General features: G+C 37.8%; 1 protein-coding gene and 1 pseudogene across 1 annotated transcript; both read right to left on the bottom strand.

The window, feature by feature from the left end:
- Nucleotides 1-39965: 39965 nt before the first annotated feature.
- LOC149640180 (uncharacterized) lies at nt 39966-43936 on the bottom strand (annotated as a pseudogene).
- A 15726-nt stretch (nt 43937-59662) lies between these two features.
- LOC149640179 (uncharacterized) lies at nt 59663-62220 on the bottom strand. Its single transcript, XM_089850625.1, has 4 exons — nt 62110-62220; nt 60679-60836; nt 59844-60621; nt 59663-59773 (listed from the first exon to the last, which is right to left on the bottom strand). The coding sequence occupies exons 1-4, from the start codon at nt 62218-62220 to the stop codon at nt 59747-59749; spliced, it is 1074 nt and encodes a 357-aa protein (XP_089706751.1). The 3' UTR covers nt 59663-59746.
- Between the last annotated feature and the right edge of the window lie 9869 nt (nt 62221-72089).

The following is a 72089-nucleotide window of genomic DNA, read 5'->3' as shown; positions in this document are numbered from 1 at the left end:
TTTAATGAATGAAGTCTAAGCATTGTTATTTAAATACCTAAAAAAGAACGTGAAGAATTTGTTTTGAGTCAGAAGTCAGCCTAACTTGATAGCGCGCTTAAATCTATTTTTCCATTTCGTTCTCTATAATAACTGCTAGGGCCTAGTTTTGTACGGCCTAACAAGCTACGTTTAAAAATTACAAAGGCTTGCTTACATGCAAAGAATTCCTTATATTATTATTATTATTATTGGAGGAGTGGGGGGGCTCACGCCTTCGCACCGATGCCACCCTCATATTCAGGCCTTGAAGAGACCCGTGGCCGCGGCGTAACGTAGAATTCGTTCCACCCTCATGGAAGAGACCCGCGAGGGCTCCACAGTATTTGAATCAAAGTGATCTAGTCTGAGTGAAACGAAGTAATCGCATTCGCACAGTACGTGAGAGGGAGTTTTTTTCCTTCTCCCGGCACAACCGGCAGAGAGGGACGTCAGCAAGGCCCATTAGATGGAGGTGTCTATTTAGTCCGGTCAAAAGACCGGCGGCCAGCCTAATATCCCATCTGCTGAGCGCAATAAGGTCCTAAGCCCGAGACCTGCAGGGACCATTGACAAACTGTTTCGTCTGTCTCTGACCCTCCAGATTATGCCAGAGCTGATTTTGAATGACAGTCAACCAGTCATGCAGGCTTCGTCTAGCGTAACACACTTGCTTAGGTGACCAGGCTAGCTGAGAAACCCACCCTTGTGGTTTGGCAGTAGTAGCCGGCACCAGCGCCGGAATCAGTCTTAGAACCATCGGTGAACCAAATAGTTTCACTCCCGGTACCAAGAGGCAGCGGATTAGTCCACTCGGCCCGACTGGGAAAGTGGATGCTGAATGGCTTTGTAAAATCAAAACTGGTAACGGTTTTGTCAGAGCACATTGTCAGCGATGGCTTATGTGCGGCATACTCCCGGAAGAGCTTAGTATGGCTGTGATCCCAAAATCTGGGTACCCAGCAGTCATTATTGTAGAGCCTGTAGGCCCCCATGACAGCCTCCTCCTCAACGAAGAGATGAAGAGGAACCTTGTCAAGGAGTTTCTCCAGGGAAGCGGTCGGGGTCGATCTCATGCCCCCCGTGATACCAATGCAGCCCAGCCTTTGAAGCTTACGCAGGTCAGCTTGTACCATTTTGAGCCGGGCCCTCGTCCACAAGACGAGTGCCCCGTAGGATATTATGGGTCTAATGATCCCAGTGTAAAGCGGCGATCCCAATGTAGGGCCTTGGGGTTGAGACCCTAAGTCTTGCCGACAGAGCTCCTGGTTCTCCAGAAACGTATCTTGGCCTTCTTGATGCACCGATCAAGGTGCAGCTTCCATGTAAGTCTGCAATCGAAATTCACCCCCAGGTATTTCACCAAGGAGGACTTTGTCAGGACCTGACCAAAAAAGGAGATATCATAAAACAGGTCTTTAGTGTTCTTCCTGGGTAAAAGGAACAAGTGCAGTTTTGCGACGATTAACAGTGAGCTTAACCACTCGGCACCATTGCTCCACGTTAGAGAGAGCTCATAAGCGTGGCGATAGTAGCCGGAAATTTCACGGTAATGACTATCGCCACATCGTCCCCATACCCGAAGCACCGGCAGCACCCTACACCCTCAAGCAACCCCAAGTGCTCGTCCACCACCAGGCTCCACAACAGGGGGAGAGAACTCCACCCTGAGGGCAGCCCACGCTGGTGGTCACCCCCAGAGAGTTCCCAAGGCGGGACGCCGTCACCTCGCGGTCGGTAAGCATGGACTTGATCCAACGGCCACGAGTGTCACTGATACCAAATCTCTTAACAGCTTCAGAAGTAACCGTGCTGGAGACCTCATCAAAGGCCCCCTCATTATCGAGGAAGATGACCAGTGAAATTTCCTGAAATTCGAATGCCCTATCCAGGCAATTCGAAAGGCCGTGAAGGGCTGTCTCAGTGGATTTGCCTTTTTGGTAAGCGAATTGTGAAGAAGAGAGAGGAGTTACCGAGAGTACTGCAGCGGCCTCACCCATGAAGCCGTTGCAGACGATGACGGAGGGCTGAGCACCCTTGTCCACCTTTGGGACTATGTTCAGCACGCCGCCATCTCAGCTCCTCCTGTTTTCTTATCCTTAACCCCCGTTCTAAAAACAAACCGAGGCGAAAAGGAACGCCGGTTGGTTTTCTAAAAGTTAGTTCGCTTTTTGGTTTCATGTTGACCAGGCACGGGTCAAGCATTCGCGTTCAACGAACGATTAGTTTTTGTATTCCGCAATAGTCACGATTCCAACTTTGGATTTGATTAATTGTTTGAGAAAAAATTATACGTCGAATTTAATAAATATATTCAAAGTTCAACTACAAGGTATGTTTATTTTCTTTGGATTAATTTCCCTTACGGGACGATAGTGACGGCTTCATGTTAGGCCTACAATAACTCCCCTCACTATTAACCCTAAGGGACTTGTAACAACCCCTCAAACGACCGGTCCCATCGTATTTCACGAGGGGGAACTGTTACAAATGGTGCCGTGCCCGTCTTTCTGAGCCTCGGTCTCTTTTTCCGTCGGGGTGGTCGGGCCCGATTCGTGAGCTTAGCTACAGGTTGAAACAAGTAAAGACGGAACGCCGCCATATTGAGTCCCTACCTTCTCGAACATTCGAGGCGGATTTCCCGATTTTTATTTTTATCAGATCGAGTTATAAACTTTTTACTTAATTGATTTAAATTTAACGTAATTATTTTTGAGTTATCTTCCGATTATTTTTCCGGGATAGATAATTTTGAATTAAATTATTTTAAAAACTTAAATGACCACTCCCTAATCGTTCCCAAATCTAAAACTGTACCGTGAAAGACACGATACAGAGTCCTCTTCGGCTCCAGACAATAATTCGGAATCCTCAGAGTCAACCATACAGTTAGCTAAGCCTAACCTCGTGGTCGCGGATATTATACACCCCCCCTAAATTGAGTGATTTAAATATGGCATATGCCCAAAACCCAAATGACGATTCCCCATGGGACGATAATCTGGATTTAACACCATATTTCAATACAAAGGAAGAAAAAACTAGACATGAGAAAAATTTGCTTTGGTCCCATTGAACCGAATTCCCATTCGACAGAAGGGGGTTTTTTTTGGGGTCCCATTCGACCGAACGTAGCCAAAGGTGCGATTTTATTATAGTCCCATTGGACCGAAATTCTATTGAACTGAAAGAAGACATACTGTGTGGTTTTGCATTAAATATATTTTTAATTTCACAACTTATTATTGTTAAAATAAATGTGAGTTGAAAATGTATTACTGCACTTATTTTAACTACGTTTTAATTACGGCGAACCTCACCTACCCTATCCTAACCTAACCTAACCAATCGTAACCTAACCTAACCCAACCCAACCTTGTTTGGAGGTAAAAAGATTATTTATATGAGTATTAAAAGCCCGCCTCTTACCACGAACAATTTATAAGCAATAATAGAAATATTTTGGAAAAGATGTCAGATAATTAATTGGAGAATATTTTGGAAAAGGTGGCAGCTAATTAATAGGAGAATATTTTGGAAAAGATGTCAGATAATTAATTGGAGAATATTTTGGAAAAGGTGGCAGCTAATTAATAGGAGAATATTTTGGAAAAGGTGGCAGCTAATTAATAGGAAAATCTTTTGGAAAAGGTGGCAGCTAATTAATAGGAGAATATTTTAGAAAAGGTGGTAGCTAATTAAAAGGAGAATATTTTGGAAAATGTGGCAGCTAATTAGTAGGAGAATGTTTTGGAAAAAGTTGCAGCTAATTAATAGGAGAATATTTTGGAAAAGGTGGCAGCTAATTAATAGCAGAATGTTTTGGAAAAGGTTGCAGCTAATTAAAAGGAGAATATTTTGAAAAAGGTGGCAGCTAATTAATAGGAAAATCTTTTGGAAAAGGCGGCAGCTAATTAATAGGAGAATGTTTTGGAAAAGGTGGTAGCTATTTAAAGGGAGAATTTTTTGGAAAAGGTGGTAGCTATTTAAAGGGATAATATTTTGGAAAAGGTGGTAGCTAATTAAAAGGAGCATATTTTGGAAAAGGTGTCAACGAATTATTGGAACCAAACCAAACCAAACCTACACTAACCTAAGCTAACCTAACCTAAGCTAACCTAACCTAACCTAAGCTAAGCTAACCTAACCTAACCCACCCGAAACCAAAATATTAAAATTTTAATTTAAAATTTAAAGACATTGATGGAACTACCATTAAGACTGCACTTCATTTTAAGCACAATTTGTTTATTAATTCTATATATCTCTTGCCTTGAAAGGAATGAAAGCGAGCGTTTTAATTAGTATTACGAAACATTTACTTTTAATATTATTAACATACCTTTCGAAGATTCGAACCAACAACCTATCGCTTCGTAGTCCAACATCGTATCCACTACACCACCGAATCGCTGACGGCTACAGTGTTTCAAGTTATATTCATGTATTTTTTAGGGGCATATTCGGACGATTGGGATTTCGGTCCATCGGGAATATAGCCATTGGGCTGGAAATCTAAAATCATTGCGAGATATTCGGTCGAATGGGATTTCGGTCCATTGGGAATTCGGTTGAAAGGAACGATACCAAAAATTTAGCCCTATTTGATAACATGAGTCAAAGTTATTACCCCCAGGGGAATAGCCTAGTTAGAGACACAAGGGAAGTATCCCAGATTTAGTCACGTTAAGTGGGATATCTAGACCCAGTCCACTCAAACCAGACCCACCCAAACAAAAGGTAGAGGGTGAATTAAATTCATATGCAAGGGCAAAGCATTCTCCGAATAGTTGGGTTTCCTCAAGGCAAAATATACCAAGAGCCACGTCAACTGCAAATACTTCGCCAGTCACAGTAATTACTACCGCCCCCAGTGGGATACTTCCACGTAGAAGTTCGGTCACATATACAATTGCCCCTAGTAGGCCAAATAGACCCAATCCAATAAACCCTGGACAAACCCAGAACCCTACAGGACATATTCCACAGGGCAGTCCTCAGTCCCCACCTAGAGTACAACCTCAAAGTACACAAGGTGCTAGTGAATCCCAAGAGACATCAAACCGTCATCCCCAGAGTAGTCCAAATACTGGAGGTGCCCAGCAGGCAGCCTTCCTAGCGTCAGTCTTGCAATCCTTTTCGAACCTGGCGGTGTCTAATCAGGGTAGCGCGAAAGGTTTAGAGCCCCCTGAGAGATTAGCTTTTTATGGTAGAAAACATGAAAGTGTCTCCGAGTTTCTTAAACAATTCGAAGAATATGCGAGCTTCCATAAACTCAGTGATGATGATGATATGCTTTTCATGCCCCTCCTGTTAAGGGACAATGACCTATATTGGTATCGTTCCCTCCCCCAAGGAGTAGATTGGGCAGAATTTAAGGGACGAATAAAGCGTCATTATAGAATTAAGGATGAGGGAGCTAAGGCCCGAATAGCTTTACATAATAGACGACAACAACTTGAGTTAGATCAACCCCTCTCATCCCAAGACAACCCCAATTCTGTCACACAACAAAATATGGATGTGAGAGAGCCACCTTTTCAACAGGCCCTGCGGTATATAGCACCCAAACCTAATATAAATCCTCAGCCCTCGAGTGTACAACCAATAGCTTCCCCTACAACGGGTTATTCCCAGACGGGAACGAATCAAAAGTACATCCCGAACATGGGAACTCATACTAACAGGGATATCCCGCATGGGAACAATAACAACCTCCATCAGGAAGGATATTACAATCCAACCCCCGTCCAAAATGATCCCCAAAACTACCCGCCTCAAAATTATCGAGCTCCTTTCCCGAGGCCCAGTCCCCAACCAAGGGGCAACCCCACCTTGCGACAAGACCTCCACAAAGAAGAAGGAGAATACCAAGAGATGATTATCCTCGTCAAATTTGAGTCTTCGAGAGAAGAAATCCCGACTTTGAGCCTAGAGAGAACCAGCCTCAACAAAACGAAATGCATCTTGTCCCAAGGGTATCCGGTAAAAAAAGCCAAAGCAAAGAAATCCACGGAAAAAAATCTAAAAAAAAAATCCAGCGGAAAAAAATGCATTGGTAAAAAAAACCACGCCAAAAAAATCTCAAATGAAATTTCCATTAAATAGCAAGCTATTCGATGTTCTCATTGTCAGTTTGTCATGGAGATTATTAAATCAAACAAAGGCAAGGAAAAAATTTGTTTTGAAGGGAATATGTACGTTCTTCAGGTTCGAGGGCGCACCCAAATACGTTGGCGTTGTGCTAAAGCCAGTTCCTTAAAGTGCAAGACTATTATGAAGACTACGTTGGACGTCAAGGAACCCAAAGTAATTCACTGTCACAATCACCCATCGGATAGGGAAGCTGTGGAGGTTGCCAAATGCTTAGGAAAGGTGAAAGAAAAAGCAAAGGCATCTCGTATAAAACCGTCGGAGGTATTTGCGGAAGCCGTCTCACAACTGGATGATGAAATTAAAGCCGTAATGCCACCTGAAAACACTGTTAAAAGGAACATCAGAAACCAAAGAACATCAAACCATCCAAATAATCCAAGCTCTATCAAAGACTTGAAGATCGAAGGTATCTGGTGCACTACCGGGGAGCCGAAACGTGAAAGATTTTTACTAAGCGATAATGGTCAAGATGCGGATGAACGAATCTTAATTTTTGCCACGGATGACGGTCTTCGCAATCTTTGTAGTGCTTCTGCATGGTTTATGGACGGAAATTTTTCTTTGGCTCCGAAGCAGTTTTTACAAATGTATGTTATTCGAGTTCAAGTGAACAAAGTTTTTACAACAGTGGTTTACTGTTTGCTGGAAAGTAATTCAGAACGAACTTATAAAGAATTGTTTGTCACACTTCTCGACGAATGTGCCGCGAAAGACTTATGCCCTTATCCAATCTTCATAAACGTAGATTTCGAAAAGGCAGTTATACAAGCGGCAAAATCTGTTCTAGGCGAAGATATTGAGGTTCGCGGCTGCTTCTACCATTTAACACAAAGCACTCATAGGAAGATTCAATCACTCGGGCTAGAAACGACCTACAGACGTGAAGAGGAATTTAGCCATTTCGTTGGTAAGCTTGATGCTCTTGCATTTTTACCAGTATTGGACGTCTCAAAGGGCATGGATTACCTAAAGTCTGTTATGCCAGAAGAAGCAACCGATCTTCTCACGTATTTTGATTCTACTTATGTCAATGGATCGTTTCGAAGAATAGGTAATAAAGACTCTGCTGCGACTTTTAAACTTCGAAAAATTAAACCAATGTTTCCACCAAACCTTTGGAACGTCCACGAAACCACTTTAAATGACGCCGACAGGACTAACAACGAATGCGAGGGTTGGAACCATCGATTTTCAAATTTAGTTTGCCAGAAACATCCCGTCATTTGGACCCTTATAGAGAAGATGCGATTAGAACTCTCCTCCGACGAAACCAAGTTGGCCCAACGTGTGTTGGGGAATTTACCACCGAAGAAGAAACGAAAATATTCGGATTTACAAGCAAAGCTGAAACTACTGTGTGAAGAATATGTTAGTGGAACGCGAGACATTCCCAATTTTTTAAAAGCGATTTCGCATAATATTGGGTTTCGATAAAATAGTATGGAACAATAAAAAATTTGGATTTTTTTCCCTTACTTTTTTAGTTTCTGGATTTTATTTCTTTGGATTTTTTTCTATGGACTTTTCAGGGCTAGATTTTATTTCTTTGGATTTTTTTACCTAGATTCGTCCCAAGACGTCCACAGAATCAAGTCCAGGAGAACCAAGTTCCTCCGAGAGTCACTCAAGACGACCGACCAGTCACCTGTTTCAACTGCGGTAGCTTACGTCACTATGCCAGTGAATGTCCATCACCGAGGGTGGAGAGACAAAGAGGTCCGTTTCCGGGAAACGCCAACCCGGGAGGGGATCCCCGAGGACGTCTCCCTCCCGCAACTCAGTAGTCCCGCAGGAAGAAAACCGAATTGTGGCAAGACCGCCGTTACATTTGGCCATAATCCGACGAAGAAGAAGGCTCCACAAAAGAAATCCACATTTAATAAACATTAAATTTGAACACACAACCATACAAACTAGAATAGATAATGGTGCAGATGTTTTCATGATTAGTTTAGACCAATGGCGGGCCATACAAAGATTTCGAGGGGATATCAGATTAGAACCGAACTCAGAAAAATCAGAGTGTATCGTAATGGGAAATGGCCAATACTCTATCACTAATGGCTCTACCGTATTAGATTCTGAAATTAAATTTGAACAAGATATAACGAGGATGTTTAGTCAAGAGTTCCACATCGTCCCTTCACTTCTATGTGATGCAATCTTAGGCCAAGATTTTCTAGAAGACTGGAAAACTATTATCGATTTTGGAAACTTAAAATGTAGCATTGATGGACTAGCATTGAAACTTGTAGAAGTAACAGAGGATAAACTTCCTCCCTCACCCAAAAGGTTTTTAACGTCAACGAAGCAGTTGAATCAACCTCTCTCTCATATAAGCAGAAGAGAGAGTTGAAAGAACTCCTCCGATTCCCGGCACTCTTTAGTGATACATTAGGAAGAACCAGCTTAGTGGTCCATGAAATCCATACCGGAAATGCTAAGCCGATACACAAAAGACCATACCGGGTTAGTGATGCCAAGAAAAAAATCATCGAACAAAGCATCTATGACATGTTCAAGGATGGAATAATAAAACCTTCAACGTCTCCATGGGCCTTGCCAGTAGTGATCCTAGAGCAAGACGACGGATCCAGCACAGGCAAGAAGAAATACCGTTTCTGCATCGATGTCAGATAATTAAATTCCATCACCGCAAAGGATCCCTATCCGATTCCGAGAATCGATGAAACTCTCAGTAAATTGGAAAAACCCAAATACATCACCGCATTGGATTTGAAATCTGGATACTGGCAAGTTGAAATGGAACCAGGAAGTGCGCCAAAGACAGATTTCATAACGCACGCGGGAAAATACGAATTTAACGTATTACCGTTCGGACTTTGCAACGCACCAAGTACCTTCCAGCGTCTCATGGATGAAGTCTTCCGAGATGGAGAAAAGTTCGCTATCGTCGTGTATCTCGACGACATCCTAATAGCCTCCGAGACATGGAAAGAGGAGAAGCACGCTCTGGAGTACGTAATGAATAAAAAAAAAACCAATCGGAAGCAGTCGTCCTCGGACATGTAATCAACGAAACAGGAATTTACATAGATCCTTCCAAGGTTGTCGCAATCAAGAAATATCCTCAGCCAAAGACGCTAAAACAACTCCAAAGATTCCTTGGAATGGTCGGATGGCATCATAGATTTATACCTCATTACTCCACTCAATCAATTAAAGAAGAAAGGAGTTAAGTTTGCATGGGGTCCTGATCAAGAGGAATCTTTCCAGAAGATAAAAGATGCCATTTGCAACTCACTACCATTGGCCGCGTATAAGCCGGATGCGCCAAGCACTTTGACAACAGATGCGTCAGACGCCGGCTTGGGTGCAATGCTATCTCAGATTCAAGATGGAATCGAAGTCCCGATCGCATACGCCAGCCGAAATCTTCGAAACGCTGAAGCAAAGTACAGTACGTCCGAAAAGGAATGTCTAGCGATATATTGGGCCATTGGACATTTCCGCCCTTACCTGGAAAGTAAACCCTTTACAGTTGTAACAGACCATAAGGCTTTACAATGGCTCTTTGGACTAAAGGAACCAAACTCAAAGCTCGTCAGATGGGCAATATATCTACAAACGTTCGATTTCAAGGTTCAACATAAGAAAGGAGTCGAAAACGTCGTAGCCGACGCCCTTACACGAGCTCCAATAGGACTGTTCGCCATGTCTATAGCCTCCACCATGGAAGAGGAAAATCAAAACACGTCATCTGAAGAGTCGAACGTACCATCAGATCATTCACACGTCGCGTATATTTTACCACCATATCCACACGCAAATTTTCATATCTTTGATCGCGATGATATCATTACCGCTCAAGGGGTAGATCCTGCTATTCGCGAAATCATTGAACAATTGCGACAAGATAATCCTCCAGACAACTCAGATTACGAGATGGTAAACAATCTCATTTACCGAAAAGCGTCAGGAGTTCGTCCAACGAGGATTTACCTACCTCAATCTCTCAGAAGAGAAGCAATGAGATTTTTGCATGATCATCCTCTGTCTGCCCATAGAGGTAAATACAAGACGCGAGAAAAAGTAGGACCTAGATACTGGTGGCCTGATCTCGACAAGGACGTCACGCAATATGTCAAGGAGTGCGTCCTATGCCAACAGTATAAGACCAGTAACCGTAAGACACCTGGCCTTATGATATCTACAGTTCCGACTGGACCCTTCAACAAAATAGGAGTCGATATCATGGCACCCTTTCCGATCAGCAGAAGAGGATACAAATTCCTTCTCGTCTTTACGGATTACATGACGAAATTCGTCGAACTAATCCCTTTAAAAAGAATAACAGCCGACGCCCCAGTGGCGTAGCGACGTTTGTTGGGCCCGCCCGCAAGCCTGACAAAATGGGCCCCTACTCGAGTCTCGAGCGTTCAAAAAATAAGAAAGCACCACAAAAATTTTAATGTTATTTTTATATATTTACTGATACAAATCACAGACCCTTATTTAGTTTCTTACAGCTTCATTATTGATATTAACTAAAACGCTTTTTTCCTCGCTTTGTCATCCTCGCAAAGTCATCTATTAATTCTGCTATTTTCATGGTTGAAGCGATTTTTGCTTCAATATTCAACAATGAAGAAGTCTTTCTTGATATATTTTGTTCCTCAAATAATTTTTGATGATTTTCAGCTTTGAAAACGATCTTTCCGGGGAAGCCGAAGTTACAGGTAATGTTAAAAACAATATCAAAAGGGAACAGACTTCACTGAAAGTGCGACTCAAGTCGGAGTAGGTAATAATTGCTAAATTAGCTAAGTCTCTAATAGTTTTAGCTTTCGTTATTTCTTCTCTTAGTGTGTTGACGAAGAGAACTAATTGCATCGGCAACGCTAATGATAGGTCTTCTTGATATTGTTTTACATCTGTTTCTGATTTTTTAATGAGGTCGCCATTTGAAAGTGAAATTAAAGTTTTGGGTTGAAGAAATGAAAACATTTCGACAACCGTCTTCATGCCTGCGAAACGAGACAGAATTTGATTACTAACAAGGTCTGTTACTTTAATGAAGACCGAAACTTTGAACAGGTGTTCGGCGTTTGAAAATCTGTAGTCTTCAGCTAACTCGTCGAAGTGTCGTTTTCTCTTCTTTTGCCGTTTCTCTTTGAAATTTGGTTCCACGTTTTACTTCCTAGCAATATCAGTGGCTTCTAGTTTAATTTGGTCATAGCTGGTTCTCAAGCTTTCAATTTTTTTCTACAACCTGACAGATGCCGTAGTGCTGTTAATAAGTCCATTTCTTTCGACTGCAAAGATGTCCAAGGAATGACTCTTTTATATGAATGTTAACTTGTTTATGGTTTTCACTTTCGACAATTATTACGTACCGAAAACATATGCTTAATTGGTCAACTTTTGTAATATCTTGCGTGCTGTCAACAATTATGGAGAAAAAAGAGGACTTTTTAATCTCTTACACTAGAATTTGTTGAAATTTCTTCCCTAAACGTGACGCCAAAAGCTTGCCTGATTACCAAATCCTTTTCAAGAACTGTTTTGTTTCGATTCCATTGCTCTTTTAAATAGCACACCTCAATGTGATTTTCAGAATTTTCATGTCGTTTAATATGTTTAGAAAGCCCTTGCCAATCACGCAAACCAGTACACCATCCTATATCCTTTTTTTTTAGCAAAAAGCCAACATGGCTCGCAATAGGCTGAATCAAGTTTTGGTGAATAACAGAGCCAAGAAGTTTCAAATTTCAGTCCTGATTTGGTTATCTTTCTATAATATGAAGATGAAAATGATCTACCCTTATTATCTCTTGGGAAGGGGCCGTTCGGCATGCATGATACATGATCTATAATTAATCTTTTAAGTTGACTGTCAATTGTAGAAATTTCCTTGTAATGGCCAATGTCCGTGGGATATTTTTCATTTAATAGGAAATTAGTTTCACATCCTCTCGCGGTGCTAGTCGATGGAGAAATATCACTAGCGTGATCATCAGCCTCGTTTAGACTTCTAGTTTCAACAATGACTTCATCTTTAATGCCCGTTTCAGTTTCACCTGCATCATCAGAATCAGAAGTGGTCGGTTTGGTGAAAAACTTCGTTTATTTTGGAATTTTTTGTAACTCTTTTTGTTCTTCTGCTTCTCTAATTTTTCGAAATTTTCGTTTTTCCGCTCCACTTTTAACTTTACTACTTTTCCCTTCCATGTTTTATAGGAAATGCGCCTTGTTGCCGCTCTCTACTAGCATTTCTCGGAAATTTTCGCACATACTTCAAACATCATGACTCACTCCTTTTAACAGCATTGTAATCTTTCTCTAACCATAGACATCACTACTTACCTAGTAACCTAGACTGGCAGTTTAATGGTAAAATTAGTTGCAGGATATATAAGCATTAAACAGACCACATTCGCCAACTAGAGCTGGCAGTCTAGGTAAGTATATCCTATGCCTTAAAGGAAAATTCCAGGGTGTAATTTTTATAGTTTAAATCGGTGCGTAATGGCTTAAAACCTCCCAAATGACGTTTAAATATTTTTTCTTTACCCGATTAATTAAATTACATTAAATTAATGAATTTGAATAGGCGCCACCATTAGCTAAGAAATCGTCATGATGACGAAAAGGGGCTAAGCCTTCTAATTGGCCTTCTATCTCAACCAGTGAGAGCCTTACGCGAAGCGTCGTCCGCTTTGGAAACGAGTTGTTTTTGAAATTAATGGCAGGACGTCTTAGACTCATTAATCCATATGAAAATGAACCCGAATATACGGAAGAAGAGCTTGAAGCCATGGAAAATGAAGCTAATAATCCTTCGGAAGCCCAAAATCTAGTCTTAGATATAAACATGGTGAGGGAAAATTGTAGGTGTGGTAAATGTTTATCAGTGTATTTAGGCCTTGGCGATGAATTGGAGCAAAACTTGGGCAAATACATAAATAATAAAGATGTGGAATTGGGAGTTGTTTGCTGCAAAGACAACCGAAATATACAACGATTTTTAAGAGTTCATGCGCCAGCCAACCCCCCAAATTGCATAATAGATTCTGAGGACTTTCCTCATAACTGCTTAAACAGAACAGTTCTACGAACGCATTATGTTATTTACGTGCGTGGCCTCAGAAGAGCATTGCCAATACCATCAATTCTATCCAACCAGTAAGTAATTTGTATTAACAACGGTAAATATTACTCGTCAGCCCTAAATGGTTCTAAACTATATTAGTACTGTGAAATTTGTTTGCTAGTACAAGTTCTGGACCGTTACGGATTGGCAATACAATAATTGTCACAGAATTCTGTATTAATGCTATTACCTCTTTAAGGGCCAATCGGTACTCAGCGTATCGAAGTTTTTACCTCTCCGAGTGACGATGACGTCACGGAGAGGTATTACACTGGACGTGTCTGTCTGTCTGTCTGTCTGTGTTTGTGTCTGTCACACCCCACGTGACCGCGTTCGCAGTTGGCGTATCGGAGCAAACGTGTTCGCAATTTCCGGACCGCGTTCGCAGTACACAGAAATTCCGAAAACTTTACTTCATTGCTTCATCTATCTTATTTAACGCCAATCATTAACTAGTCGTTACACCTTCATTTGCTGACTAACCGCCAATTCTTTCTCTCAACACCCTCAGTATTTATTGGCTTCTAACAACAACACCATGCACTAGTCTTTCGTGTACACCACATACACACCAATCTGTTCTTATTGGCTTCTAACACCACCATCTACTGGTCTTTCGTCTATACCACATAGACAGCAACCTGCAACATTGGCTTCAAACACCACCATCTACTTGTCTTTCGTCTATAGCACATAGACAGCAACATGCAACATTGGCTTCAAACACCACCATCTACTGGTCTTTCGTCTATACCACATAGACACCAATCTGCAGCATTGGCTTCTAACACCACCATCTACTGGTCTTTCGTCTATACCACATAGACACCAATCTGTTACATTGGCTTCTACTCCATCATCGTCGTTAGGCTTAAGATGTACGCGGCGAGCGGCTAGGGTTACGAGAAACGTCTAGCCTCCCAATGGCAGGGCTTCCACCATCGGTTCACGCGAATGCGTTTTTATCTATTATTACAATGGAAACGAATCGTATATATACCCCAAAATTTGAAAAAAGCGGGCAAGAGGGGTACCCTTCACTTTAAACGTCAATATTAGCAAAGTTTCGAAAGATAATAGGAACAACTTTATTTTAAACGATTTAACTATTTTTAAAGTTATTTACTGGCGATTAAAATAATTAATATCATTTGTATTTAATTAATTATTTAAGATAAACTTATTTCTATGTAATGACACAAGTGAGAGTTTATATAGAACGAGTAATGAAGATTGCATCTGAATCGAAACACTACACGCATATCAAAGTTAAGATAAAGCGAGTAGGATGAAAAGATCTCTTACAAAACGATAACATTTTCTTTTTGCAGAATATTAAATGGAAATACTTAAATATTTTTCGGCATTACGATTCTTTAAGTAGTTGTGTAGCTATAAAGCTCTGTTTCATCTCAATATTCCAAGAACATCTTTTGAAATTAACATTTCAAATTTGGTGTTTACTTTTTAATTCAGCTTTACTACATTTATATATAGCGTAAACGTAACTTTTAGCTTCGTTGGATAATATGGATGTTAATACTTCATCTTTCCATAAGTGTTGAAACGATTGGGTCTATGAGATATGATACCCTAGATTGTAACCAGAATTGACCTGGTTTTGTGTTCTCATATAGGAGGTCTTAACCGCTCAGAGTGAGCCGAAAGTTAAATACATGCATTTAAGTGATAGATATTAGGTCCTCATTAGAAATATTGAGGATACGCAGGAAATTATGAAACGCTTTAACCTTTACAAATGACCTAGCCAATTTGAACTATGTATTTCCGGTTTTTCTCATTGGCTGGTGGACCTGTGATTCGAAAGTAAATTCGTCTCGACTCGGAGAGGTTTATTTTGATTTCCCAACTTCTTCTACTTGGCAATAATAATAGAAGAGTGATTCCACTATGTACGCTATTGGAAATAAGAAGGCACTTTCCAGAAGTAGAGCCCCCACAGATATATTGGATTTAAACCAGTAGCAGAGTCTATTGCTGCTTGGGATGACAATTAAAAAAGTTTCATGTGATGTACTGTTCCGATATGCCGCAGTATTTGGTTTCTGTGAGTTAAAGGTGCAACATTTAAAAGTATTAAAGTTTAAGTTCCTGTAGTATTTAATATACTAAATTTAAAAGTTCCTATAGTAATTAATATATAATATTTTAAGTTCCTAATTAGTGATGCCGCGAATATTGATTTTGCCGAATACCGAATACCGAATATTCGGCCATGCACTTGGCCGAAGCACCGAATTTTCGGCCACCGAATATTCGGGCGTGAGATATGTGCAACTCGCGCGAAACCGGTTATGAGCTGTAACCCGTTCCGCGAAATACGTACATCCCCCGCACGGACCGCAATGGGACAGGTCTCATCATGGAAGAAGAAGGGTATGGAATGGTGAGGTGAATAGGCAGACGGCTACGCGAAATGTAGGGTCACGTGGGAAAACTCTCCTCTCCTTTCGGCACTAGCTGTAACGCGATTGCTGCTCTGCGCAATATTTGAGCGCAAGCAGAGAGAGGGATACACTGTTTTGATTTAGATCCACTCTCTACCGCCTCTGCTACAGCGCGCCTGCGCGGAAGCTTTCAACGTTGGTGATAAACTCGGGAAGGAGGGAATGAAAAGGGGGAAGTTACGATTTTTCAACGCGCTCTCTTTAACACTATAGAATAGTGTCGGTAGAGAGGGGAGTAGACTGTTTATCCCTCCCTCTAGGCGCGTTTTGTAAGAGGGGATACTTTACGCGCCTGGTAAGGGATGACATTGAACTAGAGCTAGATGTCAGTTCTACGTATGCAAACGTCATACCCTTCTATCTCTTAACTAAGTGTCATCCCCCTACCAGGCCCGTACAGTATCCCCTCTTACAAAAGCGCGCCTAGAGGGAGGGATACACAGTCTACTCCCCCCTCTACCGACACTACTCTCTGGTATGACGTTTGCATAGTAGAACTGACATTACTCTATAGGACCCGTCTATAGCGTCTTTAGGTTTTTGGTTCATTTGCGAGTGGATCGTGTCACTATATGCTTTGCAAAATGTCATCTGCAAACAAAAAATCGCCTGTTTGGAAATATTGTGATTATAAATATTAGATTATAAATATTAAAGTAAAAATTGTTATTGAAATAAATAGTTTTTGAGTCATTTTGCCGTTTTTTCCCCTTCATGATTGGAGATTCGGTATTCGGCCGAATATTACGAAATATTCGGCCGAATACCGAATACGAAAAAAAAATGGCCGAATAGGCCAAATACCGAAGAGTAACCGAATATTCGTGGCATCACTATTCCTAATAATACTAAATAAAGTAAAACCTAGTCAATTTAAAACATCTAGTGAATTTAAGTTGGAAACAAGCGAATTATACAATTTAAAAGGATATGGTAAAATATAAATTACTAAATCTAAAGTTGTGTGTTAAAATATTAATTATTAAATTTAGAGGTTTATGATAAAATATAATTACTAACCTAAATACCTAAGTACGTTCCATTGGTTTAATCAAATAAGTAGTTGCTTTATTAAAATAAATACTGGTACTTCCGGGGCTTTCAATAGTTCTTTAAAATTAAATTGTCTTAAAATTGTATCCCAGATGAAATTTTAAGATGGCCTTTTTTTTAAAAAAATATATTGAGAAATCCATAAAGCAGAGGTACTTACTTTAATAAAAAGTTTTTGGAATGATTATTTGATAGTTTGTGTTAAAATTAGTTTGTGTTAAAATTGAAATTACTAAAGTTAAACGTGTGTTAAAATGTAATTTTCAGAATTAAACGGTTCTGTTATGTTACATTTATTACAATTAAGTGTATTTGCGCTCGTATTCCCATTAGAACATTTACGGGAACAATATTACAATTGTTTTTCTTGAAATTGCAAAGTAGTAAATTCTAAAACGTTTTTATTCAAATTAGTTAATTTGAGATATCTGCTTGCTACATTTAATATTCATTGATTGTTTGAGCTTATTGAAGGTGCCTCTCAAAATTACATATTATATATTTGAAACCACAAAGTTTTAGTTGCTATAAAAGTAGTCAAACTTTCATTTGAATTTGAAGTTGGAATTTCAATAATTAACGTTTCTTACTAATCATTCATCAATGAATAACAGTACTGAAACAAGTTAAAACCTTGTATACGTTTTAGTATTATTTTAACATAATGTTTTAATTAAATGAGCTACTAAACCGTTCAGAATTTCATTAAAGTGACAGTCTCCTCTTTTTTGCTGCACTAACAAGGTCACATTTATCGGGTCGAGGAATTGGGGCAATGTTCTTGGGTCGTATACCTTTTGCAGGTTCACTGTCATTTCCATCTTAGTGCCTTTTACCAAGAAGCGTAAAAATGTATTTGTACGATTTCGGTTCCTTCATTGCCCTCGCGTACCATTGACTTGTAGCTTTAGAGTAATAAAAATGAAATTGCTCTTTCTCAGTGGTAACTGTTTCTGTAGTGTTCTCAACAGTTTCGAATATACACCTCCTTTCCGTATTGAAATTATGGTCTGATATTGTCAAAATATCGCGGGCTTCCATAACCTCAAAATCGAAATCAAGCTGTTTAGGGCAGTACTTATTCATCAGACTATGATAGCTTTCGAGATCTGACGTGTGAGAAAAATGGTTACATTGCCTTAAATCTTTTAAAAGCCTACTGTCATTAATGAGGCTCGTAAGAGCGTTATGGGGCTTAGAGCCAGCGCGTAGCCATTTTTTCCTCCTTGCTGCATCTTGAGCCAACCTTTTATGTCCACACTTTGGTGAATTTGGAAGCTCTTTTTTAAAGGTGTGCTTGTTAACAACATGATAACTAATTGACTTCCACATGTCAATTAATTTGTCAGAATTACCACCACAGTTTGCGGAACAATACCACATGTGGCGTTTGACATTACTAACCCAATCTTTGAGCGCTTCGTAATCCTTTTTATTGGAAAGAGCCAATAACTTTTTGTTTAATCCCTTACTTAAGTGCCATATATCAAATTGGTGATCGATATCTTTGTAATTTTCTTTAATAAATGACCGGCATTGAACGTGTCTATCAGTAGTCAAACGGTTTACGGTAATATTTTCATCCTCCAATTTCTTCAAACATTTCTTCAATTCCAATAATTCCATATTGGTTGATTTGAAGTCTGTCTCTGTTTTTTGGATTAGTTCAAAGTGAACGCATTTGTTAGTGGCTTGCTCCATTAAAGTATATGTACAAAACTTTGCGCTGTGACCAGGCGAATCACATCTACCATCAGCAGACAGATCTACCAATGCACTGCTTCTTAGTTTGTTTAAGATTAAATTCTGTTCTTCTTGCCAGGCGAGTTTAATTTCCGGTACCAAAAATTTTGTTGTAGGGAATAAAACGTAGACTTTCCAATCCCTTTCAGCCCCATAAATTCAAAAAATGAATGAAATCGCTGAAAGGTGCCCCCAGTTAAAAGTACACACGCTGCTATTAGCAGATTACCAGCTGGCATTCTTCCTAATAGTGGTTGAGATTTCCAAATATTTTGATGACCACTAGTGCAAAAGAGCTTCAATGTTAGGTGACTTCCCTCCGTTTCAGATTTATGCATGTCGGTGATATCAATGACACTCTCGCACTCAACATGGTCGCACTTAACACGAGAGACCAGTTGTTTCAACTCACTTTCAAAAACTATATACTTTTTCTCGTGAACCAAACTTTCAGGGAGAGGGTTTTCGCATACGCTTTCGTCTAACGTAGTGTCCTGTGAATTTTCTTCACAACTTGGCTCATATATTGAGGTGTTTCCTTTTTCATCACTATTGCATCCGAAGTATCACTATCCACCCCTGGAGATTTGAAAGTTTCGGTAATTATTGAACTTGACGTAAAGATTGGCCTCATATGTTGCTTCTTTGGAGTGCTCCATGAATATTCAGTAACCATATTCATTCTTGTCTGGCTATTACTTGCGTAAGGGTGATCTTTATTAACAACAATCAATTGAGAACTAAGTAATTGGTTGTAATCGGCTACTATGTCCGACTCGGTGCATGTATCAACTCCAACATCAAGCATTTGTTTAAGATTCACACATCCAGATTCAGTTTGAACTCCAATTGAAAACGACTTAGGTAGCAAATCTTCAGTGTCCATAGATGCAATGGATAAATTCTGGCCCGTGTTAGTTGTATTCTCTATGGTGTTACCAAATAAAGTAGGGAATGATTCTTTCTTCAGATGTTTTCCCTTACCCTTGTACAGAACTGACGATTTAAGGCCAGTCTCAAAACAATCTTGCGTAAAGTGGGTCTCACACACTCTGAAATTCTTGTTTGGAGGGAAAATCGAATCATCGCTCCGATTAAGATTTGTCAATGTTCCTTTAGCTACTAGGGCAAAACCAATCTCGAACTTTTCAATCACGGACGCTTTCGCATTTTCCAACCACTTTTTGGTAAGATTGGGATATTGTATCAAATCAGGTATAACAAAAAAGCTTAATTTTGCAACGCCGCTCTTATGTTTACAGTCTTTAATAATACAAGTCGGCATTTTCACATAAACGGCTGAGAGCCACTGACGAACACCGAAATTATATAGTTGCCGAACTTCTAGCAGACGACGCTTCGCGTAAGGCTCTCACTGGTTGAGATAGAAGGCCAATTAGAAGGCTTAGCCCCTTTTTCGTCATCATGACGATTTCTTAGCTAATGGTGGCGCCTATTCAAATTCATTAATTTAATGTAATTTAATTAATCGGGTAAAGAAAAAATATTTAAACGTCATTTGGGAGATTTTAAGCCATTTCGAACCGATTTAAACTATAACAAGTTGGGGAAACCAAAATTTTACCTCTCCGAGTCAAGAGGACTACTTACAAACTTATTTACCCAGATATGGAAATGTTTCTTAAGTTAAAATTTATGAAATATTAAAGCAATATACAAAGCATAGCAAATATACTGTAAATCATACGACATTTTACATCCAATAATGATATACTTGTACACATTAAAATCATCCGATGTGGGAGAAACGGGAAATGAAGAGATAAAACTTTGGAGGGATATTACCTTTACGTGTTTGTAAAGGCCCAATTTTCTACTCCTCAACTGTATGCCCTCTATGTTCAAAGCCATATTCACAACAGGGTTGCCATGTAAACACTATCCTCTCGTTTCACCTCAACGATTTTCTTAGTTTGTCAACATGACTGTTAACGTTACATAACACCAAAGCTTATTTGTGGCTAAACACACTGAAAGTAAATGCGTACCATAAAAAGCATGAAAACACGAAGCTATAATCCGATTACGATCAGACCTTTCACTGGTCTGGGCTGCGTTCAGCAGAGCTCACCAAAAACTACAGCGGATTTTGGAAATGTTTACCGGTGAGCTCTGTCGTCATAGCTTTTCTCCGGTCATCGGCGTTTTATAAATGACGCTAGCGCAATAAAGCGTGCAAGGTACCAAGACTTAACAAATATTGTATGATAGCATATTTATAGAGATAGATAACAACTTTTATAATTAAAATTAGAAACTAACCTGTCTCTTAAAATTCTCGCGTGATCAACTGGTTTCACGCCAATTCAACAGCTATAGTCCCATCAGAATCACCAAGAGTTACTGGTATTAATTCCTCCATGGTTTTTTCGCCAAGCTGAGAACTACGCGTTTTACGTCACGTTATCCAAAACGCCGACTATTTTCTTTGAAGACCGCGTTAGCTCAGCGCTGAGCACCGTGATGTCAAAATTCAAACACAAAATCCCGTTATGTAGGACACTGCTAACAGCGCTGGGCTATGCTGAACGCGACCCAGATTTCCACCAGGATTATAAAATTTAAGCCTAATTATTTAAGAGTGTATATAACTTTCGGCTCACTCTGAACCGTTAATGTCTCTGCATTACAGAAACGAAAACCAAAGCCAAGCGCCTACTTTTTGGTTAACTAGGCCATTGACAAATAAAAGTTCATTTGACCAGCATAGTAACGTTGTGCTTGTATTCACTTTAAAAAGGATGATGCTATAAACATATGTAGTATAGCTTAAGTAATATGTAAACATCCATTTTAAATAATAATATTAAAAAAATCTTTGGAATATCAAAATGAAATAGAGCTTTAAAGCTACAAAAGTACTAAATGCATCATAATTACGAAAAATATTTCCACATATTCACTTTATATTAAGGATAAAGGGAATTTTATGGTTCTGTAGGATTCCTTTACACATCAAAACAAAACGAACTTCTAACGCAGCGCACTACTGTAACAACGGACGGACACACACAGACAAAAACATAGACTGCTTTTTAACTCTTTCCGTATTAATTTTGAATTGAGAAACAAGATATCTTAAATATTAAAATGAATATAATTAATATTTAATATTTTCTTCGTTAGTTATTCGCCTTATTGAACGTTACATCGTTTTAAAAAAGAACAATTAAACATTCTTGAGAGACTTGACTAATATTGGCGTTTGAAATGAAGCATACGCCGATTGCTTCGCCTTACTCAAATAGGTAGTATATAAAGGTGTCGAACTACAGTTAAAAGCAAGAACAACCGCAATTGCGAAAACCTATTGTAGACAACCCACCCTAGGGAGGCTAGACGTTTCTCGTAACCCTAGCTGATCGCCGCGAATGTCTTAAACCAAACCATGACGATGGAGTAGAAGCCAGGTGTGCAGACTGGTGTCCATGTGGGAGGGACAAAAACAAAGACAAGAAGATGGTGGTGTTAGAAGCCAGTGTGTACAGACTGGTGTCCATGTTGGATGGACAATGACCAGAAGATGGTGGTGTTAGAAGCCAGTAAGTACTGACTGGTGTCCATGTGAGATGGACAAAAACAAAGACCAGAAGATGGTGGTGTTAGAAGCCAGTGTGTACAGACTGGTGTCCATGTGGGATGGACAATGACCAGGAGATGGTGGTGTTAGAAGCCAGTAAGTACAGACTGGTGTCCATGTGGGATGGACAAAAACAAAGACCAGAAGATGGTGGTGTTAGAAGCCAGTGTGTACAGACTGGTGTCCATGTGGGATGGACCAAGGCCATAAGATGGTGGTGATTAGAAGCCAGTAAGTACAGACTGGTGTCCGTGTAGAATGGACAAAGATCAGAAGATGCTGGTGTGAAAACTCAAGTAGAGTAGCCATTTCCGTGACTGTGAAAGCAGTTCGGAAATGGCGAACACGTTTGCTCCGATTTGGAAACTGCGAACGCGGTCACGTGGGTGTAACAACAGACACACACACAGACAGACAGACAGACACACACGATCGTTACAGAACCTCTCCGTGACATACGTCACTCGGAGAGGTAAAAAAAGTAAAAAGAAATATGATGTTAATAAGGAAGACTTTACCGAGGATGTTAGAAAATATCCCTTGTACGATCTAAGCGACAAGGGGACAAAGATACCAATTCAGAGTGTGGAATAGATGTTGTGGAAACCACTCAAATCTGTCACGTGACCCAAAAATATCTACCGCCAAACTCAAAATTCAGTTGTAGTGTGAATGGTCTACCGCTGGACGCCAGTGTAAGTTAAATTTTCTACCGTCGGCTGTGTCATTTCCGCCGGTTTTTTTCGGTCAAGTGGGAATCTAGCTTTAGATGCTGTAACGTTAGCTCAATATGCGGCTTGGTATGAATTTTCCAAAAGTCGTAGGGTTTCGAAGCCCCAAAGTCATATTGATGACGGTGAGAACGCTAAAGTTCAATGTAGTAAATGTTTAAAATTGAAAAATGATTCAGGTTTCATTAGAAAACGTGGTCATTCTAAAATTATACGTTATCGGAGATTTAATTTAGTGAAAGATCCCGAGCAGTTTTATCGTGAACAAGTCATGTTTTTCTCGCCTTGGCGTGATGAGTAGAGATATTTTGACAAAAAATGTAAAATCTGAGTATGAGCTTAGGCTTGAGACTATAACGGAATCTAGAAAAGAATTTCATTATGAAATTGACGAAGTAGCTATTGAACAGGCTGTGAGAGATTTCGAAATTGAAGTGATTGAAGCTGATCTTACTAATATCCAACCTGAATTGGAACATCAAAATGAAATAGATAGGTCTTTAATTGTTGAAGATTTTGAATTTCTAATTAATACAGTGGAAGAGGCAATAGGAAATATTATCAGAGATATTCTTTATGGTAATGCGGAAAAAACTGTTGCTCCATCAGTCACGCTAGTTAATTATTCAGAATACAATGCCCTTGTTAGAAAGCTGAATTTGAAAGAGAAAGAAATATTTTATGAAGTTCTGCACCAATTAAAGTGCAAAGAAACGCCTTTACGGCTATTTGTTACAGGAGGCGCTGGTGTTGGATAAAGCGTTTTGATAAGTGCCATATATGAATCTGTTACTAGATTTTACAATAAGCAGACTGGGTCAAATCCCTCGGAGGTTAAAGTTCTGCGATGCGCACCTACGGGAAAGGCTGCCCTTAATGGTATACTATCGATTGGGCGTGTTATCAAAACAGCTTTGTCGAAAACGGCTTTTTCATAAACGCGTTTGCCATTATAACCATTTCTCGTTTTAGCGCATTTTGATTACAGCGTTTATCTTGAGCGTTGTTACGCCTTTTCCAAAATATTGTTGTTTATCTTCATTGACTTCCCAAAATAATATGCCATTTCCTAAAAATTATATTTTATATTTATTTCCGATATAACATTACTCCTTTCTTCATAATATTGTTCTTTGTTCAATATACTTAATATAATAGAGATTTCCCTCCCTATCAATCACAGTTTTGGCGGAAACAGCAACCGCTGTTTTGGGAAGTAGCGCAGTATTTAGAAACGCGGAAACAGCAACCGCGGTTTTGCTTCCACGCGGTTTTGCAAACCGCTGTTTTGGGAACTGCTTTATTCCAAAACGCTCTTTTGAAAACCGCTCAACTACCCTTGAACCGTTATTTATGTCGGCGGTAAGTTGAAACACTTTAGAAAAATTAATAGAATTTGGAAATCCCTTTGAATCCATGTGTTGCGAATAATCGAACTTCCACAAGTAAACTAGTTTATTGTCATCGTCGACCCGAAAGTTTTTGAGAATGTCCGGTAAAGTACTTTCGTGGAACGTGCGCAAGGTTAGCCCCAATTCTTTGCATAATAAATAGTCGTGACCTGATGCTACGTTGGTTCTGGCCGAGCGTCCGTATAGAAAATGAGCCAAAAGAGCTTCTCCCGCTTCAACGGTCATTATTTCATCTGAAATTTGAAACTATCATTTACTGTATGCTTAAGTTTATGTCGATGATAGTGAACATTACTGGCTGTGATATTTAAAAAGTCTATGTTGTTACTATTGAGCATCTGCGATAGTCTTTCCAAATGATATGTGACCAAATAAATGTACGGTTTGTATATGGCTTCGCACCGGAGCTTTAACGTACCACCCGTTATGACGTAAAGTGAGTTTGATGTGATTAGATTAATATTCCTTAACTTCATTTGGCATCTTCTAGCTACTTCTGTAACATTTTCAAACTCTTTCACCGCGTAGATTACTTCTAATCGAGCGACAGCCGTACACTTTACAGGAAAGTGGGCCAAAATATGATTTAGCAAATCTGTTTAATTAAAAACTGTTTCAACCTCCTTTTCCATTTTCTTGGATGATTTTTTGTTTTCATCTGAAAACCAATGGTGGCGCCTTTAAGAAATAGATGCGAGGCGTATGGTTCCTGAAAAGGGGGCTCTGAATTTGCATGATCATACGATTGACATTTTGAGTACATTTTTAAAAACGTAACCACCGAATTTTGTTCGATGAAAGGAATGTTAACGTTGTAATAGAAGTTTCCAAAATTTGCCAAGCAATTTGGGAAATATTCTTAGTATGGTTTCCCTATACCCGCAGCTTTTAATCCATTCAACGACCAAAAAAGGTATGTTTCCTCTTCCGTCGGATAATTATCAATTGCTACGTGATATAATAATTCAACTATTACGCTGCTATATTGCAAGTTAATGTTCAATCAATTGGCTTTGTTCTGTTGAAGAAGACAAGAACATAAAACGCAGACTTGTACATCTCACAGCGTCTTCCAACTCCATTGCAAATAATTGCCCAACGGCCGAAAGTCACTCAAGCAAATAAAACAAACGTCCTTATGTTGTGCAAACGTTACTACTCTTTGACGTTTTCGTGAAAACGTTTCTGAATAGCCCAGGCGATTAATAGCTTTTTCGAGACACGTTGTCACGATATCAAGTATCCATCTGAAGCAAATTGTTTCCTCCTCCGAGTAAAAAGCTAGTTTTACAACAACATCGCACGCCTTATTAAGTAAACGTTACGAACAGTTTGGAAGTAGCACTACCCTTTTAGAGTGCTTTTTATCCTATCTTTCGCGACAATCAAGGGAAATCCCATCGAAGGCGATTTCATTGGAGCTCATATGTTCCAACTGGTTGTAACCATTATTATGCCGTCCAGTTTAACTTTACTTCAGAAAATCAAAGCTGGTTTTTGGTGAAAAGTCGGACATGTTTAACACATGAGAGGCAACGAGCCGAATGAAGCGAAGAAGTTTCCGTTCTTTTACAAAGAATATAGAAAATAGGCGGAACTAAGCAGCGTGAAAAGGAGAGTATTTCACGTAATGATGCAGCTCTATTGGACAACTGTAGACCCCCGTCATTCATTCCCCCGTTTTAAAATTTAGGTCCAATTGTGCAAGAGGTTAGGCGCCTAACCTCTTGCGTAATTGGAGATTAATAATTTTGCAAGAGGTTAGGCGCCTAAACTTTTGAGACTCGGATATGGTAACTACACGGAACTATGTCACCGTTGGGTTCCCTTAGGTGAAACACTCGGATACGGTAACATAACTATGTTACCGTGGTGGTTCCTTAGTTTTTGGACTCGGATATGGTAACTACAAAATAACTATGTTACCGTGGTGGTTCCTTAGTTTTCGGACTCGGAGAAGGTAACTACAAAGTAACAATGTTACCGTGGTGTTCCCTTAAGTGAGAGACTACGATAAGGTAACTACAAAGTAACTATGTTACCGTGGTGTTCCCTTAGTTTTGGGACTCGGAAAAGGTAACCACAATGTAACTATGTTATTGTGGTGTTCCCTTAGATGAGACACTCGGATTAGGTAAGTAACTATGTTACCGTGATGTTCCCTCAGACGAGGGACTCGGATAAGGTAAGTAACTATGTAACCGTGGTGTTTCCTTAATGAAACAAACTTATTTGAAAAACCCATGTTATTTTGCCATAGAACACACCTGATCATTAAAAATCAAAAGCAACGCTAGCCTAATTTCATTTTAACATGTAAAAATTGCTTTCCAAAGCCTATTACTTTCTATAAGACCCTAACCTACAGAACCATAATATTCCCTTTTTCCATAATATATATAGTGAATATGTGGAAATATTTTTCGTAATTACGATGCCTTTAGTAGTTTTGTAGCTTGAAAGATCTGTTTCATTTCGTTATTCCAAGGACATTTTTTAATATTATTATTATTTGAAATAGCTGTTTATATATTACTTAAGCTATACTACATCTGTTTATAGAATAATCCTTGCTTTTTGGATTGCAAGAGGAACGCTAAGGCTTGCACTCGGTCGGTTTAATCAAGTATTAACCGTAATAAGCCTAGTGAACTAAAGAGTAAATAATTGACGCCCGAGGTGTAGTAAACTATGGGTTTTGAGTTTCATGTCTGTAATGAAGAGACATTAACGGTTCAGAGTGAGCCGAAAGTTAATTACACATTTAAATTTTCAGGTTTAGATTTTATAATGGAAAAAAGACCATAGTGGCAATTAGATCAGTGATTGGGGTAATGGTAAACGGGTTGTATAGCTACAGAGTTTTCATTCTTTTTATGGTGCGCATTCACTTTCAGTGCGTCTAGCCACAAATCAGATTTGGTGTTATATAACGTTAACACTCACGTTGGCAAACTAAGAATATTGTTGAGGTGAGACGAGACGAGACGATACGATAGTGTTTACACTGCAAACCAGTTGTGAGTTTAGTTATGAGTATATAGGGTTAATAGCTGAAGCGTAGACAATTGGCCCTTTCAAACACATAAAGATAATACCTCTCCAAAAATGTAAACACTTCATTTCCCGTTCTTTTCCCCATTGCCTGATTTCCATGTGTCTAGAATTATCATTATTGGGTGTAAAATGTCGTCTGCTCTACTGTATATCCGCTATGCTTGGAATACTGCGTCAATAATTCGTAAATGTTTACTTCAATAAAGATAAATAATTATAAATAAATAAGATTGTAGTACCTCTTGACTTGGAGAAGTATTATTTTGGTTTTTCCAACTTTTTCTCTCAATTTTTATACTCTAATTTTGAATTGGTTTTCTTAGCTTGCAGCGAAACGTTTGGCCACCTTTACTTCTCTTGCCTCTAATTTCATTTCGTCTACTGATTTGTCCCCTGACCATATCTGCAATTTTAGCATGACCAATTTTTCGTTGCTAAATGGGTTTTCTAAATCTTCGCGTCTAAAACGTTGTTGTATAACAGCCGTGATAGTTATTACCACTTAATGGAACATTTGTTTCAATCTCTCAGCACTAGTGACACGGGCCATTGTTTCCACTACAATTAATTAGGGCAGATATTAATTCTCAATAAATTACTTGCAATTGCTTTTCGAGGGACTATTGCTTAGCATCCACTTCTGGTATTCTGCGACAACAATTCTGCTTATTTCAGTTACATACGGAATTAAAACAGTAACTGGTAAAAACATGTAACCACTGTTCAGCATAACTAACGCAGGTGTCATATCTTTTGGTAGGAGCTCGGTGACAAATGAGCTTCGTCTCTTTGTTTTTGTGTGGTACTATTTTTCTCGCACGTATTGAAATTACCTCCTACAACCAATCGCGTAACGCCCTGCTTTTTTGTAAAGCCAAGATTCCTGTGGCTTGCTCCATTATGAATGAAATCTAGCGCGTGATTTGATAAAATACGAAAGATGTATAATCGTGGCGCACGATATAGAGCATGCCACTTGCATTGTCATAACAAGCAGGCAGGGCGTTATGGGATTGGTCAGAACACTTGACTTTTCAGCGTAGAGTACGGCTCAATCCAAGAATCTCTACGTGCGTGTGATTAGTTGAATGATTGTTGGTGCCACTACAGGCGGCGAGGTAAACTGATTACTAATCCCATTTTGAAACTCGAAGTAAAAAGCATCGTGCGCGGTAGGTATTTGGGAGGGAGACAACGTGGGTTGAAAATCCGCCGAAGACGTTTAATATATATAATTATAATTTCCGTATTATTTTATGGAAGGAAAAGTGCTTGTATGCTGCGGAGAGATTTATTAACAAAGAATTAAAACATTTGCAAGATGCAATATTACGGTATTAATTTTTTTTAGGGGCGACACATACCACTCACCCTATCAAACACAAACACGCGAAGAGGAGGTTAAAATTGTCATCTCAGAATGTAGCGACACCCACCTCGAAATACTTTGTCCAGGTGGGAGGTGCTAATTTGAAATTGAATAAAAATAAATTGAATTAAATAGCATTTAATTTTAAAATCATTCGTAAGTATTTCTTGGATGTTCCACTTTTGTTAAGAAACGGGACGGTCTCTTTATTTAAAGCCGCGAAGTTCGTCTCGTCTCCTCGTCGTTAACCCGTACTCTGAACTCCTACTAAATTTTGGGCAAGTCTAAAGGCCTTGTCGCCAAAGGTTCGATAGGACTTGGTTCAAAGGTCTGATCGTGAAGCGAGACCACCAAAGTCTGTCTCTCTATGGGTCGGGGCTCCCTTTTATACCCGCGAGGGGTTCGTTGTTTACGTATTTGGGCTTTTTAGCGGTGTTTAGAGTACGGGTTACGGCGTACGGATTAGCGGCTCACTCTATACTGTTAAGACCTCCAAAAAATGACACGAAAGAAGGCCAATTTGGTATCTTAATTCAGAAACCAAATCGTAACAACACTTATTTAAATAAAGATAAAGTATTAACATCCATGTTCTTTAGTGGAGTCTCAATTTACGTTAACACTATATAACGTGGAATTTGGGGTGGCGTAGTGGTTAGCGCTTTCACCTTGCAGCAGGAGGATCCCGGGTTCCACACAGGGTGAAAATCTTGGAACAAATCCTTCTGCTTAGAGTTTGCAAGTTCTCTCCCCACTTCTTAAAAGGAGTTTTCCTCCGCGGTCTAGCCCGGTTTCTCGTTTCCATCAAAACTAGCAGAGGTTAACGGTAATAGTTAGTATAGGGTGCTGTGGGTTAGCTGTGGTATAGGGGCTAGCCACCACCCTCCTATGCACTGTAAAAGGACCCACCTGTAAATAAGCCACAGGCATAGTGTGGAAATCCCTTCAAAGACAAAAGCTTAGATTATTATTATATAAATGTAGTAAAGCTGAATTAAAAAGTAAACACCAATTTAGAAATATTAATATCAAAAGGTGGTCCAGAAATATTGAGATGAGACAGAGCTTTATAGCTACACAACTACTGAAAGAATCGAAATGCCGAAACATTTTTAAAATATTTTCATTTAGAATTCTGCAAAAAGAAATTGTTATCGTTTTGTAAGAGATCTTTTCATCGTACTCGCTTTATATTAACTTTGATACGCTTATGGTGTTCGATTCAGATGCAAACGTCATTACTCGTTCTATATTAACTAAGATATGCGTATAGTGTTTCAATTCAGATGCAATATTCATTACTCGTTCTATATAAACTCTCACTTGTGTCACTTCAAAGAAAGAAGTTTATCCTAAATAATTAAATAAATATAACTCATATTAATTATTTTATTCGTGAGTATTTTACATTAACTATAAATAAGTCGATTTAAGAAAATTATTCCTAAAATAATTTTAAACATAGCTATTGTTAACGTTTCACTTCTAACAAACATCTATTTCAGAACCTTTGTAAATTTAGGGTGTATATGGCGATTGATTCACGTTAAGGAATAAGAAAATGCGCAAATGCGAGAACCTTTGGTGGAAGCCCAACATGTTAAAATAATAGTAATCCTTTATTTAGAGTATCTCGAACTTTTTAACCCAGAAGAGCTTATTTTTGGAATCATTCAAGATATCGCTATTTTTGAAAAGAAAAATACTCGAGCCGAACGTGAAACTAACGTAGAAATGATGGGTTATCTAAAAAATCACCGCAACTACCCTAGAGCGTTAAAACTTGTTAAACAACAGTTCCCAGAGGTCGAGTCAGACAATTCCTTCAATCCTTACGCGATTATCGCGGCTATTGTAGCGATATCAGAAACAAGCGTGGAGACTGATGGCTTGCACGTCCCGATCCCGAGGGTTGGTAACTTTGGCAAGCCCCTTTTTTACCGTTGAAAAGGTCTATTATCCCCCATCCAATCAAATCTATGTATATGTAAAAAGGCTAAGTGGGTGTAGTTATACGCGAGGGCGCAGCTTTAAATCTTGTAAGATAAGATGGTAATCTGTTCACAATTATGACATTGTCTGACGCATCGATACCCCTAGTTACCGAGTCTGCAAATTACCCCATAAATATATTATGAATTTCAATGTATTAGAGATGGAAAAACGCGTCTAACCAGTCAACAGATCCATATCATAAACCACGAACAAGCTCCAAATCAAATCATTAAAATTGTTGTTTATGCCGGAACCGGTAAAACATAGACTTTAGTCGAATACACCAAAAAAAAGTCCGGGGCTAAAATTCTTGAACATTGTAACATGGCTGCCAGAACTCTTGGAGTTTCCACTCCTTGGTTCTGGCAGGGCATATCTAGCCTGCATGTCACAAGCCACACCCCCTTACACATGTGATCTAGGATAATTTAGTTTTTGCTAATCAGTTCTGTTTATGATTTCTCCTAAGACGGATCGACTTTTGTATACCAGTTCGGTTACGGGTTTATCCCTATATCAGTTAACTGAAATAAAATTGTTGTTGAATTTGGATAAAAACTGTAAGTTGTCTTTACATTATTTTATGGCCCTCGGGAAAATCTCCCTTCGTTAAATTATTCTATTGAGGGTTACATAAATGGCGCCCAAACAGGGACTCGATACATGTAGGCCTTAAGCCTCGGTTTTGTCCCTAAAACATTGTTGTTGTTACCGGCGAGATTTCAACGCCCCCCACGCGGGATATTAAGCCTCGGCTCTCTTGTTGATTAATAACGCTGTTTTACCCAATTAATTATCATTCACTTAATCCAACTTAATCATTGACTGTAATTAATTAAAATTAGTATTGTTGTATTAATTAATAAACGTAATAATAATGGCCCATGGTCAAAACCCTATGGATAACCAAAAATGGTGATCGACCCAGAAGGAAGAAGACGACGGCGATCAACCGTCTTACAATAATGAAGAAGATTCGGAAGAGGAGGAGTTTGATTCCTTACTACCGGCAGAACGGGAGGAAGATCTTGCAGCTTCCTTCAACAACTTGCTTTACATGAAGGACTTAACAAGAAAGAAAAAGGACGAGAAGACTATTGTTTCCTACTTAAACCCCTGCAAAAGATTTTTCTGGGTTCCTCGGGGTAACCCTTAACTTGAAACACATTCTTGAAATTGTTCTATATTTTTGTATTATAAATAAAAGTTCCTAAAGAGGGGGATGTAACATGGCTGCCAGAACTCTTGGAGTTTCCACTCCTTGGTTCTGGCAGGGCATATCTAGCCCCCATGTCACAAGCCACTCCCCCTTCCACACATGTGATCTAGGATAATTTAATTTTTGCTAATCAGTTCTGTTTATGATTTCTCCTAAGACGGATCGACTTTTGTATACCAGTTCGGTTACGGGTTTATCCCTACATCAGTTAACTGAAATAAAATTGTTGTTGAATTTGGATAAAAACTGTAAGTTGTTTTAAAATATTTTATGGCCCTCGGGAGAGTCTCCCTTCGTTAAATTATTCTATTGAGGGTTACAACATTGTTTTCAATAGGTACTTAACGTTTATTACCCATTACAAATTTAGTGTTTGCTTATCATAACGAGGTACATTGCCATTATCGTACGTCAGTTTGCGATCAAGCAATAACGATTTTCCCTCCTAATGTCGAATGTCGTACGGCGCATTCATTGGCTTATCGCGCAATTGACGTCGAGAACGTTTATAAATTCAAGATTGGTTCAATGAATCCCAAAGATTTGGAGAAATTAGATTTGAAAGGGCCTAAACATAGCAAAGGACTAAATCCTAATGCCGTTGAATTACATCGCTATGGAGGAGCTGTTCTGACAACCTTCGAAACCTTTATTAATTCGTCTGATGAAAGACTCACCATTAAACACGCTCCCAGTTCTTACGAGGAAAAAAAATAAGGAAGTTGGTTTTCACGACGAGGATCTTTTGGCAATTCGTTTTACACGGTGTTTCAAAAAGCGCAATTAAAGGACTGAAGTACATACATACAGTGGGATTAGTTCTACGGGAAATCAATTTTGAAACGAAAATGTTCTGTACTTCTATAACATTTTGCCCTACCCACTTGTACAAGTGACGATGACGTCACGGAGAGGTATTACACTGGGCGTATCTGTCTGTGTGTCTGTCACCGCGTTGGCAGTTGTCAAATCCGAGCAAACTTGTCCGCTGAAAGCAATATTAGCTTATACTCCATTATCATCGTTAGGATTAAGAAGTAGGCGGCGATCGGCTCTTGTTACGAGAAAGTCTAGCCTCCCAATGGCAGTGCTTCGGGGTTTCTTATCATTTATCGTGAATCAATCGCCTTATATACCCTAAATTTCCAAAAATTGTTGAAGAGGCATACGCTTGAATTCAAACGTCAACAATAGATATGTTTCTTAAAATGATTTAACTAGAATTATGTAAATTAGTGAATGTTAAAATAATTAACACCCTTTATATTTATTTACTTATTTATTTTTGAAAAACCTCTTAATTGTGTCTCGACTAGGAGAGGTTTATTAAATTGGTTTCCCAAGTCGTTTTAAGGGATCATCCGTAAAATACAAACGCTAATTGCAACGTTTTTTAGGCGGTGTCCCCATTGTGACAAAATCGGCTGGTCATAGAAGTAGAGAACATTTTAGACTCAAAATCGACTCGAGCAAATCACTATGTACTTCGGCCCTACCACCCTTAATGGATCACAGAGTATTAAGTATGGGTCATTTCAGGCTATGGTTGACGACGCTACGACTATTTGGAAACGTTTGATTGACCCGAATGACTTTGAGGTCAAAATGATGCATGATGGATATTTGAAACTTCATCAATTGCGGAAACCAATTTGCAAGGGTTACGATTGTATTTTGATTGACGAAGCCCAAGATTGTAATCAAACTATGTTAAGCATCGTTTTGAATCAAAAAATCCCTAAAATCTTTGTGGGCGACCCTAATCAACAAATTTACGCTTTTCGTGGCGCCGTAAATGCTTTGGAAAGCATAGAACATACCCACGTTTATTATATTTCGCAAGTAGGTCTTTGCCTACTTAAATATTGAACCCCCAATAAGTAATACATTGTTACAGTCGTTTCGATTTGGTCCCGAAATTTCCAACATCGCAAACACGATTTTATTTGAAGCTAAAAAAGAGCGCGTAGCCAAACTTTAGTCGGAGGAAAGCAAAAAGGTTGGTTTGGTTTTTTGAAGTTGATGGGCTTATCTGATCACACTTCGCGTAATCCGCGTACACTTGTTAGACATAATTACGTAATCATATTGTAATATTCGTAATTCGTGTAATACTGATGTAATCTCAGCTCATACGTGATATATACTCCGCAGTCTTCGTGCAGTGTTCATACAAATAGGGAAATTTTTTAATAGGTATGTGATGTTCTTGCCTAAATTTAGTGAGATTTTAGGAAGCCTATGTTAAAATCCCATTGAAATAGTATGGGTGAGGGTTCTCTATCAAAACTGGTGGGCTTCATTTAAAAACCGCATTGACAGACTATTATCATGTTTAAAGATATGATAACGAGATACGAAAGAAGAAAAAATACGTTTGAATTGGACTATTTTTTATGAAAATGTTATCCTACCACACGTTTAAATTGAATCTAGTATTTGACAACGGTTTCAACTAAATTATATTGATAGAAATATTTCAAGTTTAGAAAATCAAGACTTGCAATACGGAGTTTTATACATATATAGGTTTGCAGTTTAAGAGCTTGCTAGCTTCGTTTAATTCACTAATTTGGGTTGTAAAAGGATCAACGACAAAAGAGGTGTGTATATAATTACTTAATGTTTTCAACTTTTGTTTTATTTCATAAATCTAAACAGCGACTTTTTTCTAGTGTTATGTTGAAGTATTTAGAAGAGATGGCTATGAGCCTAGATTTAACTGCGAGTCAGCGAAATATGTTCTTTCTGAAGAAGGTTATCTCAGATTCCATGTTATTTTTAAAGGCGTAGTAAGGGAGTTTTTAGTTTCTAAGGCTGGACAACTCGATTCAGAATTGGTATCACAACTTCTCACTGATTTCGTCGACATTCTTTGTGAAGGTCTTGGAGAAGAATCAGTTCAATTGCTTCCACAATTAGTGAACTTGCCAAAGAAACTCGTGAAACATGTATACCCTAAAGAACATTATCTTTCTTCTGATTGTTCTACATGGTTCAAGAAACCAATCAATGCAAATGGACCATATCAAAACGTTTGCACTGCGTGTAAAAATCTTAATTCATATTTGAAGGTTTGTCTTAAGCGACGCCTAGAATCTAATAAATCACCGTGCCGTAAAAGAAAGATGGAACCTTCATCGACGTTTCCAGAAAAGTTCTTATCACCTCGTAGTTTATCTTTAAAGAAACGGCGCCAGCTTTTTCGTTTCCAAAATTTAAAACTAAAAAATTAAAAATTGGAAGCGAAACTAAAATCACTTGAAATTCGTTTAAAACCAAAACAAAACAATGAGATGAGGCAAATAACTTCAATCATAAATGCTCAATTTTCGGAAGTGCTAGATGCGGCTTTAAATCCAAACACTAAAAACAATGAATGTGGAAGACTGAGAGACATCTGGGACAGCGACTATGCCACATATTTAAAAAATGAAAAAGAAGATTACATAGCTGATCAGAATAAAAATGGTAAATTGTCAAATTAACTTGTTTTGATTATGAAGCAACATTTTAAATTTAACTCCAATCAGCTAATGGTAAGAAAGGCAATCGTTGGAGCATCGTCACATATCGCATTGGTAAGTATTTATGATTCGATATTTCTTTAGACTTTTAGCATACGTTGAATAATCTAAAGAACCACAACATTTGTAGCTTTAGCCGTTGCGTGCCCCAGCAAAGCAGCCTACGAAGCGCTCCGAAGTTTCAAAATTCTGAACCTACCCTCTTGGCGATCAATTCAAAGAAAAACTAGCAAAAATTTGGATGAGCCAGGAATAAATATGGATTACCTAAAAGAGCAGAAAACATTTATGAAAAGTTCGTAAACGAACAGGTCTCACTTGGGTTGTTAAAACCGCAGTGCAATGGGATAGTCTTTGACGAAGTGCGCGTTGCTGCTTAAGTCGTGTGGAATAGTAAAAATCACAAGCTCATTGGTTTAGCTATGCCTAGGGAAGATTTTGCCTATCTGGATGACCTTTTCAGTGAAGTATCAAATGAAAAGGGTATTTCAAAAGCAAATTTTATGCTTCAATTTTTATGGAGAGATCTAACCTCTAATTATGACATCATTTGCCCTTACTTTTCAACAGTCAAGAGTTCAGATACCCAATTCACTTTTAAATGTTTGTTCGAAGTGATGAAGTCATTCCAATACTGTGGCTTCAATATAGCTGGAATAGTTTGCGATGGAGCCAGTGCCAATCTTTCTGTAATAAAGATGACTTTTGGTTTGGAGGGTCAATTCAGTTACTTTGACTCTAAAGCAACAAACGATATTGAAGTGGCCTTCAATCCGTGTTTTCAAAATCCTTATAAACTAAACCGAAATATTTATCTGATAATTTGTCCATCGCATGAAGTAATAGAGACTTTATATGAAATAAAGTTATGGCAAATAATTTTAACTGAGGTATTTTTAGTTGAAGAGCCTAATTAACGCACTGTATTCATCGGACCCTGATAGAAGTAAACAATTCAAAAATAATGTAGTCCAATTTGGGTGGAAGCAGATCAAGGACCTTAAGGAGAGGGATGACCAACGTAGGGCCAGAAATATTCCGCGTTTAGTTCCCAATCTACATCAAAGTTACGTAGAAAGGGATCCTTGGAAGAAACTCAATGTAAAGCCGGCGAAGATCTTACAAGTATATCCAAGAAATATTATTGAACCAAAAACTTGATATTTATGTCTTGAAACAAATTTTTTAAAAGCAAAATGAGGTTCTTGCTGCGCTGTATGAGTATGGGAATCCAAAGCAGACTGAACCACCACTAGATCAAGCTGAAGCACAGGCAGTGTTTGCCTATTTGAAAGCCTGCAACAATATCTTCGAGACTGGCATGCTCTCTCATACAAAAATAGAGGAGTCAACTGGAGGGCAAGTTATGGCAAACTGTCGTAATGGTTTGAATTATTTTACAACATGGCTCAAAAGCCTCATTAGTAAGTTATCGTCGTTGTTATAGAAAGCAATTATTGGAATGTTAATCATGTTTACAATTTGTAAGTAGATGAAGACAAAGAATTCAAACCATGGGATATTAAACAGAAGAAATTCATCTCATGGCAGGTATAAATTCATCTTTATAGTTTATCCCGAAGAAGTGCGCCGCAGATTAGCTAAATATATTATTTCAGACATCAGTTTAGAACTTTTCAGGATAAATTATAAACCTTTGTATCAGATTAATTATTAATGAAGTTGAAATCTCATAATTTAGCTGTATCTAAATCCCGCACAATCTAATTCCCGCTCCTTTAAAACATGGAATTATGCAGATCATAAATTATACTTTTTGACTGATTCAGACCTGGGCTTTGTTGCCAATTATGGTCTACGGAGTCGAGGGATTAGTGAAAGAATTTTTCGATAACTATCCTAGAGGCTATTATCTATGCCCAGTAAGAATCAATGGCAGCGCTGTGGAAACACTTTTCTCGCAATTCAAGCAAAATGCAGGTGGAAAACTATCTAGCGTCAATTATAATACGGCAAGAAAAGCCCTCCTCACAAAAATTGATGTCAAAGGACACCACAATGGGCATGGATACAGAGATGTACCCTTGTACGTGAAAGATGCTTTCGCTGAAAAATTTAAGTCTTCGTCTTATGGTAGATAAGTTATAAACTTAAGGTAAAGGGAAATATAAATTTTTGTGTTCCCTAAATTTCAATCAGTAATTTACCGGTAATTTATCGCTAATTTACCCGGTAAATTACCGTTTTTAAAAATTACGGTAATTTCACATCTCTAATTGTTTGGCACTAAATCCCCAGCAATCGTCCCACAAACCTTGATTGTCTTGACGTGGGACAAAAATGCACAAGCGCATGCGTCTTGCCAAATATTTAAACGCTGGGTACGTTCAGTAACCCTCTTTGATGACAGCGCTTACTAAGCGATGTCAGATTTTCCCTACTGTACGCTTTTTCGAGTTTCCGGTTTCGACGTCATGATGCTCAGCGCTTATTCATCCAAAAAAACCATCTAATCGATATGGTTTTTTTGATGGCGTGACGTAGTGCTTGACTGTTGAACCCTTGACAGACAAAAATTTGGCGCGGGATTTAAAATTTAAATTCCAATGATGCTATTCCTACAGTAATTGTATTAGTTTTCTTTACAAAACTACTTCTACCATTCAAATAGACATAATTTTCTTTAAAAAATTCATTATTTGCGAGCCTGTTAATAATTGAGACAAGCCATTTGCGCTTTGAGGGTAATACGTTTCCCCAAGTCCATTTTCGAAAACAACGCTAACTTTACCGTTCAACAGCCTTCTACGTCAAAGTGACGTCTCGAGCCCATCAACCAAACATCAAGAAAACAGCGATTTCCTTGAGAATTTCGTTACTGAACGTACCCGCTAATAGAGTAATGATGAGGGAACTATTTATCGTGTATGTGATTCGGTTTAGTAACCTCGCTCTAAATGTTGAGGGATGTTGGGAAGAGTGACGTTACACTCACCCAGCTTTGTGCTTGTACACTTCTCTCGAAGAGAAGTATTATATACTTCTGAAAGAACCTATTTTTCCACGTCAATTTCATCGAATCAATCCTAGAGGGTATTATTTTAAGAAACGAAACCGCTGAGCTCCGTGAGATTTTTCACACGTGTCGTTTTCAGGCGTTATCACCTTCTTCTCGACACCTCCTAGCGAGGGGCGGACATTTAGGAAAAAGTGTACGGGATTTCGAAATCCAATTTGATTTCGTCGGATTTCGTTTGATTTAGTTAGATTTCATTTGATTTCGTCGGATTTCGTTTGATTTCGTCGGATTTCGTTTGATTTCGTCGGATTTTGTTTGATTTCAGAATTCGATAAAATCCAATGGATTTCATCGGATTTTGAGATTTTTCCCGTGATTCCGTCGGATTTTGCTATTTTTACCGTGATTTCGACGGATTTGGCGATATTTCCCTTGTAGATTTCCTCGAATTTTGAGATTTTTCCCCGTAATTTAGTCGGATTTTGTGAATTCTTGTAACACTTTTTCTACTACCATTGCTTATACTAGCTGCCAAGCGTTAACAAATCTACTACTACTATTGTTCGGTTAATGCTTCAGGGTATGAATAAGAATTAAACGAAGGTTTGCCATACGTAGAGTCAGTTTTATTCAATTCCCAGGTAGCAAAAACCCGTGATTTACACGTCTAAAAGCGGTGTACTGTAAACCTAATTATGATCGTGTAAAACACCCATACCATGTCACCTCTAAACACCATCTTATTCACGTTATTTTTATAAAATATGTAAACAATATTTGCACTCAAAATTAACGTGCAAATAATGTAAGGTAATTAAGTGTTCGTAACGTGCAATTTACGTGGGTAGCACGTGTACCCAACGATTCTCATGTGCCCAAAACCCGTGATTTACACGTCTAAAAGCGGTGTACGGTAAACCTAATTACGAACGTGTAAAACACCCATACCATGTCACCTCTTAACACCATCTTATTCACGTTAACCAACAGTGAAGATCACGTTGTTGTTACTAAATATGTGAACAATATTTGCACTAAAATACATGAGAAAATAGTATAAGGTAATTTAGTGTTCGTAACGTGCAATTTAGGTGGGTAGCACGAGTAACAAACGTCTACTTGTGGTGAACACCACGTCAAAATATATATAGGGTTCCTTATATATCACGTGATAGCAGCCTGTGATATTTGGTTATTCTACAATAAACAGTTGTTTTCAATTTAAAACGTGAGCTACGTTTGTATTGTCAGTTAAATAAAAATGAACTTTTTAGGTGTTACAAATCAGTTTTATTTATATCTATTGATAGGTGTTATTCAAAATCGATTGACAATTTAACATTTCAACTATTCGATACTTTCATTACTGTTTCCGGCCTTTTTCCTTTCAGCGTCCTTCTTTATTCTTCCTGCAGACTGCTTCAGCCATTCTTTAATATATTCCTCGATTTTATTTTCAGGTTCAGCTTTAAAAATATTGTTGTACCTAACAGAAGCTATATAATATAAACAATATATTCAATTAGGCTCTTACTTGTAATGTTCAGACAACAACTTATTACTCATTTCAAACGTACCCATTGTTATTTCATGAAGTTTCATCTTTTTGAAACAACGTTTAGATTTTCCCGCCCAACTAATTTTGTCACTGACGATATCCGTTAATAGTGATGTTAAAATTCTTCGAGTGCAATCTCCTAAATTTTTTCCACCTATCCCTCCGAGAAAAGACACCTAAAAAATTGAAGAAATTTTAATGACCCATGAATTAACCGACATTTTCTATACAATATTTTAGCTATATTTCATAGTAAACATTAAATTATAATCGCATTATACTTTAAATGAAGAATTTAAACGTAAACCCCTTACCAAAGCCGCTTTATTTTCTTTCAGGTTTAAATAATCCTCTAAATGATCCAGTTCTTCCATAGATGTGACTGGCAAATTTAGGTGATCTACATCCATTTTTGAAACAGCCTCGTTATTGACAAGAATTTTGTTTAGGAGAGATGTATTCACTTCGACTTGATGCTTAATATACTCCAAATATTTAAAAATCTTTTGCAAACCTATAAATCGAGGCAAATTAAATTAATAAATTTCGATTATTTCAACAATTTTATATCATCATATACAAACTGGAATCTTTGTAACAGAAAATACCCTTACTAATGTCCTGAGAATTGTTCGTTTGCTTTCCTTGTAGCTTCAGTTCTGTGCTCGACGGAATATAAGATCTGGTTATATCACCAGTGCTATTGGAAGACGTATTAAGGTTCAAGCTGCTTGCTACAGATTCTTCTCTAAAGCTAGAAAGTCTGGCTTTGTTTCGGTTTTGACTTTCGGTTTCGGTGGGTGAAACCTCGTGGGCTGATAATGTATTTACCGAAGTTGATGGCATTGCAAAATAATCATCAAGTTCAAATTGACTCTGTTGAACAGAATGTTTTTCCAAAAGAGCTGGTGTTGAAACAGGCGACGCAGATAAATTTGATATTGAAGGACTAATTGACATTTCATGGCAATTTGATTGTTGTTTGAAACCTTAAAATAATATATATGTAAATATTTTAGCTAACAGACACAGAAAACAAATTACCATTCTTAGATGGGCCATTCGGAAATTCCATAGGTTTTGGGAGGGTGAACCCCTTCCGATGTGAAAGGTGTTTAGATCTTTTAATTAGGCTCGGCTGGTCTTAAAAAATTCAATTATTGGATATTTGTCTTGTCAAATTAAAATTAATCAAAATTGAAACAAATGTATTATATAGCAAATTTAAAGTATGACTAAATTGTAAACAATGACACATATTTTTGTGTTATGGAAAACAGCACTTCCGCAATGATTTTTCGCGATATTTTCCTTGACATTGAAACCAAAAACGGATTAATGAGAGCGTCGAAGCAGTATATTCGCATATTTATTTCATTGAGAAACTATTTCGTCTGCCTGTGTTTTGGCTCCACCCACAACAATATTTTATACTGCATGGAATTCGCTGCCTGTAATTTCATGTTGGCAATACATATGTTGCTTATAAATATTCCAGTTTTCTTGATGTTTTCTAAAATATTTAGGTTAAGCTTCTACATCTGCAAGTAGAACCTTAACCTATATATTTTAGAAAACATCAAGAGAACTCGAATAGTTTAAGCAACATCGATCTTCTAAAGACCAAACTATAAGTGAATAGAATAGATAGAAGGCGAACAACGAGTTTTAAAAACATTGGCCATCTCCTTCAAAACCTATAAAACAGTTAAGGATATATATTCAAAATTTTTCGTACATAATCCGTTTTTGGTGAAGCTAATTTCAAACTCTTGATTTTCACTCAATTATTAAAATACATTGAATACCAGTATCTTCGTCGTCGGAAACGTTAAGGTATCCCGAATCAAAGCACCCATTTGCCGGGCGCTTCAAATGTTTTATCTTTCTGTTTTCTTTTCCATGGAGAGATTCGTCATTGTCTGTTCTTTCTCCGATGTTAGAGTTCAGCTCGAAAATTTTACATGTCGTTTCTGCGCTTTCATAGTTGTCTAAAAGTCATTGAATCATTAAAATGGCTCACTATACATTGCGACATTATTTTACCTGATTCAAACACTATTCTTCTTACAGCATACGTATCCCAGTTTTTCTTAGGGGACTCGCCGGCCACTATGGCTTTAATTATCCTTTCACTCGATTTAAATGGTGGCCAAAAGCTCTCTTCTTTGGCTTCATTAAGCCATTTTTCGTGAATCACACCGCACTCTCTATCTCCACTACCATTAATGTCCGAAAATTCTACCACCTTGAACATTGTCTTCAGTACAGGAAAATTATTTGTTAATAAATCGTTTGAAAACGCCATATTAAGGTGTAAAAAGCAATTCTATACCGACCATTCTTTAACTCAAGACCTTGAGACCTTTAAATATCATTCGAATGTAACAATGGGACTACTATAGCACTTATGGGATTATTAGTTATCGGCAAGTAAAAACATTTGTGGTCAATTGCACAAACAGACCACGCTTGTAACTTTGACAGTTGTGGAACCTTTTTGATACCAAAGTTTGAAGATGGGCACGGATATATATAAGCGTCAGTTGAATATTTAAAACTTCGCGCAATCAGAAATATTTCTTTAGATTGTCTAACTTCCACAATATTTTCCAATAGAACGATTTCCCCAGTTTTTAGATGTAAACAGTTATCGGGTTTTCTATTTCTTAAAACAAAACCTTTGAATAAAAGTCTCCGGTACTGAAATCCTTTTATCCCATCTATCATAGGGCCTTCATTATGATCTAACTGAGGTTCTATTTTACTTAAATCTACTTGCATTAACGCTCGATCAGGATTCAGAGATTTTAATTCATTTAATCTAGCAATTACCTGCTGGAGGGGCTTGTGCGGTGATCTAACTAACTTTTTCAAACGACCAAGAAAGGACTCAAAGGGAAAAGCCGAAAAATTGTCAAGGGATCCGTATATTTTAACATATTCAGCTAAATGAATCAGATTATGTATATTATACACATGAATTTATTTACCATATAATTCATGAGCAACTTCAACAAAATTGATTAGCAGTGAGCTTGCATAGTTTATCAGATCATCTGAAGGAATTTTTTGGCATAAAATGGTAATTGCACAGTGTAATAGCTGGAAATGGTCAACTAAATGGCTTGGAAGTAGATTTCGAAATGCGAATACTCCCGTATACAGTAGAAATTGTCTAAATTCGGTGGCTTTCCATTTATCAACTTCATCAATACCACGAGGCTTTCTTGAAAACTCTTCGGGTGTGAACTCCGAAAAACCTTTTAGCTTTATAGAAATTTTTTCCAAAATATGGGCAGGCTGTTTTACTAAAGATTTAGATTTAGATAAGAACTTAATAATTCTTTTTACTCCTCCCAAACAAACTAAATGCATGTAATCTATGGGAAAATTATGGATCATGTTAATATCAAATTTAATAGCGGCGAGTCTTCTTGACTATGATGCTCTGCCTGAGTTTTGTTTCTAAAACTTGCATCAGTTCGAAGAGAGGAATTTGTTAAATTAAAAACAACCCTGCCATAATAATCACCTCTTTGTTCGCAATAGTCACAACCAAAGTAGCCATTGTGATTTTTTATGCATTTTATATACCCTTTAGCGGGTGCGTCACAAATGAAAGGACCTATTTCAATCCCGTAAGCCCTACCCCTAACTAGAAGCCCAGTTTGAATTAGTTGAGTTAATTCGACAACTAGTTTCTGAAGATATAACTGAAGGGGTTTTGGCTTCCCATTCCCGATAAACAAACCAACAACAAACGGTTCAGAATTTCTTAAGTCACAACATCTCGCTAAAATGGGCCAAAAATCAGAATACGCGCTCTTGTATACCGGGATTCCATCAATATTAAACATTACCTTTAGAACATTAACATCAGACATTCTAACTCAACTTTTTAATTTAGTTAACAGCCCATCTTGTAAACCCAAGTGGTAATATTGTCCGTTATCTAATTTATCAACTTCCAGCGCATGCTGAGTTAAGCTTTGTAAAAGTGTCCTTGAATCTAAAGGCATGGAAGGACGATCCGGTTTCAAAAGTTTTAGCAGCTCATTTAAAGCGGCATGGCTTATATTGAACTTCAGGGCCCATTGTTTTAAATTTTCGCGTAAATTGGGTGTAACAGTTTCATCACTGCTAATGTCAGAATCAGGGCTTAAAATATCGTCATCTTCTCCAATATTAGAGTCACTTTCCGTAATAGAATCAGACCGATCACTATCTACGAATCCAACGCTTACATTTTCCGACCTGATATTTATGTTTTCAAGGATTGTATCGTCTAAACTTTCACTATTTGAAACAGGAACTGGCGTGTCTGTTTCTGAATCAATCTCACAGCCATTAACTAATTCCCTCATATGCTGGCTCACATTAGCCGTTATATGTCTGATTTTTTGCCTTTTCGAAAGCTCTTGATAACGCTTCATTATACCTTTCAAGATGAAAAATACATATGCATAAATGGATTAGCGCTATCTTGATAAATTATAAACAAAACCTATGAAAATCTAGATAATATCAGGAGTAAATAATAACCCTCCTTCCTAAGGAGGGTTCTGATAACATAGGGTAACACAGAAACTCAACCTTCAGGGGATAATAGCAGAGTGTTAGGATTGTTTACAGTTTTAAAGAAATAAAAAGTGCTATCAACACGAACATAAAGGCGTTTGACTGTGTTAAATATTCTTCAACAAGTTAACAATTTGAACTACCAGTAAACAAAACAAAGAAGTAGTAAAAAAAACCTTTAGGTAAAACTGCGCTGAGTAGTGACTTTCCCCTCTTTGATTGTATTACGGTCTATGGAGAAAAAACTGTGTGTCTAGTCTACAGCTGGCACCCAAAAAAAAAGCTTCACGGCGCATATCACTCGGAATTTCACTTATTTTAAATCTCGGTTACTTTTTACGATCTGTTTAAAGCCTAATTTTGTTAATTGTTCTACATCCTAGTTCTCAAAAATATTGTACGTGTTAAGCCTAAAAGCGTGCAATTTATTTTATCATTTGTGGATTAATTTTTTATATAGATCGATCAATTGAACTTACTTTTTCAATAGCAATATCCAAGAGCCTTAATGCTGTTCAATATTTAACAATCATAAGATTATTTTTAAATTTCTGAAAATGAAAGGCACATAATCATTTAACTTGTATTTAATATGTTGAAGTCCAGGTTAAATTTTAAACGCAAAGCTGGAAACCAACCTCCAGCTAGCCGACCGAAAACCAAATGGTTAATGCGATAGATAAGGAGGTCTAATATTTTTTAGACTTCGATTTAAAATGAAAGATTTAAAAAAGCGAACGACCGAACACCCTACCTATTTTTTAGGAGCACTATACTGAAGGAGACGTAGCTGTATTTTAAAGCACTTATAAGGCAACGTTAATTTTTAATCCTTAAATATTACTCCAGGGAAAATGTCAATAAAAAACGGTACTAGATGGTAGGTGTCAGTGCCATATTGGAGAAAGAAATTGTGGGCTTCAACAAATTGCTGTGAATGACGGTCGGTCTTAACAACGATGAAGTCTATACAATAATCACTTATTTATTTGTACCCATACATATCACCTGTGCTTGCCTTTCTAAAAATTATATTAATACAATTGTATGTGTGTAAATTTGATTTAGTATAAGTTTAAAGTTAAATACATTGTGATACTATATATTAACAAATAATTTCATATATTAGAAATAGTATATATTTCAACTACTTTGTTTGAATCAACTTCAATCATACGTTCAAATATCTTGCTCTTTTCAACCTCATTGTCACGTGATTTAGGCATATTGAGTAACTGTTAAATTCAACTTCATGTTCACGTGTATTACACGGCATAAATCACCACCAAACTTAGTGTGATATTTTCCACCAATTCTCTACGTGTATTAAACGCTTGAAATCCCCACCAAATTAACGTGATGTGTTCAACCGAAACTTCACGTGTTTTACACGTTTAAATATATACCACAACTAACGTGATAGTTTCAACCTATTCCCCACGTGTTTTACACGTCGTAAATCACCACCTACAATTGCGTGACATTTTCAACCTATACTCCACGTGATGTACACGCTTGAAATCCCCACCAAATTAACGTGATGTGTTCAACCGAAACTTCACGTGTTTTACACGTTTAAATATACACCACAACTAACATGATATTTTCAACCTATTCCACACGTGTTTTACACGCCTTAAATCATCACAAAAATTAGCGTGATATTTTCCACCACTTCTCCACGTGTTGTACACGCTTTGAATCCCCACCAAATTAACGTGATGTGTTCAACCGAAACTTCACGTGTTTACACGTTTATATATACACCACAACTAACGTGATATTTTCAACCTATTCCACACGTGTTTTACACGCCGTAAATCACCACCAACAATTGCGTGACAATTTCAACCTATACTCCACGTGATGTACATGCTTGAAATTGCCACCAAATTAACGTGATGTGTTCAACCAACAATTCACGTGTTTTACACGTCTAAATATACACCACAATTAACGTGACAGTTTCAACCTATTTCCCACGTGTTTTACACGCCCTAAATCATGACCAAAATTAGCGTGACAATTTCAACGTATTTTCCACGAGTTTTACACGCCTTAAATCATCACCAAACTAAGGTGATGTGTTCAACCTATTCCCCACGTGTTTTACACGTCTTAAATCATCACCAACAATTGCGTGATATTTTCAACCTTTTCTCCACGTGTTGTACACGCTTTAAATCGCCACCAAATTCACGTGATGTGTTCAACCAAAACTCCACGTGTTTTACACGTCTAAATATACACCACAACTAACGTGATAGTTTCAACCTATTCCTCACGTGTTTTACACGCCCTAAATCAACACCACAATTAACGTGATATTATCCACCTATACTCCACGTGTTTTACACGGCCTAAATCATCAGCTCTATTAACGTGTCATATTCAACCTATACTCCACGTGTTTTACACTTATGAAAAACCCAAACACGTTATATACACTAAGAACACTCAAAATACACGTCATTTACATTGTGAATTGCTACCTGGGTAACTAGCTGTTACCCGCGGCGTCGCTCGCGTGTAATAAGCATTTCCATCAAAAGGATAGAAAGAATGGGTAGATTTTACTGATGACTAATATTTTGTAGCACCCTAGGAGCGAAGGCACTCGTCGTTGCCCGTCAGCCCATCGGAACATTTTTTATTACTATTCAGGCGGACATTATTCTATAAAGAAGGGTTTTAAGTTTTTTGCCGCCATTTAAAAAGATGGCCACAAATCGAACCCAAAAGACCATTCAGCCCATCTATAGGTTAAAGGAAACCAGTGTACTAAATATTTTTGAAATCGGTTGAAACGCGCGGACTTTGTTGCATAGAGAAAATGTTTTACATTTCTGGGCGCCATTTTTTAAGATGGCGGCGGATTGAAAAAATCTTTCTTAGTACGCGCCTACTACTTATGAGTAACGTTCCTGCAAATTTTCAGCCTTCTAGGGCAAGCGGTTTGGGCTGGGCGTTGATTATCAGTCAGTCTGTCAGTCAGTCAGTCAGTCAGGACTTTGATTTATATAGATATAGATTTGCCCCTATTAAGTCACTTTTTGCTTACTATTTCTAAATTAATTAGTCACTTATTCAACTAAAATTGAGCGTATGAGTGAGTATAAGCCCTGGACGGGGTTTTTAAGAGGCATTTTAATTCTTTGCGGATCATGGATTGAGCAATTTTTAACGAGTTCTGTGTGATTTCGTTTCGCGTTTAACCCCGAAAATCTGTGAAATCATCGTCTTCATACATGAATGGCACTGAATGCGACCACAGTGAGACGTGAAGTGGGACAAAAGTCTACTGAGATTTCGGATGAGGCAATAATGTTTTTTTTCACTGTCCGATAAAAGCAGAAGGTCGATTTCCCTTTCTTCGATCACCCTCTCATCGCTAATATAGAGAGGAAAAACTTCCCTTCTCCCAGTCATACACGTTAATCGAGAGATCGTTTTTCACCTCAAATTTCTTTAAGTGATGTGAGTTGAGTGTAAAGGGTAGAGGTCGAGGGAGAGTTCGACATCCAAACCCCAAAACGAACGAATCCGAAAATGATTTGTTATATTACTCACCTCCATAACACTACCGCAATTGGAGAATTTTTCCTTCAGTTTCGTTACATTCGGAAAGAATGGGCGATGCACCTCCACGACACCCCTTTCCCTTGTGCAAACCATTAAAGTACATGTTGTCCATGACTTGTATAGTGTTAGCCATTTCCTTGTAGGTGAAATATACACATACTTGGCGGAATGACAATTAATCGTATCCACTTTTGATGGTGCCTCATTCAGCTAAGGTAGGGCTTGTGGTGGTGGACTTGTTGGATTTTCTTCTCTACAATTTATATTTTTAAATGGTTCGAGATCTTCTAAATAACTTAGGGGTGATGGTGAAAAAGTGGTATCTAATCCGTGTAATAAACAGCTATACACACACAGAGAGAGAGATTTTATTTCAAAAAAATAATATTAAGAAATAAAAATAAAATTATTTGACTTATTAGTTTCAATTACGAGCCATTTCTTCTTTGGAAGAGGGGTTGACTTTTTTTTAGCTTCCTTCTGATTTGGGTTCTCAGTAGCGAATGATGTTTTACTATAGGACTAATAGCGCTTTTATAATATTTCAAAGATGGGGAGGGTCATAAGTTCGTGTTAAGGGGAACCCTTTAACTAACTTTAGAGAAGTAGTATAGGGCCCCACTATTTACCACGGTAGAGGTATAATTAGGAACGTGGGAACTAAAATTAGCATATTTCCATGGTTTGAACTGTTCGCCGCCGCCGCCACGGGGAATCTTCGAGAGTTCCCCGCGCACGCCGCGAGTTCCTTCCCCCATTTTAACTCCGCGCGAGGCGCTAGTTTCGTACTACTCAATTCCAGGAAAAATTCTATTGTTAAATTCTTACTATTTACGTAGGTGATTAATGCTTTTGGCATATATCCTATAGACCCATACTTATAGAGAGTATCATAGACTTATGGTGATAACTTATAGCGTATGAATACAGTTGTATTGTTATAGTGAAATCAATTCTAAATAAAAGGAATAGGGTAATAGAATTTAAGCTTAGCAATAACAATGGAATCAAAATTAAGCCGAGCATATTAAGATTCTGAAAACCCTCTTAGTTACGGAAGCACAATAAAATTGAAACATGGAGTAAAAAGTGTGGGTGTCTCGGTGATACTCCGATACTCGTGCCGCTTCGCGAATCGTACGTGCCGCGTGCGTGCTTACAGTGCCTCGGCGACGGTAATTATCAAATTTGTGTCTTGTTTTTAATCTACTGACCATTTCCAGTGTTTTATTTTTTAACCACCCAATATTCAAAGAAAATATTAATACAAAGAATTGGGTTTGCCTAACAAAGTTACCGTTACACTAGGAAAGTCTATGATAGCTAAATTTCTCATAAGGAAATCCGCGCCTAGAATGATGTCACGGAACAGATCAGGGACAATGTGGAAATAGAGTGTGAATGAAGTCCCATAAATAGTGAATTCTAATTCTACACTACTAGTAGTAAAGAAGTACTGCCCATTTTGCAAAAAGATGCAATCTTCGGTATTTTGCCTATATATGTGTCAGGGTCTGTGTCATGAAGGTCCATAAGTATGTCCGAGTATGCCTTAGTTGATATAAAACTAGTATCAGAACCCTGATCTACTCTAGCTAGAATAATTCTAGTATGGGGAAATTTTAAAGACAAGGCAAACGATAGGAATTAGGAGGAGTTTTAAAATTGCAAGAAAGAGACCCTCTTCTTTCCTTCTTGCTATCTAGTTTCCCTTCTTCTTCTTACTAGTTTGCGATGCCTTGGATTTAGGAGAAACAGGCTTATTTCTCTTTGAATGCGGACAATTAGATCTAATATGTCCCGCCTTCCCACATTTATGGCGTACTAGCTTAGTAGAGCTACTAGAATTAGACGTGGCTTGGGTAACCTGACTGGCTGCGGTCATACTTCGAGAACTATCACTTCTGGAAGAACTAGAGGTTACTCTAGTTTGACAAGCCCTAAGTCGTGATTCTACTGTCTGAGCATGTAAGCTTAAATCAGAAATAGTATTATAATATCTTTGTAAATATAAACTAATGTCAGGACGTAAGTGTTCTTCTAACAAGGAAAGTAATTCTAACTCCCTGAAAGGATTACAAAAGGCAAAATTCATATTTTGCATACGTTCAATAAACTGAACCACACTTTCATCCTGACTTTGTTTAGTAGTAATTAATTCTGTCATGATAAACCGTTGTTTATCTTCAGACATAAAGTAAGCCTGGATTCTTAGCTTAAAATTAAGTAAGGACATTTCCTCTTCCATCCTCTCCTGCCGATACCATACTCTTGCTCCATCCACCATTATAGTAGGCATTAATCGTAAAAAATCAATTTCATTTAAGGAATGTAGCAATTGAAAGCCGTCTAATTGATACAGGAAATTGGCAGCTTCTGTGTAATTACCATTAAATCTAAAATCCGGTTTTAATATCCTAGGACCTTGTGACATGTTTGAAGCTATAGTAGCATTGTTCGTGGTACACTGTTATTGGAAAAGGTTCAGATGGGGTTCGGTTTTTAACCATGGAGGGTTCAATCGACACAAATGGTGCTATAAAAAACCTAAAATGGTAAAATCTAAAACAATGGTTCACTGGTGTACCTTAAAGGGTTCATCCGCATGAAAGGCTCCTATATAAACCTTTTAAGGTTCAAATTATCACGATGCAAGGTTCAGAGATAAACCTTACGAAGTTCATTTGTATGAAAGGTTCAATTCTAAATCATGAAAGGTTGAATGACAAACCTCTCATGGGTCATATGAAAAAAGATTCAATTCTAAATCATGGAAGGGTCAATGCTAAACCATGGAAGGTTCAGGTATAAATCTAGCAAGGTTCATTTAAATATAAGGTTCAATTCTAAACCATCGAAGGTGTAGTAAGAAACCATACAAAGTTAATCTAAATAAAAGGTTCAATGCTAAACCATGGATGGTTCAATGCTAAACCATGGAAGGTTCAGGTATAAACCTAGCAAGGTTCATTTAAATATAAGGTTCAAATCTAAACCATCGAAGGTGGAGTAAGAAACCATGCAAACTTAATTTAAATAAAAGGTTCAATGCTAAATCAGGGAAGGTTCAGTGAGAAACCTCACAAGGTTCAATGCCATAACACTAAATGTTAATTTTTATTAAGGTTCAAATTAAAAAAATTGAAGGTGCTTTAACACAATTTTAAACGTTTAATGATAAACCATTACGGGCGCCTCAGGTTGCGGCTCGTAATATTTTTGTGACGGAGATTTTTTAGCACGTTTAAAGGGGAATAATAATACATATCTCAAATTTAACGTAACGAGTTTTGAATTTGAGGGGGCTTACAAATTTGAAATATATTTTTAAAATGTATGCTATTATAACCACTAAATAATGTGTACATTTGAGGTCGCATTATGTCACCGTTTTTAAGTGCATATAGCGGTGTTTTTTAATAGTAAGTAAATGTACGATACTACTGTTCTTTAAATTTTACTAAGCGGTATATTTAGCGCTGTCAAGCTGAAAGTAGCCTATTTCTAAGTATTTTGTTTCAGAACCTTTAAGCTCAAAATGCACAAGAAATTCAATGGACGAAACCATTTTGGGTTGAAAAGGTAGGTTTTTGGTTTTGAGGAGTCGGAAACTTGCTTGTTTATAAGATTTTGCAACATTATTAGCACGAATCATTTTCTATAGAGTATTTCGGCTCACTGCCTTTATTAGAGCTTGTGGGAAGTTAAGATGGAGTGATACTACTCTATTGACAGTTTTGGTTTTCTAGTTTGGTCACAAGACTACAGTTTTTGATGCATTTCCTTTCTCTCGGTTTATTCTCTCTTGCACCCTGCTACTTTGATTGAAAGGCGTGATAAGAATGTCGTTCGCGAAACTAGCATTTGCAGAAAGGATGGTACAGTCGACGCAATTAAAAACTTTCTCTCCCGCGACGTCTTGTTTTAACAATAAGCCGCAAATTATTGATCTGATACAATTGATAAAAAACCTATCTTATATTATTGTTTGAATATATTTTTTACAAAGTGTTTTTTTTTAAGTCGCCACTTCCCATTTCCAAATGCTAAATAAGGGGTTTTGAATCATTAGGGATGATTTTAAAGAGAAAGTGAACAGTTGAACATAGCTCGTCCAAATAACCGAATGACATTCCAGTAAAGGGGCAGTGATGTTAACTGTAATGTTCTGAATACACGTCCACCACGGAATCAATGCATTGAGCCATATTCATTTACCCTTGAATATTACACAAATGTATAAGTCAACAATTGTAGAATGATACTTCAAATCTGCCTTTGGTGAAGATGTGGCCACCGGTGCGACATTCTGTTCCACTATGGTTCGCAAAGGCCAGAGGGTGGAAAGAGATTTCCATCTAGATTAGTAGCGATTCTTCAATTCTTGATGTCAGTTTCAACATAAGTCTGCATGAACGTTTGGTTGAAAACCGCGCATTTCGGAGAGAACCATCTAGAAATTCAATGCCCAAGCAATTCCCTCAATATGTCGCCCATTGAAAACCGCTTGTCGGAAATAAATGTTTACACATTCAAAGCAGAAAGGGTCACAAAATAGTGCCTACATTTGAGAAAGTGGTTGTGTTCATTGTATTCAACTAATTGGGGTTCGCAATAAACAAGATGACGAACCTTTCAACACTCTAAGAAATGAAAGTGTTAAAAACGTGTTAAAACGGTGTAAACACCGTAAAAACACCCGAAAGAGAGTTTTATTACCTTGATTTTTCAGGGGCCAATTAAAAGTGTAAATTCGGTGTAAAATAACACTATTAAAACACCGTTTGAAATTAAACATGAACAAGTTGGGAAACCAAAAATAAACCTCTCCGAGCCGAGACGCATTTACTTTCCAAACACAGGTCCGCAAGCCAATGAGACAAACCGGAAATACATAGTTCTAATCGGCGAGATATTGCCATGATAAAGCGTTTTAATAATTTCCTGCGTATCCACAATAATTCTAATGAGGACCTATTATCTATCACTTAAATGTGTATTTAACTTTCGGCTCAATCTGAACCGTTAAGACCTCCTATAAGAGGACATGAAACAAGGTCAATTATGGTTAAGATCTAGATTATCTTATCTCATAGACCCAGTCGTTTCAACACGTATGGAGAGATGAAGTATTAACATCCTTATTATTTAATGAAGTTAAAAGTTACGTTTACACTATATATAAATGTAGTAAAGATGAATTAAAAAGTAAACACCAAATTTTAAATGTTAATATCAAAAGATGTTCTTGGAATATTGAGATGAAACAGAGCTTTATAGCTACACAACTACTAAAAGAATCGTAATGCCGAATAATATTTAAAATATTTCCTTCTAATATTCTGCAAAAAGGAAATGTTATCGTTTTGTAAGAGATCTTTTCACCCTACTCGCTTCATATTAACTTTGATATGCGTGTACTGTTTCGATTCAGATGCAATCTTCATTACTCGTTCTATGTTAACTCTCACTTGTGTCAGTACATAGAAATAAGTTTATCTTAAATAATTAATTAAATATAAATGATATTAATTATTTTAATCGCCAGTAAATAACTTTAAAAATAGTTAAATCGTTTAAAATAAAGTTGTTCCTATTTTCTTTCGAAACTTTGCTAATATTGACGTTTAAAGTGAAGGGTACCCCTCTTGCCCGCTTTATTCAAATTTTGGGGTATATATACGATTCGTTTCCATTATAATAATAGATAAAAACGCATTCGCGTGAACCGATGGTGGAAGCCCTGCCATTGGGAGGCTAGACGTTTCTCGTAACCCTAGCCGATCGCCGCGTATGTCTTGAAACCAAACGATGACGAAGGAAAAGAAGCCAGAATGGACTGACTGGCGTCCATGTAGAATGGACAAAGACCTGAAGATGGTGGTGCATAGAAGCTGGTGTCAATGTGGAATTGACGAAGAACAGAAGATGGTGGTGCATAGAAGCTGGTGTCAAGGTGAAATTGACGAAGAACAGAAGATGTTTGTGCTTGGAAGCTAGCAAGAACAGACTAGTGTCCATGTGGAGTGGACGAAAACCAAAGCTGGTGGTGTTGGAACTCAAGTAGAATAGCCAGAGGAGACAAACCCAAATTTCCGTGAACTGTCAATGCAGTCCGGAAATTGGGAACACGTTTGCTCCGATACGCAAACTGTGAACGCGGTCACGTGGGGTCTGACAGACAGACACACAGACACACAGACAGACACGGCCTGTGTAATACCTCTCCGTGACATACGTCACTCGGAGAGGTAAAAATTATAATACTGCGGGTTTCTTAAATAAGGCCTTTCATTTTCATTAATATTTTAATATTAAAGTCAATACAAACAGTAAAAAAATTATTGAAAAACGTAATTGTTAAACCTTTTTTTAAAGATGATATTCATGAAAGAAAACAGTTTCATCCTTTAAATAAAACTACCAAAGAAATTGGTAATCTGGCGGTGTTGTACCTTCATAAAACTATGCTCTTACAGGTGTTAAGCGACACTCTTAATAGTGTTAGGCGATACTCTTAAAAAACGAGACTAGGTTAGGTATTGGCCTCACAGTAGGGCCAGCTATTGAAGCCAAAGTGGGGCACTTGCTTTTGTGACATGTTTTATCATTATTTTGAGAAAAATTAGAGTACTAAATGGATTTTTTTGTAAAATCTGTTGTGCAAATTAGATTAAACGCGTTTCTGGTGCTCGAAAAACTCTTAGTGAAAAGAGATTATTAAATTTAACAAGAACGTCTATACCTACTGCTTGAATATTATAGCCTCCAAAACTAATTTAATACCCTATGCATTTGTACAAATCAAAAACTTTCTGCCTTTTTCAGAAGTTTATAAACCCGTTAAAATGACTTTATATGCAACAACCCTCGCTTAAAGAGGTATAGTTCTGCATGTGAGAACTTTCCTCCCTATAGGGGATGAAGTTCTCTCAAGATGGAACCCTGCTATGAATATAGCACCAATTGCTAATAATACTGCGGATAGTCAAAATTTTATTAAACAGTAAAACCACACTCGATATTTGAGTTATGCCTCATGAAAAGTCTAGGAAAAATACTAGAATTTCTACTACTATCCCACCAAAATTTCTCCCATTCTTAAAGGTGTTACGTGACACTCTTAAAGGTACTCGTTCGAACCTTGCAAAGGTACTCGTTCGAACCTTGCAAAGGTACTCGTTCGAACCTTACAAAGGTACTCGTTCGAACCTTACAAAGGTAGTCGTTCGAACCTTACAAAGGTAGTCGTTCGAACCTTACAAAGGTAGTCGTTCGAACCTTACAAAGGTAGTCGTTCGAACCTTACAAAGGTAGTCGTTCGAACCTTACAAAGGTACTCGTTCGAACCTTACAAAGGTACTCGTTCGAACCTTACAAAGGTACTCGTTCGAACCTTACAAAAGTATTCGTTCGAACCTTTCAAAAGTACTTGTTTGAACCTTTCAATGGTATTAATATGAACCATTTTAAAGGTTCAATATTGAACCATTTTTAAAAGTTCAATATTGAACCATTTTTAGAGGTTCAATATTGAACCATTTTTAGAGGTTCAATATTGAACCATTTTTAAAGGTTCAACATTGCACCATTTTTAGAGGTTCAATATTGAACCATTTTAAAGGGTTCGTATTCAAACCATAAATGGTTGGCCCTGGGTTGCATGACTTTGAACCTCAAATGGTTCAATCATGTCCCTTTTTTATTAACAGTGTACTGGAAACTACATAAGTTGACACTAGCTCTGTTAATTCAGTATGCTTAGTGTTTAACATGGCAATTGATGGATCTGGTGCCGCAACAGGCAAAAATTTATTAATTAGGTGGAATTTATAGGTCCATAGGAAGCTACAGAACCCCGACCCGCTACTGGTAAAGTTCCTTGAGGAACAAAATGTGAAGGACCAGAAGTTGTTGGTTGGCCTAACACTGAGGAAATGTTCGAAATTGGTGCTATGTTACCAAATGGATTTGTGCAAGGATGAATACTTGTGGTAACCACAGGTTGTTGTCCTACCACTGAAGTAGTACTGGTTATAGGCCTAGTGCTACCGTTCACTTAAGAGCTAGGCACACTAACATTGGCATGCGTATTAGTGGTAAGCCTTGGTTGTGAAGGTGCAACAGAAAAGGAGTTCTAACAAAGCGCATCTAGCGGCAATACGGTGAGGATCACGTGATCCAGCGCTAGCGCCTCTCTGATTGGCTAATCTATTTGAGCGACAAGCTCCCGCAGCCAACACGGGGGAAGCGTCCGAGTCGCTTTCCGTCTCCGAGGCTGCATTGTTTCGATTACGCCACATTTTATAACTGGTTCAAACTGGTTTACCGGAGGGGAAAAAGTCCGCACTAACCGATAAGCCTAAAAGTCCGATCCTAAAGACTACGGCTCTAAGCCTAGGCTATCCAATATCTTAAATTAAATGTAACCTAACCTAACACTCGAAATATTCGGGTCCTGGCATGCTCGCCAATTATTTCTCCCTTGTAACAGATTGGCTTAAAAAGCTATGGTTAGCAGGTCAAGAAATAATTGAGACCAAAATTTAGACGACACATAATGATCTCTTTATTATCCAGGTAGAGTGAAAGTAATTATGGGAAGCGCCAGCAGGGAATGTCCGTACTAAAGAATTGAAACACTTACAGAGATGTTGTTTAGAGCCATATAAACGGTACGCGACTATTAAACTAAGCAAAGCGCGGGAATTTACTGATTGAAAAACAGAAGCAGTTAGAGGGTCGGGATGTCGACCTTCTATCTCTCCGATGACAGGTGTTAGTCGAACTCCTACTGACTAGCTTCTTAGTTTACTACTCCACGAACTAACCAACTAACTCAGTTCCCTAGGCTTTTCAGGCTATATATATACTTGTAACTTATCTCTAGTTCCGCCTTTCTCAACATTGGGCGTTAAAGTGGATCAATAGAGCGCCCTCTAGCTAGAGACTCCATTTTATTAGAATGGATATTAGCCTAGGGTTAAGTTCATATGATTTGGAGCCTGAATGGGTAAGTCTATAAGAATTATGATGTTTGTGAAGGCCCAAATGTAGCTGTCCGCTACAACCTTCTCTTTACTTCTGTTCATTGAGCGCGCCAGCGCTTTCCCTCTATCTTTCTCTCCAAATCGGCCCCTGTCTTCCCCTCTCCCTTAAATTTACCTTTACCTTCTCTCATTCAGAGGGCTAGCACTTTACCTCTCCCCCTCCAAATCGTGCGTGCGTCCGGGAAAGGGAAAAAGCTTGGGGCCTCTCATAATTTTTAACGGAATTAAAATTGCTTGTAAAATTAAAAACGAAAGCCGAAAAATGTCTTGCCGAAGCTGTTAGTTTCTACTTCTTTCTATCCTCTTCGTTTAAAGTATAACCTGTGACGATATTTCATTCCCCCTTTCTTGTCTCCTTGCTGTTTACAGGAGTATGTCCTTTCAACGCCGTATTCACTAACCCGTAAACAGACTTTTGACCCCTACTTCTTATCCTATTATTTCACGCAAAGACCGTATACATAGTCGTGTTCAGTCAGAATGTTATATGGATAGAAAGTAGGACTGCTGAAGTCCAATTGAACACAGCTATAAATGTCTATGGAAAGAGATATGGAAATTCTGTTGTTAGACAATTTGAAAATAGATAGTTTAAGCTTACACCTCCAAAACGCGTATGGGTACGTGTGGAAAGCTTACACGTACGCGTCGCTTTTATCGTTAAGCAGCTCCGCGAGAAAACGCGTAAATATAGCGCCCGATAGTTAATAACTGCGCGCCATTTAGAGGGAAAATTCGTGCAGGTCGGACGTTTTGTGCGGCTATTTGTTGCCGCCATTTTTGTTACATTTGACAAATGCTAATTGTGCCAACATGTTCATTTCGAGATTAAATGCCAATCTGTCTAAAATAAGTCAGCCTAATTTCGACGAAATGAGCGACGATAGTTTCCAGGAGAAAATTGTTGAAACTGGTGAAAGAAGTATTTTAACAGAATTCAATGGGCAGGAGTTTGAAATTGTAGATAAGGAAAATTCCCCCCTAAAGACCAAAAAAAAGTAAGTATAAGACATCTGCATTTAATAACGTTGCTATTTTTTAACTAATCAAATTTATTTCACAGAAAAAATAATCATGGAGCCTCTGGGGCTGCAATTTAAAAGACACAATTCAGATTCAACTTGCTTGCTGTTATAAGATTGCTAAAGGAAGTGGTGTTAGTGAATCCTTACTCACTAAGATCACCGTCAAATGCAACCGCTTGGGCCAAAGTGGCAGAGAAATTAAAGGAATTGTACCCTAATATACGCCCAAGACGCTGTAGAGAAAGAACAACTCTTCTCCTCTCCGATTTTATCAAAGAAGATAATAAACATTTACGAAAATCCGGAACTGAAGAGGAAGTAACGGAAAGGGATGAAATTCTTCAAGAGTTGAAGGAATTAAAAGAAGAGGGTGAAAATGCCCTTACTAATACAGAGGTATTTACCACAAGCCAGAAAAAGCGTAAAGAAGCGGAGGATACGGCCAGGGGTGTTGATCTAAGGAAAATGGCCTTACAATCAAGTACCCCAGTTAATGGTAAAAACTTGTCATATAAAAACAGTATCAAAAGGTGGGTCGAAGAAGAGCGCAGCAAACCAGTAGCGGAAATTGGTTTCTACAGTTGTTCCGGTAGTCTGCCCCCCCTTTCGATACTGGACTATATGGTTTTACAGTTGTAATGTAGTTTTTATGTTAACTATAGATATGGATGAAACTGTAGATCAAGTATCTTCAAATACGAAAAGACACAGAAGAGACGTTTTTCAATATTTACGGGGAAAAATATCATGGAAATGGACATAAGAAAAGAAGAACTGAAGGTAAAAGAAAGGGAACTTAATTTAAAAGAACGAGAATTAGAATTGCAAGTAAAGAGGCAAGAGTGTGAAAGGAAGGAAAGAGAAGAAAGGCTGGATCTGGAGAGGAAAGAAAGAGAAGAAAGGTTTGAGCTTGAGAGGAAAGAACGGAAAGTGACCCTTATGTTATTGAACAAAATGATTGAGAAACTAGGTTAACAAGGAAATTTTGAATAAAACGAAACTACGTCAATGAATCAAATTTGTCAATGGATCATTAAATTTCTGCTTTGGTTTAACTTGCATAACTTAACAGTACACTTGTTAATTCAAATTATTACTTAGCATAACACTTTCGATGCCTTTTGAATCTATGAAATATTTTCAATAAGAATTATACCCACCGTTTAAAAAGATCCAAATGATCTTGGAACACTCTAGACCGAAGAAATGTTCTGGAAAAAACTAATTAAAACCTAGCTATTTATACCTACCGTTTAAAAAAGATTGGTGAAATTCTGAAATTAAATAATTAGCGCTACTGTTGATTTGCCTATTCAATCTGCAATTTTACGATGAAATTCTGAAATTAAATAATTAGCGCTACTGTTGATTTGCCTATTCAACCCGCAATTTTACGATGAAATTCTGAAATTAAATAATTAGCGCTACTGTTGATTTACCTATTCAATCGTCTCGTTTGCAAAGCAGGTCACTTGTGAACTCTGGGTACTTTAATATCTATCGTATTCTAGATAGTGCTCGTCAGTTGGCGGATCTATTTCAAAATAACAAGAAGATGTGCTGCCATGTATGCAAGTGTGCACATTAGTTAATAGAGCACCTACTATGTAGTAAATGCCCACAGGTTGTAGGAGAAGCTTCAAGTTCTTTTTGAAGTCCAGGAACGCAAAATTTTGGAGAATTTTTCCAAACCCCCATTCGACACTCTCCCTTACCGCACTCTTTTTCTTGTTGAAGCTCTCTTCTTCTGGGGATAGCTGGGCACCACGAAAGGGCACAATCAACGCATTCCGTAATGGATATCCAGGGTCTCCGTAAATGCAGTATTCTTCCCCACACACATTTTCTAGCTCTTGTACTATACCGCTAATACGAAGCATATGCAAATCGTGGCGTCTGCCTTCAATTGGTCCAAACAAATTCACAATAATTCCATCAGGTGACAAAATAGATTGATACTTAAGAGTGCGAATTCTCTTATGTCCACTGTAGAACAGCCTTTGATCCCGTTTTGGTCGACAAATTGGTCTGGCCGTTCCGTCAATAAGACCCCAGCCATTTTTCAGCGGAGCTCCTCTTTCTGCAATAGCCTTTGCGTAGCGTTTTAAATCTTCCTTCAAGAGCCATTGTCTTCTTAAATCCTGAAGCAAATGCTTGTGCCGATTATAAATATAATTAAACGTAGCTTTGCATATGTAAAAGAGCTCAGCTTCAGAGCGGTTAAATAAGGGGCACAGGTCTCCTAAGCGATTGGGATACACCATTCGCCTCAACAAAATGCAAAACGCCTCAAATTTATCTGATTTCGTTCTGTTTTCGCAAATGATAAAATCCGGTAGCCTTAACAAATCCACAAGTCTATAGATGTCATCAGTTGAAAACCTGTAACATGTGCTAAATTGTAACGATACATATAATAAATTTTCAAGAAACCCTAACCTAAAGTTAAATTTACAGAACTCCACCGATAAATTTAGTAGCGTAAAACGTTGGCGATACGGTGCTGGGTTAGAACTTTTAATCACTCCCAAAATAAGTAACTCCTCCACATCATACAAGTCGTTTTCGGAAGCGTACAACAATAAATTATCATCAATCTACAAAGGAATAAAATTAGAAAAGGCAACCTAGGAACCTTAACAAACCTGTTCCTTTTTTAGCTCTCTTTAGCTTTCTTTGTTCTTTCAACCGAACTACCAAGAAGTAGAAAACTCTAGCTTCAAATGTTTTAAATTCCATAAGAAATTAATAAAAATATTACCATATCTTCAAATTTTCTTCAATTTACTCTTCATTAATTAAATAAATTTACTGGCTGACAGGCAAAAGTAAACAAAGGACAACTCTCCAAGAAGAATCTCAACGGATAATTTAATTCAAACTCACCGAGTAGTCGTCTGCTAAGGGGTTAACCCCCAAGAGTCAAGACCTCATCCATAGAGGACGCCAAGTTCAGGAAAACTCCCGCTACATTTAAAAAAAAAGAGAGAGACAGGCGGACCTTGGGGGCCGATACGGGTAATAAACCCGCCAATTCTGAAATATTTGAACTACACGTACCCGTACGCGTTTTGGAGGTGTAAGCTTAAACTGTCTATCTCTTACAGTTTCTACTATTTAAGCGATGATGGAATAAAAATAGTGTTAAATTATTGTAGAGGTCGTTCTCAAGGTGGACTTTGAAACGTTGTGTTTTTTCTTCTATAACAAAAGGGTCAATCAACCTCTTACTACTTCGTAATAAAATTAATTTTAATTGTGGCGTCACGCATCGAAGGACCCCTCCCTCCCCCCTCGTCACGGACCGTCACAAACTTACAAACCCCCTCCCCCCACAAGAGTGTGACGAAGTTTATGGACGGTCCCGAAGACATGTTTTTCAGAGAAAACAAATTTTCATAATTCTTTTTATAATTAAAGATAATGTAAAAGTCGTGCAAAATTGAGCTTAATCTGTGAACTTAGACATTTAAGATAAAAGGTCTTAGGAGAAATTCAATTGGAACGCAGCTCAGAATGCAAAGTAATTGGTATACTTTAAAATTATTTAATTTCAATTATGGGAACATTAAAGGGAAAAATCTCCTGAGCGTTTTTTAAATATGACCAAATGAGATCTCGCTAATTCAACGTTTAAAACGTCATGCAACTGAGATTATAAATAATTACTTAAAAATCCCAAAAATATAGGACTCTAAAGGACGATTTATGAAACTGTAGGGTAAAATACGATACTTTCTATAATAAAGGATTTTATTGGAATTATAGGACATCTAGGTGTACGTTTTGAAAGCTTCGATATAGAGAAACATCTTTCTTCTGAAGAGTAAGTGGCAGGCACTAAAGGAAGCAGACGATTAGGATGCAAACTTCCGGAAAAAGACTAGGTTTCGTCGTGCAAACTTTCATGCTGCCATTGCCTTTAAAACAAGTTTTCTCCGTGTCCGCTTTATTTTCGCAATAGATCATTTCGGTATTCATCTCTGCGCAGGCGTTAACTGTCTACAGCGCCCCGAATTTGCTAAGCTGAATAAGCTCTCTACCTTTTTGCCTTACCAAAGACGGGCTCTACGACGGAAAATGGGGCTGTGCCTAATACCGAAGTGGTCTATTCACCTCATTTTACTAAAGTAACATTTTGACGCCCTTTCTGATCTATTTAGGAGCCCTAGTAAACTTTTAGGGGGTACACACTCGTTCCTACGCCACTGAGTACCACTTTTATTTCAAAAAATGCCATGAAGATATTTTTAGGCTTTCCGTGCTTGGAAACATTTTTTCGATTGCACACAAAATGACTTTTCTTTAAATATTATAATTAAATTATTTTATCGAGTAAAAATTATAATTAAATTATATTATCGAGTGAATATATGTTAAAAAGTGTTTTCGTTATTATTTTCGTTAATAATTTCCCATCTACGTGTGTGATAATTGAATGGCATCCAGGTTGCCCCCACAAGCTTTCATTCACAGGTCAAAAGTGTCGATGAAATCTTTTAAGCCTTCCCTCGGGTGGATACAATTTTCACTTGGTTTATATAATTGAAAAGTAATATGTCAACAATTCATGTTGCAGATTGCGAACTTTCGTAGAAACTGGACAAGAAACACCATATCAACGCCACCTAGAAAGAAAATGGCCTGAACATTCAACGACTGAAAACGAAGTACACGCAATCACCTTAAACGACTTGGGAATGAAGTTTGCATTATGGGCGGCAATGCTTGGAGTTACGTCATTCGTCCTAACCCTTGAGATAATGTGAAAGATAAAAGACTTCTAACGATTGAGCGTCAATTAGATGAAACAATTATAACTAGGCAGATATGCAAGGGTTCATACGTTTAGTTATCTGAAAGCAGGCGCTTGCTCTTTTCTTTGTTTCATTTCACGAAACCTAACCTTCATTTACAACAAAAAAAACGAAATATTCTCCTCATATTAAAACAACCTTGTCTACGTATTCACACTCTCTTGTTAAAAATTCTATTTCATTGAACACAAAGCGTGACTCATATAACTCTCAGTAAATTGTGTAGCTTATACTCCATGAAATTTTAATATGGTGCACTAATTAATGTAAAATTTGATCATTTATATGGAAAGAAATCGAATATTATAAATAAATAAAAATATTAAAATATTATAAATAAATAAAAATATTAAAATATTATAAGTATAGTAATGTAGATAAATTTTATTTGTGCAATTAATATAACGAAGTATTTCTGGTGCATTAAATGTAAACAAATAATATATAGATGTACTAAATGTGATCAAATATTATAGATGCACTAAATGTAACGAAATAATTTATAGGTGTTCTAAATGTGGTGGTAGATTTGCTGCCTGTTAGCAATGAGATGATCGAGCTCATTAAGGCTGAAACAGCCTTAATGAGCTTGAAGGATCCAGTATTGCAATGGGTCCAAGAGAAAATAATCGAGGGCTGGAAAGCAAATGATACCACAACGTCAGTCTGTGCCAAGGTTAAAAACAACTTAACAAACGCGGATGGACTGATTTTACGAGGCTCGAGATACCCAAGTCGCTACATAGCCGTATGCTGACATTATTCACGACGGGCACATGGGTATTGAGAAATGAAAAAGACGTGCTCGACAAGTTCTGTATTGGCCTTACATAAACATAGACGTGGAACAAATATGCGAAAGCTGTCAAACGTGTAACCGTTACCAGTACACAGAACCTAAGGAACCGCTCATTATGGGACCAACGCCGTCAAACCCTTGGGAAAGAGTGGGAACGGACATTTTCCATCTCCGTGGGAAAGACTATATGGTCGTCATAGACGCGTACTCCAACTACTTAGAGGCAGACGAGCTTATGTCGTAGAGTGCCCTAACGGTCATCAAAACACTCAAGAAGATTTTTGGGAGCCATGGCATACCACAGGAGGTCATGTCGGACAACGTACCCTATGATTCCCACGAGTTCAAGCAGTTTGCGAAGGAGTATGGTTTCCACCACACGACGTCGAGCCCCAAATACCCATAGTCTAACGGCTCGGCGGAAAAAGGAGTTCAAATCGCCAAACGTCTCCTCAAAAAAGCGTTGGATTCAGAACAAGACAACGAGCTAGGCTTGCTGGGTTACCGTAACACACCTCAAGAGAACGGCAAGTCTATTAATGGGCCGTTCACTGCGGACGCGCCTACCGTCGCACGAAGCTCTAGCTCCAGCGGCAGAGTCAATAGGTCTTTCCGAAAAAAACGAAAGGAATCCTGGGTAAAAGGTCCGACAGTAGTTCAATCGAGTCAGTTCAGTTCAAGTAGCAGCCGATCAAACCAAATTTTCACGCGCAGTCGCTCTGAATCTCGTACTTATAATGGCCGCTTTCTGTTTAAGATTTAACGTCATAATAGTATTTTTGATTGTAGTTACTAGTTTTCAATTTTTTAGTTGTTATTTAGACTTAATTTCTTAAAATATAAATTAACATTATATACAGGTACTTTCTTATAACAATTATAATCTATACCTTGCAAACATTGTGTTTTAAAAGACGGTTTTACCTAAGCCTTGGCTAGATGCGGAAAACTTGGACTTAGTCACTTAGGATTAATAATAGTACCAAAAATAAATAGGGGAAAGTGTCGGACTGCCATATTTTCCTGCCTTTGCCTTAGCTTGACATGCATTTCGAGACGCTCAAGCGCGAGAGAGGTGTTTAAAAGGGTATCAGCTAATCAGATTTGTAGTTGATGATGTCATTATTCCCGAAAATAACGCTCGTACGCCACCAAACGGGAGAATTTGGCATTGGCGTATCGCAAGGAAGAGTCACAACCTCGGACCTCCGCGTTCTGTTCTATTTTCTTTAGTGTTATTTTTGCGTTTGAACGAGGTTAAAGTTTGTTTAAAAAGTTAGCACGCCGAAATTAAATTAAAAATGCCGCGGATGTTCTTGAAATCATCATTTAATTCAAAAAACTCATCCTTAAAATCCTTTAGAATTTCGTTTAAACTTAGGCCCTGGGTTGTCATTATAAGCTAAAACGTTTTAGTATTAGTAAATAACATCAATATTAGCAAACTAAATTAATACAGTCATGTACATCATCAAATTTAATTGTGGCGATAAACTGCAGTGGCCACGGTTAGCCTCAGTCAAAAGCAGCTAATGTAAAATAAAACCGCACTATTTCTTAACGCGCAATATCACAAATCATCTTAGGTACAGTCCCCGACAAAAGTTTCTGGACATTTTCATTTGGCTGCCATTTTGTTCCTATTTGAGCTAGAGTAACAAAATAGGACTTTCTAGATAGGTTGCCTTCTCAAGATTATTTTAAAATTACAAATGACACTGTGGCGCTAATAAGGCGTTAGCCATAGCGGAAATAGTAAAGCCCCCCGATAATGACGTTACGAAATAATGCTTCAAATGAATCAATAATTCTATCGTTGCACGCGTCTTGTCACGTAGAATCCGAAACTGTTTTCAAATTGTAAATCGGTTCAGAAAATCAAAAGTTATGACAAAAAACGTGACGTTCAAAACAATAGCAAATAAGCCTAACGATTATTTATTTCTTCTATATCAATTTAGCTCAGTAGTAAAACATTACGATCAGAAAAACAGGATGTTCAAGCCATAGCATAGTTTTACTCTGAAATTATAGAGATGAGGTTTTAAGAATTACGTTCAGTAATGTGGCGATTTATTAGTTAATTGCCAATAGGGTCTCGATTTTAAAAGGACAATAGGGTTCCAACTTAGAAATAAAGGTTTTGGATGGCGCTTAGGAAAGTAGAAATTCTGGATTTTGTGTGCAGGGTAGTGTTAAGTCTGTGAATTTGGAATAATAAGCAAGTTGTGATTGCTAAAGTGGAAGGATTTTCGACATTAAAAATTTTCAAAATATTCTATAATGCGCGAAGTTTGCGTTTTGGGTTGAATTCTTCTGTGGGTTTTCTGTAGTAAATGTTTTAAGCTCTTAAAGAAAAAATATTTTGTGTAGCTTACGGGTGGGTGGGTTTAGAGCTCGGCATTTTCGATCAATTATCCACTTTATTTTATCTTTATCCATACCCGAAAATTATCCACAGAACTTACATGTTAAATCGTATTATAATCCACAAATTTGTTTATAAATAATCGGTTATCCACCAATTTGTGGATAATTGATCGAAAATACCGAGCTCTAGGTGGGTTTTCGATGATTAATGTTTTTGTGTCTTTTCGGTATAAAAATGTTTGGTTTGGATTTTCTTAAGAAATGTTTTGAGTGCTTGGAGAATAAATATCGTGGCAGAACTCCAGTTTGCAGAATAGGTGACGTGTCTACCATGGAAATGTAGCGGAGAATCGGGAATGAAGATTCACGATGACATGAATTAGAGAAGAATGTAACGACAAATTCTTGAAGAAGGATGCCAATATTAATCCTCATTGTGAAATGGATGGTAATCTCCGAAGATAATGATTCGAATTATTATATTATTTAAATTAAAAAGACTCACTTGTCCTAATGACATGAAAATATTGATATTCGAATACTTCTCCTTTTGTCTGGAAGTTTAATTTTTCCACCACTTTTGAAATTAGACAACTATCTCTTTAAATTTTAGAATGCCATATATTTTTTGTTAAATCTAAGGTTAATTAGAGAACGTTGTATTTAAAAAAGTAGTCTTCAAACAATGAATGAAATGGATTTTTAATGTGTATATAAAAAACTATATAAGTAGTTCACTGGAAATTACACAGTCATCAACATCATAATAATAATAATAATAATAGGGGCTGGGCTTCATGAAACGAGAAATAAATACCTTTTGTATTTTATTTCCGAGTAGGTAGGCTGCCTTGTTTTTTAAGCTTGCAGCATGGCAATCACTTAATTCATCAGCCACGCCAAAGTGTATAATCACGGTAAACAAGTGCCTGCCTACGTTGGAGATGATGTTACGATTTACGTTTATTCACTAATGAAAATATCCAGGAATTTTATCATGAATGTTTGCAAAAATTTAATCATGAATATTTTTGAAAATTTGATCATGAACATTTTTAAGAATCTTTTCATGAATATTTTCAAGAATTTAATCATGAAAAATTAATCATGAAAATTTAGAAAAATCAATCATGATAACTAAGAAAAAATATATCATGAATATTTAGAAAAATCCATCTAGAATACTTGAAAAAAAATCTCCATGAATATATAGAGAAAAAATGCATCATGAATACTTGGAAAAAATACATCTTGAATATTTTCAAAATATAACGAATGGTTTTATAGATGTTAAGCCTAAAAGTGTCTGACCTTTCCTAGACGTCCTTAAGATTTAAATTGAAATTCCCAATGTAAAAAAAAACTCGATGTCTTAGATTAGTGGTGTCTTTGAAATTTGAGTAACAAATGGAATATAGGGCATTGTAGAACATGGGTTTGATTTATTGGTCTTCCAGTACTAATTTCTGTATTGGTATACTTACGACGGTTTATTTACTTATGCAAAAAACGTGATTTAGGATTGATTGACGTATAAACAGCTGGAGTGTGTTCAAAACCTGTTCAATATCTCGATTTATATATTAGAACTGAAAAATAGCTTTAAGGTTTTATCGATTCACACGGGTATACGGAATAAACACTTCCAAGACAAAGAACCCCAGGCATAATCTCCCATTACTGAAATTGTAGAAAATCCCCCATCCCCAGACAAAATCCTCGATTGTTAACCCTATCCGAGAAAAGTGAAAAATCCCCCGATAATTATCCCCATCATAGAAAAAATACAATATCAATATAATCCGAAACACTTCAGCAATCCGGTAGTGCAATAGATCAGGCGTTGGACTATTTCTAATTAATTCGTTGACTTTCATTCATTTCAAGGGAAAAAATATGTTCAACCACTGAAAGAACACTTGTGGGAGTTTTAGAATTACTCATACCATTCACGGGGTCTCAGGAAACTCTTTGCCAAATTTCAACCTTCTGTTTTGGATAAAGAATGCGCGCGAGGAAATTTGTTTTCACGCTATAGGATAGGCAACTCCCCTATCTCCGACAGCAGCTTATTCTGTATATACTCTATTTTCAGCTTCGGTTGTTAGCACGCGCAAAGCTAGGTCTCTATGTTATGTAGCTTTGTGCGTAAGAAAGGAGTAGAAAATGTAGTAGCAGACGCTTTATCGAGAGCTCCGATAAACGTTTTAAGCATTAGCTTTAGCTCCTCTACTTCGAATTCTGCTAGTAATGTGGATCCAACTAGTAGTAGCCCAAGTACAAATACTACCAGTAGTAGTAGTACGTCCTCTAGCGATTCTATCGAAGGTCGTATACGTCCCCCAGGTCCTAGAACCTTATATTCTGTGTTTACATTGGAAGATGTAAGAAAAAACCAACGGGAAGACCCTTTTACTTCCCCTATTGTTAATTCCTTGCAAGAACCTAACCCCGTTAGGCATAAACTTTTCGAATTAAGAAATAATCTTCTCTATAGAAGACCATACAGGAACTATCCTGAAAAAATTTATTTACCTCCTTGTTTAAGGCTAGAAGCCATGAGGTTATTGCATGACCACCCACTATCAGCTCACAGGGGCAAAGATAAGACCCTCAGTAAAGTGATATTTAGGTATTGGTGGCCAACCATAGCTAATGATGTCCAGGACTATGTTACAGGATGCTCTTTATGCCAACAATTTAAGGCTAGAAATAGGAAAAAGCCAGGGCTTATGCAACCCTCTGAAATAACAAGTCCTTTGGACCAAATCAGTGTCGACATAATGGGACCTTTCCCTCAGAGTAGACACCACGACACCACTTTAATATTTAATAGTCTTTGTTGATTATATGACTAAATTCGTGGAAATGATTCCACTAAAAACTATTACTGCCAAGACTTGTGTCAGGCTTTCAAGTCTATTATTACTAGGTGGGGAGCACCAAAAGCTATTCTTAGTGATAGAGGGGTACAGTTTACTTCGAAACTTTGGCTGCAGACGTGCAGAGCTTTTAGAATAAACCCAAATTTTACCACCCCCTACACGCCTAAGGGAAATCCCACCGAACGAGTAAACAGACTAATAGGTGAACTAGTATCACTCTATGTAGGGAATCATCATGATAGATGGGATGAATCCCTTGACCTCCTTCAATTTGCTATCAATTCCGCACCCCATGAAACCACGGGCAGATCCCTTTCTTTTTGAATTTAGGGCGGGAGCCACGTCTCCCTTGGGATTTAGACATTGAAGAACCCATTCAGGACCCTGATGACCCCAGTCGTAGTAAGGCTTTGAAGGTTCTTAAGGAACAATTAGAATTCAGTAATGAATTGTCTAAGTTAGCAAAAGCCCACCAAAAGATATACTATGACCTCCGCCATGACCCTCTAGAGTTTGAGGTAGGAACATTAGTATGGACGGAAACGCATCCTTTATCAAGTACGACAGGTCAGCTTATGAAAAAGCTGACCAAATGGGCAGGTCCCGTTATAATAGTAGCAAAACATTCTCCCGTTGTCTACGAGTTAGAAGACGCTAACTCAGGGCAGAATGTAGGAAAAGTCAATCTAGAGCATCTAAAACTCTACTGGACTAACGTAGCTGTCTTTGATAACGCCGGAAATGCCCCCTCTTCTCAGTCTTAGGTTGCAGATGAGCCCAGTCATCCAACAACTTCATCTGAATCATCATCATCTTCTACTTCATTGTCACCGCCTCAGGACGGACAGGAAATCGATCAACTGATCGTTCCTGCTATTCCAGATGTCTCCCAAACTTCGACAACAAGTCCACCAGAAGATCAAGCAGCGGATCAACAGATTCCTCCTGCAATTCCAGATGATTCACAGCAACCAACGGACTCTGATAGTGAACCGGGCATGGCCCTTTTTGAAGACCCTCCTCTCCTCCTCCATACCTATCATGATATGTGATCTTTCCAGCTCAATCAGCCATCTACGGATAGTCCGCCTTCTGCGGCAGGGAAGGTTTCCCCGTCTGATCATCAAAAATCAGTCGCGGAACCAGAGCTACACAAGTCAACCTCCAGTTTTACGGAAGAAATTCTCACGCCGGAACACACATCAACGACTGAACAATCAGTATCAGAACCGGCGTTACACCATTCTCCTTCTTCTGGTTTTTCGGGGGAAATAGTACCTCCTGAACAGAATTCTACTCCTTCGGAAGAAATATCAACACCTGAACAGCTTCCTCACTCGCAATCCCAATCGCTACGTGCGTCTGACAGTTCATCGACCACGTTGTCGGAGTCTATGAGAACTCCTCGTTTAAATAGGGCTACATTACCCGATATTTATCTAGAACCTTTTAAATTGGGATGGCGAAGAGAGGTATGTAAGAGGGCGACGGTTCAGCCCGGAGGTAATGAAGTTGATATCTATTATCGACCTCCTGATAATAAAAGGTTAAGGTCACCTTATGAGGTCCAATTTTACCTTAATAATAATAACGTCCCGAACCTAAAAAGGGAATATTTCTGTTTTTCCTGAGAACCAATCTCTGTTTTCCCTTGGGAATTTATCTCCCAAGCAACAAAGAGAAATTACTAATATATCTAATTTTAGATGGCCGAAGGTGGACGTCCACTACCCATATACTTTGATCCTCCGTAAGGAGAGACTAATATCACAGTAAAAGGGAATCCTTTCGGGTATGAAGATTGAACAGAAGCTCATGCAGCACCAATGAAGAAAAAATCATTTTTCTGTGAAAAACATTTTGTGAACGAACTTAAAAATACCTATACCCCTGCTAATGATTTTAAGGGTTCCTCGGGGTAACCCTAAACTGAAAAGAATTTTCTATTCTATATTCTTGTATAAACAAAAGTTCCTAAAGAGGGGGGATGTAACATGGCTGCCAGAATTCTTGGAGCTTCCACTCCTTGGTTCTGGCAGGGCATATCTAGCCTCCATGTTACAAGCCACTCCCTCTTCCACAGCTGTGATCAAGTTTAGTTTATATTTCGTCAATCAGTTCTTGTTATGATTTCTCCTAAGACGGAGCGTTTTTTGTACTAGTCGGTTACGGGTTTATCCCTATATCAGTTAACTAAATAAAATCGTTGTTGAATTTGGATATTAAACTGTAAGTTGTCTTTATTCATTTTATGGCCCTCGGGAGAATCCCCTTTTATTTTAGTTAATTTGTAACGAGGGATACATTACTATTAATACAATTGTATTATGTAATTACCTTAAATGCCAAGAAAAAATATAAACGTAAGAGATGGTGGGTTCACCCTATTTGGAGGAAACGAAGTGTCGAAGGACATTATAATACTCTGGTATGTAAATATGTTATTCCTGACATGAGCCTTGAAATATTTGTTAACAGTATTTACATGTTGAATTTCTTATTGTTTAAACTTAATTAGATGAGAACTATGAGAACAACAGAGGGAAAAAAGTTTTCAAATTTTACGAGAATGGAACCAAAATTATTTGATAAACTTTTGGAGTTGGTATCATCTCATCTGAAGAAGAATCCTCCTGGTCGAAAACCAATTACCCCAGGAGAAAGACTTGCGCTTACGTTGCGGTATATCTTAATAATAATTTTAATCGACATGTGATAATTTGATTTCAAAATTAGATATTTGGCTACTGGAGATGGATTCGATTCCATGGCATATGCCGTCCGCCTTGGAAAAACTACAACTCACAACATCATTAAAGAAACCTGTCAGGCCCTTTGGGATGTTCTCCAACCTTTGTATTTAGCAGTAAGAATTGTTTTGAATATAGAAATCCCTTTTCAAAATTACAATTATAATAAAATCTTTAGCAACCCACGGAAGAAATTTGGAAGATGGCCGAAGCCGAGTTTCGCACACGA

Source organism: Phalangium opilio, unplaced genomic scaffold (genome assembly GCF_054372755.1).
Source record: "Phalangium opilio isolate 3A_F unplaced genomic scaffold, DU_Popi_V2 ptg000093l_1, whole genome shotgun sequence".
NCBI lineage: Eukaryota > Metazoa > Arthropoda > Arachnida > Opiliones > Phalangiidae > Phalangium > Phalangium opilio.
Note: the sequence above shows the minus strand (reverse complement) of the source record. Positions and strands in the feature narration are given on the sequence as shown.

Coding starts and splice junctions, on each gene's coding strand:
- LOC149640179 (XM_089850625.1), bottom strand. CDS start 62,220: ATGAATACCGAAATGATCTATTGCGAAAATAAAGCGGACACGGAGAAA. Junction 60,622..60,678: donor TTCTGTAAATTTAACTTTAG/GTTAGGGTTTCT, acceptor CACATGTTACAG/GTTTTCAACTGATGACATCT. Junction 59,774..59,843: donor CTGTGGGCATTTACTACATA/GTAGGTGCTCTA, acceptor ATTTTGAAATAG/ATCCGCCAACTGACGAGCAC.